Raw genomic sequence first — 72,089 nt, 5'->3', positions numbered from 1 at the left:
TGAAATAGAAAATCTTTGCAGTAAAAATTTCTTCTGAAAGGAACCGACTACTGATACAATAACATGGATAAATCTCAAAAAACAGTATGCTAAATGAAAGACAACTATACTAAAGAATGTAAACTGTGTGAATCCTTTTACATAAAGTTCTAGAACAGAAAAGACTAGTCTATGGTGGAAACTAATAAAAACAGTAGTTAGTTCTAAGGGGTGAGAAAAGGGATTGGCTAGAATGGACAAGGAGGAACTTTCTAGGGCAATTATTAGTCATCAGGGAAATACAAACTAAATGCAAGTTAGAACTACAATGAATTACTCCAGTGAAAACTATGTACAAGCAAGGAGCTGTGGATGGCCTTTCATTGCTGAGGGTAGCCTCTGTAGTGTCAGCAAAATATTGAAGCCCTTAGTCCTACAACCACAAGAACCCAAATTCTGCATGAGCCCAGAAACAGAACTGTCCCCAGCAGAACCTGGGAGGAGACCATATATCCCTAAGCAATGCCTTGAGTGCAGCCTCATTTGAACCACTAAGTATGTGGTAATATTGTTTTCAGCAATAGCTACCAATATAGAGGCTTTCATATTTTGTAACAAATAGATTAAAAGTGAGAAATACAGATATATTTTTTAAAAGTTATGTATTGGGTTGGCCAAAAAGTCTGTATGTTTTTTTCTATAAAATAAGGGACAGGTTTTCACAAACATTATTGATTAGATATTTTGAGTATGTTGACTGTCTCCCTCATAGTATAACATTGATTGTTCTCAATCAATGTCTCTGTTTGATTGCTATCAACTTCAACTGGTCTACCCAACCACAGAACACCATCCAGTGAGGAATCTCTAGCACAAAACTTTACAAAGTCTTTAAAAGTGCTTTATAAATAAGCACTTTTGACACGTTCAATCAGTCACAGCACCTTCTCCATATACCGTGCAAATCTTTTTTTGCATTTCAGTTATGTTTTTACCTTTCCCGACATAATAAAGCATAATATGCTGAAAATAGTGTATTTTCTGCCATCTTCTATATTAAAATGGCTACACAAAAATTCACCAATTTTGATACATTTTTTAAAATGCATGTTGATATGACAGCTATCACAATACAATCTAACAAAATTGTTTTGAATAAAGTTGGAGATGACTAAGCGTTACTAGAGCCATCTTATGGATAAAACCAAACAAACTTTTTGGCCAACTCAATACAATGATAGGCTATGCATAGATCAATGGAAGAGATTTAAGAGTTCAGAAATAAACCCACACATTGTGGTCAAATGCTTTTTAATTCACATCTAAAAAAAGACAAAGACAATTCAATAGGAAAAGAACAGCCTTTTCAATGAATGATGCTTTCAACAAATATCCATCCTCATGCAAAAGAATTCATTTGAACCCTTACCTCACACCCTACACAAAAATTAACTCAAAGTGTATTATAGGTTTGCATGTAATAGCTATAGCTATAAACCTCTTAGTAGGAAACATACGTTAAAATATTCATGACTTTGGATTAGGCACTGATTTCTTAGGACCAAAAACACAAGTAAAGAAAATAGGTAAGTTGGAATCCAGCAAAATTATTAAAAACCTGATACTACCAAATTTTGGTGAGGATGAGGAGTGATCTTTCATACTTTTCTAATGGAGACATAAAATAATATAAGCACTTTGGAAAGTGAGAGTTTCTATCGTAGATCTATCTCTTAGCCCAGCAAATCCATTACTAAATATTTACCTAAGAAAATGATGAATACCTATAAATATTCTTATAAAATTACTTTTATGGAGAATGTTGTTGACTCGGTAGCCTTAACGCAAGGAAGTTTCTCAGCAAGATAACAGGAAGGAAGTTATGGTGCTGCCTATTTGGGAAAAGAGTTAAAGCTAAGGATCCCACTTTGGAAACCTTTATCATTACCCAGCTATCAAGAATGGTAGAAAGTTAGAATAACGTTTTAAAAAAAGAAAAATTGATATTTATTGAGCACTTAGTACATGATAGGCAGTATGTTATATGGTTAATCTCACTGAAACCATAGAAGTGAATATAACAGTAATACTGTTTTCATTTTACAAATGGAGGAAACTCAGAGAGGTTAGAGGCTTGCCCATGGTCATCCAGGTAAATATGTGATTGTACATGCCTCTGTTAAAAGAATTGTGTCTGTCTCCTTTATCTTTGGGTTTCCAATGTCTAGCACCTATTGACTATATAAAGAATGAACGAACAAATTAATGAATGGTGGAAGCACTTCATTGTGTGACCTTAGACAACATACTAGTATCCCTATTCTACACTAACTCTAAGTAATTTTTAAAACATGAATTTATAATTCAAGGTTTTATTTTGTTTTACACATAGACATTATACAGCTTTACCTTTGACAGGCAAGTGAAATTGTTCTTTCGAAATTCTAAAATGCAAGAAGGACCCCTAAAATTAACTAACTGAAAATGTAATGATTACTTGGAGTCAGTAGTAATTACTATCCTACTCTATTAGCTGGGTAATACACCTGATGTTACAAGAGGCATTTAAAATACTAGTTGCTATACCAGAGACACCCTACAATCTCCAAGTCTTAACTAATTAAATGTTTATTTCTCCTTCAACACACAGTTCTGTGGGGGTGAGCAGGTTATAAGGTCTCTGCTTTACACTGTCAATCAGGGCCCCATGCTCCTTCTATTGTATGTCTGTGCACTACTCTAGGTCTTCAGAGTTCTTTCTGTTAACCTAGTAGATTGGAAAAGATATGAAGATTACTTCTACTTTTTATGGGGTAGACTCGGAAATGGCACATACCACTTTTTAATGTTTTATTGGCCAGAACTCATTCAGAAGGCCTCACCTAAATGCAAAGTATATGCCTGAAGAAAAGAGAGGGGGACTCTCGAAACCCAGCAAAAGAAGGATGTTATGCCTAGTATAACATCTAGAATATGACATAGCTCTTTAAAATAGACCAAATATTTATTGATATAATGAAAATACCAAATAAAATTAAAGTATAAAGGAAAAGAAAACAACAGGCATAAATGGATCACAACTAGGTAAAAATATATGTATATTTATTGGTAATCAAAAGGATAATATTTTAACATCTAAATTGTAATGCAGAGAGAGAAAAAAGAGTATAAACTTAGTCCATAATTGGGCTTACTCTGAAATAGGAATAACAGGAGTCAATGGTTACTGATTGATGGCTGTATAACAAACTACCTCCAAACCATTTCATGGGTCATGAATTTAAGCAGGGCTCACCTGGAGAAATCTGTTCCATTGACAGAGGACATATGGCATTCATCTGGCAGACAGAGTGTTCTGTACAATCCAAGATGGTTTCATTCAGATGTCTAGTATCTTTACCAGAAGACCAACCTAAGAGGGAACTGCTGGATAGAACATCTATACATGGCTTCTCTGGGTGAAGCTATGGTGGCCTCTGGGTAGATGGACTTCTTACATAACATCAGGATTTCTGGAAATCAAGGGTGGCTATACTTACAAGTACATCAAACAAAATAGACTTTAAGTGAAAACTACCACAAGAAAACAAGAAGAACATTACATAATGAGGAAATGTCAATCACCAGGAAGATATAACAATGATAAATATATATGCACCCAACATCAGAGCACTTAAATATGTCAAGGAAACTGACAGAACTGAAGGGAGAGATGGACAGCAATACAGTAACAGTAAAAGACTTCAGTTCCCCGCCTTCAATAACAGAACCTCCAGATAAAATATCAACATCATTGAGGCTATTCAGGGCCATTTATGGTTCCATATAAATTTTTGAAATGTTTGGTCTATATCTGTGAAATATGTCTTTGGTATTTTTATAAGGATTGCAGTGAATCTATAAATTGCTTTGGGTAGTACGGACATTTTGATTATATTAATTCTTCCAACCCATGAACATGGTATGTGTTTTCATTTATTTGTGTCTTCCTTAATTTCTTCCTTCACTGTTCTGTAGTTTCCTGAGTACAGGTCTTTTACCTCCTTGGTTAGGTTTATTCCTAGGTACTTTATTTTTCTTGTTGCTATAATAAATGAGATTTTTTTTCCTAATTTCTGTTTCTGGTATTTCACTGTTGGTATACAAAAATGCCTCCTATTTCTGAATATTGACTTTGTATCCTGCTGTTTTCCCAAATTCACCTATTAGGTCTAGAATAGCCTCAGCAATTTTGAGAAAGAAGAAAAATGTAGGAGGGGGTCACAATATCTAATATCAAACTATACTACAAGCCCACAGTAATCAAAATAGCCTGGTACTGGCATAAGAACACACATAAATCAATGGAACAGAATAGATAGCCCAGAAATAAACCCATCTCTATCAATTAATATTCAACAAATAGGACAGGAGCATAAAATGAAGGAAAAATAGCCTCTTCAACAAATTGTGTTGGGAGATATGGATAGCTACATGCAAAAAAAAAAAAAAAAAAAAGAAAGAAACTCGGCCACCAACTTACACCATACACAAAAATAAACTCCAGATGGATAAAAGACTTTTTTTTAAGATTTTATTTATTTATTTTTTAGAGAGGGAAGGGAGGGAGAAAGAGAGAGAGAGAGAAACATCAATGTGCGGTTGCTGGGGGTCATGGCCTGCAACCCAGATATGTACCCTGACTGGGAATCAAACCTGCGACACTCTGGTTCACAGCCCGCGCTCAATCCACTGAGCTATGCCAGCCAGGGCAAAAGACTTAAATATTAGTTGCAACACCATAAAAGTCCTAGAAGAGAACATAGGCAGGAAAATTTCAGATATTCCATGCAGCAATATTTTCACCAATATGTACCCTAGAGCAAGGGACATAAAGGAAAGAATAAACAAATGGGGCTTCATCAAAATAAAGAGCTTCTATACAGCCAAAGAAAACAAGCAAAATGAAAAGGGAACCAACTGTATGGGAAAATATGTTTGCCAATGATACCTTGGACAAGGGCTTGATCCCCAAAATATATAAACAACTTCATGACTCCACACCAGGAAGACAAACAATCCAGTTAAAAAATGGGCAAAGACCTGAAGAGACACTTCTCCAAGATGGACATACAAAAGGCCCACAGACATAAGAAAGGCCCAACTAGCCATCAGAGAGATGCAAATTAAAACCACAATAAGATACCACTTTACACCAATCAGAATGGTCATCATAAACAAATTAACAAACAACAAATGTTGGAGAGGATGTGGAGGACAGTGCACAAGGGTGCATTGTTGATGGGAATGCAGACTGGTGCAGCCACTGTGGAAAACAGTAGGGAATTTCCTCAGAAAATTAAAAATGGAACTGTGTTTTGACCTGGCAATTCCACTGCTAGAATTATACCCTAAGAATCCTGAAACACCAGTTCAAAAGAATCTATGCACCCCAATGTTCATAGCAGTGCAATTTACAATAGTTAAGTTCTGGAAACAGCCTAAGTGTCCATCAGTAAATGAGTGGATCAAAAAACTGTGGTACATTTACACAATGGAATACTACGCAGTAGAAAGACAGAAGGAGCTCCTGCACTTTGTGGTAGCATGGATGGAACTGGAGAGCATTATGTTAAGTGAAATAAGCCAAGCAGTGAAAGACAAATACCATATGATCTCACCTATAAGTATAATTTAATCAACAAAACAAATAAGTGAGCAAATAGAACCAGAGACTTGGAAATAAAGAACAAACAGACAGTTACCAGAGGGGAGAGGAGATGGGGATAACAGGGGAAAGAAAGGGAAGGATCAAGTCAAGGAACACATATAAAGGACCCATGGACAAAGACAATGGGGGGAGAGAATTAAATGTGGAAGATGGGGGGTGGGTAGGGCAGGGAAGAGTAATGGGGGAAAAATAGGGACAAATGTAATTGAACAACAATAAAAAAAGATCAACAAAAAAAGAGAACTTGAATAACAGCATAGATTGAATTGATCTATGAGACACATACCAAACATTCTACCCACGGCAGCAGAATATGCATTCTTCTCCAGGACACACTGTCCTTTCTCCAGCAAAAGGCCACAGTTGGGTCACAAAACAAGTCTTAACAAATTTAAAAAGATTGAAATCATACCAAGTACTTTTCAACCACAATGAGATAAAACTAGAAATCAACAATAAAGGAAAACTAGAAAAATCATACTTTTGAACAACCATCAGGTCAAAGAATAAATTAAAAAGGAAAGTAGAAAGAACCTCAAGACAAACAAAAATGAAAACACAACATTCCAATACTTATTCAGCAGTCCATACTTAGTACCAAAGCAGTACTAAAAGGGCAATAAATGCCTACATTTAAAAGAAAAAGAAAGATCTCAAATAAACAACCCAATTTTACACTTCAAAGCTAGAAGAAAAACTCATCCAAAGTTAGTAAAAGTATGAAAATAACAAACATTAATGAAATTAATAGATAAATGAAATAGAAAAAAGAAAGCAATAGAAAAAAAAACAATAAAACAGAGTAAATATTTTAAAAAGATAAGACCAACAAACCCTTACAGAAAGTAAGGTAAAAAGAATACACAAATAAAATCAGAAATGGAAGAAGAGATTTTACAGTTGATGTCACAGAAATTTTTTTAAAAATCATAAAAGGCTTTCAAGAACACTTACACATCAACAAACTACATAAACTAGAAGAAATAGTTTACACTTACTAAGAGTAAACCATGAATATATAGAAAGTCTGAAAAGATCTGTAACTAGTATGGATATTGAGTCAGTTGTCAAAACTCTCCAACAAAGACAACTCCGGAATCAGATGGCTACACTGGTGAATTCTACCAAACAGGAAATATATTCCACTTTCTCAGTCACAATAATATCACTCTTGTCATCTTTGTCAAGGGCATAACTATCACTCATATAACTGAATTTGTTTAGAAAAATTACCATTTAAACAAATCAACTGAGTAGATTGAAGATGTCAAATGTAAAGGGACTGGGAGCTTGAATATTAGCAAAATCTCTGTTTTGTGGAATTCATTCTTTTTACTAAAAATTTCACAGCTTAAGTTGTGCATAAATTTAACTTCTTTCACTTAAAAAAAAAAAGGTAGTTCACAGGCTGGTGCAGATGGAACTGGAGAGCATTATGCTAAGAGAAATAAGCCAGGTAGTGAAAGACAAATACAATATGATCTCATCTATTAGTGGAACCTAATCAACAAAACAAACAAGCATGCAAAATAGACCCAGAGACATGGAAAATGAAGAACAAATTGACAGTGACCAGAGGGGAGGAAGGAGGGGGTTAATGGGGCAAAGAAGGGGAAGGGTTGTCAGGAAAATGTTTAAAGGACCCATGGACAAAGACAATGTGAGAGGGGAGGACTGAATGTGAGAGGTAGGGGTGGATAGGGTGGGGAAGAGTAATGGGGGGAAAATGGGGACAAATGTAATTGAACAACAATAAAAAACAAATATGGCTCGTTACTTCCAAATGCTATTATACAGCCAAGTACCTACATGTGCACAAGTGCAGCTGAGAACAGAAAACTACGCAGTTGAATCTCAAGCCCAAATGGCTGACTTGCAAACTCTGAAGCTAAATACATGCTTACTGCTTCAAATAAACAAGTAAACAAACAAATAAGATTAGAAAATAAAAATTAAAAAACAAAATTTTTAAGATAACAGTTAAGTTCTAGAGATCTGCTGTACAATATTGTAACCATAGTCAACAATACTGTATTGTATACTTAAAATTTTGTTAAGTAGGTAAATCTCATGTTGTGTTCTTTCTACAATAAAGTAAAATAGGAAAATAACCAAATTGCTAAAAGGATTCTAACAAGTATCAGGGTTAGTAAAGACTCCAAAGAATGGGATGGATACCGTGTTACAATCATCAGATACTGGATCTGGAAATTTGAATCCTGCATACTCCTGGTGAGTTCTGCTCAAAACCGAGCAGAGGAAGGAAATCTAGCAACATAAAAAGAAACATGAATCAGACTTTTGGTCAGCTCTGTGGTGACACTGAGTCATAAGAGTGGAGCAATTCAATTCACAAACTTCCCTTTCGTGACAATACTAAGGGGCCGAGAACCAAGGAATATCCTCACTATACGTCAGTGTAAGATCCTGACCCTCGTACATAACACAGTACTACCACACTTGGCTCTTCCATGACAAAGAAAGAAAAGGGAAACACTCAAAATTACTTCAGCTTTGAACCTGCAGAATATTCCACACACATTCATATTCAAAGCATGCTTCTGGAAAAAATCAAACAGTAGAGAGAGGTATAAAAATATATAATAAACAATACAAGTCTCTCTCCTCTCCACTTTGATATCACTTTGATAATATCCTCCCAGTGTGGTGTACACATATACAGATCTACCTACACACACATACACTTGAAATAAATGGTATTATCCTAACTATATAATATCATTCTGCAATTTTTTTCTTACTTAAGATCTGTATAGACATACTTCATTTTCTTCCATTGCCTACATAGTATTGCATATCTATTGAAGCAATCACTTAATGATGAATGCTTTTTATTTTACTTATTTCTTATATTTTAAAATGTTTTTAATTTATAGAAGTGATACTTGTACATGTTTTTGAAGTTCAGACTGTACAGAAATGTCTAAAATGAGAAACAGCCTTGGCTGATGTGACTCAGTGGATTGAGTGCCAACCTGTGAAACTAGTGGCCACTGGTTCAGTTCCCAGTCAAGACACATGCCTGGGTTGTGGGCCAGGTCCCCACATGCAAGAGGCAACCACACATTGATATTTCTCCCCTTCTCTTTCTCCTTCCCTTCCCCTCTCTCTAAAAATAAATAAAATCTTTTAAAAAATAAAATAAGCAGCAAAAATCTTCCACCACCCATCCTCACCAAACCCATCACTCCCACACCCATTACTCAGAGGTTTTATGAACAGCTTCTGTTTTGAGTTCTACTGTTGATTGCCACTGAAATTGTACATAATATAGTTATACTTACTTCTTTTTCTTGATCTATCAACTATAGAGATAACAACAAGAGATGTTATCACTTGACTGCTCATGGTAAAACTTTTGTAATGTCTGGTTTAAATTAACAAATTCAACATATGGATGAAATGAAATATGGCATTTGGTTATTGAACAGTCTCAGTCTGCTGCTACTAATTAGTCATTTTTTGTGGCTGTTACAAATCAGATTTTAGTTATAGAAATCTAGTTTAGTAATAACTTGGATTTAGATACAGGTAAACTCCTCCAGGAGATAGAATACCTGAGTTCATATCATGGTCCTGCTGCCAATTAATTTTGTAACTATAAACACATTGCCTGATCAAATGACACCCTCGTTTCTTATCTCTTCAAATAGGAATAATAACTATCTCAGAGATCCAAAAGAGAATCTAATCAAATCATGCCTTTGAAAACAACTAGTAAACCGCATCATTAGTGCCTTTTCCTTGAGTCACCTCTGTTGTTCCTGGAGCAAGTGCTGGCCAGACGGAGTTAGATGGACAGGTCAGGAATCCTCACAGTACCCTGCTGCTTCTCAGGTTTGGACCTGTCAGAGATCTGAAAGAATGAGGGTGCCAGCAGGAGTGCGAGCTGAAGCATCAGTTCAGAGGTTCTAAAGCAAAACCAGAAACTAGAAGCAGAAGAAAGAGATGTTTGTTGCCACTGGTGGCAGTGACAGAGACACCGTCAGTCCCCTCCCCTCCCCAGCCTGGAGAAAAATTTAGGTGCCTGATTTGGGGACAGGGAGTGTGATGGGGGAAGCCCATGGGTATAGGCATCAGATGTCTAAGTCTTTGAGATGGCCCCTGGCACTAGATCCTGGGACAGAGAGCAGAAGGAAAGAGAGGAGTTACTGGCTACAGATGGAATTATATCATTGCCCTGGGTGACTACACAGTCCAGGAGCACATGAGTCATATGTGAGAGCTCAGACCCAGAAGTCTCCAGAGGCCTCACTCTGCTCTCTTGAGGCGAGCTTTCATTTTCTAAAAATGAGCTCTCTTGCACTAACTCAACAGTAGACACATGAGGAACGTTTGTTCTGTGATTAATCTAAACATGTCCAGAGAATACAGCTGCTAGCAGTCTCCCCTAAAGGATGGCACTTCACAGTTCTGGAGTACACGCCCTCGCTGTGAGTCAGTAAGTAGTCTGATTTTGTCAGACTACAGGCTTGTTCTGGAGGTCTTGAGCCAATTAGCCTTTAACTATGCCATGTGCTGGATAACAGACAGTCCATCTGAGACATGGCTGGACGGAAGGAGCAAGTGTAAGTCCCCTCAAGATTTAAAATGAGAGAATAAGCCATCCTCTGTGAGTGATTCCAGCAAAAGTTAAATGCAAAGTAAGGAATTGGTTCTCTGTCGAAGTAAAGGAAGAAGCTCGTGAGCAAACAGATTGAGGGTGCTCAAAGATACTCGGGGAGTATTCTTAGGGAGGTGGGACTTTAGTGGAGTTATAATTTAGTAAGTGGAAATCAAATCAATTGTTTTCAGAGAAAAATGTAGAAACAGAAATGAATGGTTCAGTCATTTTATACTGTTAATAGAATAGTATTCTTCTGCGTAGTACATTGGTATATTGCAAAAATAATAGTAATCACAGCAATATAGTAGAGAGGTGATGTTTTGGATTTAGACACAGATAAAGTCCTACAAAAACACTTGACTAGGAGCCAGAATATGGAGCTTCTATCCAGCCTTTGTCTTTCCAAATAATTCTGACTTTAGCTAAAGACAGCTAAAGTCTTTCCAAACAATTCTGAGGAATGGGAGCCCCACCAAGTCCCACTAGAAGTGGATCTTGGTGGAAATAACCCCAGCGCATGGAGCCATTAAACCTGGAACCTACTGCTAACTCCCCTTGCTAGGAGCCAGGTGGACCCAGCAGTTTTCAATCAAATTAACTTTCCATGTTGTATTCCTGGCTAAGGTAACTTGAATATCTGGGCTACCTATTTTCATTTCTCTCTACAAATCACTGCATTGTCTTTACATTTTTAAATTTTATATTACAAAAAATTTCAAACACATAGAAGTAAAGGAAATAGCATAATGAATGGATATAACATATATAATGTATAGTATAAAATACCCATTAACCAGATTTTCCCACACTAAAGATTTTGCATCACTAAAAACTAAAATATTTTCTTTTGTTTAAGATTTTATTATTTATTTTTACAGCGAGGGAAAGGGAGGGAGAGAAACATCCATGTGTGGTTGCCTCTCATGTGACCCCCACTGGGGACCTGGCCCACAGCCAGGGAATCAAACCAGCCACCCTTTGGTTCACAGCCCATGTTCAATCCACTGAGCCACACCAGCCAGGGCAAACTGTTTTTACTAGTTTCTGTGAGCCAGGTTGATGGGAGATGAGTGCATTCTCAGGGTGCTACAAATCAAGTTTCTGACTCTTAACGCACAGTGAGCTTACTGAGGTAAATGCCACTGTGAAGACTCTTCTGGTCTCCAAAATGCCTTTGTCTGAACACGACTTTAATAACTGAACTACAACCATGCAGGTCTCCTCACTCCTCACATGCTTAAGTCTACACATACTTGTGTCCATGTGCACTCCCTGTGCACACATGAACACACACTAAAGAGACTAATGAAGTAACCCCTTGTGCACAGTAAAACAGTCAGTCACTGGTAGCAATTCTGGTCAGCTGTAAGTGGGGGTGCTAGCTACACAAAGAAACAAGATGCAAAGGTAGCATCTGTGCTGACTTGAAAAAGAGCAAAATGAGAACATTGGAGAGCTAGAAAAAGACCAGCTTGTGGGGAAGGAAACTGAAAACCATATGGCAAAATTCAGCTGGTCCCAGATCATCACTTCTATTTCAGTATATAAGGTACTCATTAATGTACCCCTGGCTTCCACTTCATGCCCAATGTCCTCCTCCAGACCATGGGCCCAAGGCAGTGACTTCACAGGAAGTCCTTCTCTTTTCCTTCCTTTCTTTCCATGTTCCCCACCTACACACTCCTCCACTAACTCCCCAATGTCTTAATTTTAACAACTAGGGACATGTTACATTTCTTTGGACTAACATATGTACAGTAGGTAGTGGTGTCTGATACACAGCCTCTGCTATGGTCTAAATGTTTGTCCCCCTCAAATTCACATGTTAGAATCCTAATGCCCAATGTGATGCTGTTTAGAGGCAGAGCCATTGGGAGGTGATTAGGTCCTGAGGGTGGAGCCATCACAAATGGTGGTAGTATCTTATTTTAAAAAGACCCCAAAGAGCCCCTAGTCCCTTCCACCATGGGAGATCACAGTAAGAAGGTGCTGTCAATGAATAAGGAAGAGGGTTCTCACCAGAACACGACCATGCTGGTGACTTGCTTGATCTTGGAACTTCTAAGCCTCCAGAGCTATAAGAAATAAATTTCTGTTGTTTATGTGCCACCCAGTCTGTGGTACAGCAACCTGAACACAGCCTGTTCAGAAATACTGGTTGGATGGATGGGTGGGTGGATGAATAGATGGATAGATGAGTGGTTTAGGTGAAAAAGTAATACTTCAAGACTTACCTGAGTTCTGATGGAACTCTACTGTGGCACTGAGGGATCATTTGCCAAAATGGGTAGCCAGTAGTAACAACTGGATGTTCGCCCAGATTAGAAAACTGAGAGGTGACACACACATCTTCCCCAACACCATCGCCCACCACCAAGCATAAGAATAAGGAAAGAGTCATAGTGAAAAGATAATAGGCACTTGGCTGGGATAAAACTGAATGTAAATCTTTACTCCACCAGTTTCTAGCTGTGTAAATTTGAACAGGTTGTTTTTAAAATTTCATTTATCCCATGTATAAAATGGGGATAACAGCATCTACTATGCAAGGTTATTATAAGGATTAAATTAACTAACATGTATGAAGAATCCATTTGTTATATGCTCAAAATATTGTTACTTTTATTATATAATATTTATTGTCATTAAGAAATTTCCTGTCCTGGCTGGTGTGGCTCAGTGGGCTAAGTGTCAGCCTGCAAACCAAAAGGTCACCAGTTCAATTCCCAGTCAGGGCACATGCCTGGGTTGTGGGCCAGGTCCCCAGTTGGGGGCGTGCGAGAGGCAACCACACAATGATGTTTGCTTCCCTCTCTTTCTCCCTCCCTTCCCCTCTCTCTAAAAATAAATAAATAAAATACTTTTAAAATGTTTTAAAAAGAGAAATCTCTTGAGGGAACATGGGAAGTTATGTTTACGTGTGAAATGGGCAGGCTAAACACAAAACTAACTTAAGAAAAGGATAGCAAAATGGTATCTTTAAAAAGAAAAACTTGACAAATTAATTTAAATTTTGAGGCATAAATACCATGCACATAAAAAGATACTGCTTAATATTATCCACCTTGAGACCTTAAGAAAACCTTTGCCAGGTTTCCAAATAAAGGTTGAAATAAAAGTTGCTTGAGATTGGAATGTTTTGTAAGGCAATCAGGAACTAGCGGAGAAGGAAACACTGTTGATTCCAGCAGGTGCAGGGGAGAATAGAGGACCCAACTGACAGCTCCAGAAAAGCGGCAAATGTATGAAGGGCATGGTAGTTGCACTGCTAAGTCTGGATTTCTCTGAGGAAACAGTGCAGTTCTCAGAAAGGTGGAGTCCTGTGAGCTTGAGGAATCTGGGCAAGTGGTAGTTAGGCACCAGGCCATGGAGTTGACACCAATGAGAGGAAGGGGAAAGGGGAATTAATGTTAATCTAACAGCAACTGGGGCAAGCCATATGCCGGGCATATTATCTCACTTAAATCAACACAACCCAATTATAGTAGTTATTACCCCCATTCTACAGAGGAAACTGAGGCTCAAAGAGATCATGTAATTGATCTGAGCTCCCTCTGCTAGTAAAGGGCGGGAGCTGTCACAGTAATGCCCCAGCCAATAGGCTGAAGTCTTGTGGCTCCACTTCCTTCACTCAACAAGTGCCTGTTGAGCATCTACTATGTGCTGGGCACAGGACCTGGTGCAGGAGATACAGAGTCAACAAGACACAGTCTCCTACTCTCACGGAATGCAGAGTCTAAGAGTAGGGGCAGCCATTAGTCAAACAATGCCACTAATAGAGATAAAATTACAAAGTGAGATGTGAGTGCATGTAACCAATGGGCTCCTCTAGACTTGGGACATGATGGGTGCCATGAAGGAGTGGGTCTAGAATTTACCTAGAATTAACCAGGTAAAGGAGTGGTAAAGAAAAGCATTTTGAATGAGGCAACTGTATGCACAATGGTTGCAGTCAGAGCCCCAAACAATGCAAGTTCATAGTGCCTACAGCTCAGGTGAGGGACAGGGTGAAGATTTCCATTCTGAAAAGCCCAAGGTATTTTAACAGGAGCCACTCGGAGGTGTAGGCAGCCACAAAGCAGAGCCCTCTGATGGGTTGTATGTCCCCAGCTACATCCCACCTTTGTGAGGACAGTTGGGCTGTCTAACTGGAGCTGTTTGAAGAGTATGTTGAAAAGCGGGGATTCATGGAACCAAGTAAAGAGCCGCAAGCACCTGTGCTAGAATGGGGCTCACTGAGATGTGTGTGCATGATCTGAAAGAGGAAGTGTGTAGTAGTGTCTGAACCGCACATCCACATAAAGATGGCTCTAGATCAGCATCAGCAAACCATAGCCCTCGAGCCAAATCCAGTCTGGGCCTGTTTTTGTGTGGCCACAAGATAAGAGTGATTTTTACATTTTTGTAATGGTTAGGGGACCATCTAAAGGAGACTAATATTTATGACACATGAAGATTATATGCAATTCACACTTCAGGATCCATAAGTAAAGTTTTATGGGAACATAGCCATGTTCATTACTTACTATCATCTATGGTGGCTTTCACAACACAACAGCAGAGTTGAGTGACTGTGACCAGCACCAGGGTATTGCTGTAAAACTGGTATTGTTGCCTGGCCCTTTACAGAAGAAGTCTGCTGGGCTAGTCAAAAGAGCCTATAAATCTGACCATGTGGTCAGACAACTGACAAATGAGCTTTAGTGGGAACAAGAGCAAAGTAATGCACTCTGTGATAAAAATATCCAAACTATTTATAAAATGAAGACAAGGCTCTGAGCTGCAAGGTCACAACTCAGAACAAAGCACAAGTAGGAGGACTAAAGGCAGCTAGAGTAATATGAAGCAAATTTCCTGCCCTAAACTATAAAAATCAGTACACAATGGAAAAAGTTAGTTATCTGCAGATTGCAACTGACAGGGCCTAGGAAATGATTTCAGGAAGACTAGACTAAAACATGACAGAAAAAAAGGCTATACTGTTTTGCACTTTCACTTAAAAACTATATGTAGATATAGATATCAGTTGTCTTCATGTAATCCAGGGGAAAAATAGTAATAAAGATTAAGACTTTGGGATGTGTATACAGGACTACCAAAGGATGGGATATTATCTAGACTTTGTCTTATTCAACATTATAGATCCCGTGACTTGTTTCATGACTGAATATGATAAGCATTCAAATAATATTTGTTAAAGAAAAAAGAATAGGGGGAGGGAAGGAGAAAGGAAGGAAGAGGAGAGGGGAGGGAAGAAAAAGGGAATGAGGGAGAAAGAAGAGGAAGCAGGAGAGAAGGTTCGGCAGAATCTACAGGGTTTGAACGCTGAATGGGAGTTAGCCAGATCCTGAGCCTGAGGAAGAACACCTCAGCAGAGAAACAGAAGCACAAAAGGCCAGAAAAGGCCATGCGGCCAGAACAATGTCATTTAACTCCCAGTCACCTTTGCTCTAGTTCTAAGGTAACTTGGTTTCTCATATCACTGGTCCTGTGACAGGGGCATGCAGGGCAACAGGAAAGGTATATTCCCCCAGGATAACTAACATATCAACCACACGTTAATTGACTCAGTGTCTCGGAGCAGTTTGGCATGCACAGATTCCCCTAGCCCAATCCTCAGGTGTAGTTTCTGTACCTGCAAAGCTACAGAACTCACCTGGGACTTCGGTGACTCTAACAGGGTTGTGGCCTTTGGGGCCCTACCTGGGTGTGGCTGGCCTCCCTCTTGAACACCTCTGACCTCCCCCATTTCAATGTAATGGGAGTCATGTCCATAGAATTCTTTGAGAACACTCAGCCCAGTTTGCTGCAGGACCCAACAACAACAAGCTGTCTTTCCTAGGAAAGATTCTCTCCCTTGTCCAGCAAAGATGCAGCCAATATCAGGATTTACAATTTATTCTTGCTGAGAGGTAAACTCATCCTAGTGAACTGCAAGTCCCATGTCCTGGAAACCCCTCTGTCCCAAGCAAACCAGGACAGTTGGTCACCTGCCAGTCAGGTTCCTCACTTACAATGGGTCTCTTATCCTACTGCTCCTCAGACCTCACCTGGGTCTGCTCCACAGTGTCTGCTGCCTCATGCCCACCACTCAGAATATTCGGAATGGCTCTTTCTGGGTTGGGGAAGGGGCCAACATGAGCGGGGTGAGTCTCTGAGAACAAAGTTAGGATCAGAAGAGATCAGGAGACTGAGGAGGAGGAGTTCCTAAGGAAACAGCTATTGGAGAGTTAAAATCTCCTGTCTTTTATCTAGTGTCTGCGTGTATTGCTGTGCATATAGAATGAGGATTAAACAGTAGCTGGTATCAGGTAAAACTTTCAACATTTACAATGTTTGGAGATAATGGAGAACTATTAAAGGGAAAGCTGCCTTAAACCCTATTTGCATATGAACAGCATGTAAGTTATTAAAATATAAAAAACAAAGGGAGTAAAATTTTGTTGGTCAATTAAACACAGCTGTAATGATTATAGTAATTTATGTTTAACTACCATGGGGCATAGTGATTACAAGGCATTGTTGTGTCATGTAAATCATACACAGAGATCCTTGTGATCAGTGTACTAAATATCAGTCATGTGCTCTGGTAGTAGGTTCAAAGCCATTAAAGATAATTTAGGTTGGCCTAGTCTTGGGATTTTTGCTCCAGGGAAATTAGGGAGGTAAAGAGTGGGTGAGCTTGTTACAGAGAGGACTAATATAAAGATACTTCTAAAAAATTACCGCCATCCTTAGTTATTAAAGAATTCTGAGAAAAATTCAAAATACTGCAGATTTTAATTAATCTTCACAATAACCCTAGGAGGGAATTCTTACATAATGGCCTTCCTTGTTTAAAGCCACCAGTTGTTAGAGACCACAAAAGAGTCACTTTGTCTGCAGTTGCTTCCCTGTTCTGGCTTAATTCATAAATGTTACGATGTTATTTAAAGTAAGTCTGGTATAAATATAAACTGACTATTAGCATATTAATAATTTCCAATTATCATGAGACAAAATGATCTCACCACTAAGAATTTCTGAGAAATGACCTTACACACCAGCTTAAAGAAACAAATATTTGTTAGGGGAAATTTAAAATTATAGATTAACTCTCTGTGATTAAAATGTTTTTGTGTATTAATCCACGCGTATCTGCAGGGCTCCTGCTATGAGTACAATGTTAGGTGCTACAGACACGAAAACAGCTTCTGATAGAAATGAAGTAATAGTTACAGTAATGTGTGTGGTGATGATCTAGAATTCTAAATAAGCCAGAACATGCTGTTAATAAAGCAAGGACTGGAATTTCACAGTCTTAAGAAGGGAAACATACAATTGGAGGATTCTTGAAGAATCACATTTGCCCATACCTTGGCTTTGCAGTTTGGGTCAGATGGCATGGTCTTTAATAACTCTAGGAAAGTAGGTAAGGGAATGCTTTCACATACAAAATTTGCATACAAATTTCTCATTTGTATAGCATCCCTATGAAATAGGTAGGGCAAATATTATTTTCCACTTTTTACAAGAAAATGAGCTCAGAAATAGTACGCTGCTACGAATCACAATGACTAGATGGCAAAGTTAGCAGCTAACCAAATTCTCCAAGTTCTCTTGTGGTGCTGCTGTCTATGATGAAGCATTCCCAAAGCGTTTCCAAAGTCAGCCTTTCACATTCATCTTCAAGTTCCCCCAGCCCAGTTGCCATCTCCAGACTCCAGTGCTACTGTGCTCAGTCCTTAAATCTATTCCACCGGGACCACCTATTCATTTCTCTTTTTAGCCAGACATAGTTAGACAAATCCACAGAAATGTTTACTTTTTTGTTTTTTTTCTTTTTTTTCAATTATAATCTTGAATATTATTTTATATTAGTCTCAGGTGGACAACAAAGTGGTCCCCCTTGATATTTCAAGTATCCACCTGGCACCATACGTAGTTACTAAAATACTATTGACTAGATTCCCCATTCTGTGCTTTATACCCCATGACTACTTGGTAACAACCAATCTGTACTTCTTAATCCCTTCACCTTTTCCATCCAGTTTCCCAACTCCCTTTCTCCCCCGGGGCAACCATCAGTCTGTTCTCTATATCTGAGTCTGTTTCAATTTTGTTTGTTTGTTTTGTTCTTTAGATTCCACATATAAGTGAAATCATATAGTATTTTTCTTTCTCTCAATGATTTATTTCACTTAGCATAACACCCTTTGGGTCTATCCAGGCTATCACAAATGGTAAGATTTCACTATTTTTTATGACCAAGTAATATTCCAGTATATATATATATATGTATGTATGTATCACAGCTTTTTTACCCACTCATCTTTGATGGGAAAAACTTGGGTTGCTTCCACATCTTGGCTGTTGTAAATAATACTGCTATGAACATAAAGATGCATATATTCTTTCAAATTAGTGTTTTGGGTTTCTCTGATATATACACAGAAGTAAAATCACTGAAGGAGGTGAGAACATAAATTGGGGTAAAGGTAGTCTATCAGTAAATTGTGTTGAGAAAATTAGACAGATATCTACAAAAAAATGAATCTAGACCACTTTACTATACATATACAAGAATAAACTCAAAATAGATTAAAGACTTCATTGTAAGACTTGAAACCATAAAACTCCTTGAAGAAAACATAAACAGTAAAATCTATGACATCTCTCTTAGCAATATTTATTTCTGATACATCTCCTCAGGCAAGGGAAACAAAAGAAAAAAATAAACAAATGAGACCACATCAAACTAAAAAGGTTTTGCACAGCAAAGGAAACCATCAACAAAATGAAAAGACAACCTACTGAATGGAAGAAGGTATTAGCCAATGATATATCACATAAGAGGTTAACATCCAAAATTCAAAAAGAACTCATACAACTCAACACCAAACAACAACAACAACAACAACAACAATCCAATTTTAAAATGGGCAGAGGACCTGAATAGACACTTCTCCAAAGAGGACATACAGAAGGCCAATAGACATAAGAAAAGATTCTCAACGTTACCAGTTATCAGAGAAATGCAAAGTAAAACAACGAGATATCACCTCACATCTGACAGAGTGGCTATCATCAATAAATCAGCAAACAACGAGTGCTGGTGAGGATGTGGAGAAAAGGGAACCCTTGTGCACTGTTAGTGGGAATGCAGACTGGTGCAGCCACTATGGAAAACACTATGGAGTTACCTAAAAAAATTCAAGAAGGAATGTTAGCTTTTAACACTAAGGGAAGACAAAAGTATGAAAACAATAAACTTAATTTAGTAGGTTTCAGCCCACAGTTTGGTTTGCCTGACAGGGTATATGGATTTCCAAGACAGAGATCTCCTTTAACTCCTTCCTGTCCGAGAAGGTGATATGTCAGTTCTTGGGCAACTCTTATCTACTTCAGGTCCTTCTTCCCCTCTCCTGGAGAAAGGATTAAACTGAATCTCTAGCTACTTGATTACCTCAGTAATACATAGAAGGAAGAAATTATTACAATCACCATAGTTGTGTATCACATTACTAACCCTTGTTCATATGCACTCAACAGCTTTCATCCCTGCCTGAAAAAAAGAAGAGTACACATTCCAACAACATCTTATGGGAACCTACATATTCCAGTGGAGAAAGGAGTTCTCAAGATGGGAAATATGCAGCATTTGAACCTGCCAACTAAATGGCACCTTTTCCCACCTTCAATTAAAAAAAAAATTCCACTTTTTTTCCCTTCATTTCCAAGAGGCATTTTACAAGATGATGCTAAGATCTCAAGGTGTTGGCAAATCTTTGATATATGAAATAGGGATCTCTCCTAGCATACCTCCAAAGAGTTGAGATGCTTTCTGCAGATCATTCATTCCTTTTGTGTACAGAAAGAAGCCAAGGGGGACAGTATAGAATAATGGTTAAGAGCTTGCACTCTGAAACCAAACTGCTCTGGAATTGTGTTCCTACTGTTTGCTAGCTGCACAACACTGGCCAAGTTACTTAATGGCCCTGAGATTTTATATCTTCATCTACTTAAAAAATAGTTGGCCCCAATCAGATAGCTCACTTGGTTAGAGTGTCAGCCTGATACACCGAGGTTGCAGGTTCAATCACTAGTCAAGGCACATACAAGAATCAACCAATGAATGCATAAATAAATTGGAACAACAAATCAATGTCTGTCTTTCTGTTTCTCTCTGTCTCTCAAATCAATACATAAAAAAAACTTTAAAAATAGCTAGCATTGATTGAACCCATACTATGTGTTAAGAACCACGTATGCTAAGTTTCACATGCTTTACATACATTATCTCATTTAATCCTAACCATGGCTCTGTGAAGCAGATGCTATTGTCACTATTTAGTAGGCAAGAAAATTGAAGCACAAAGAAGTTAAATGGTTTGCCAGAGATTAGCAGTATATGACTGTAAATGATGAAGCCACAATTCAAACACAAGCAATGTGATTCCAAGACCCATGCTTTGAATCATTTCCTTCTTCATAGTGAGACTGTAAGGATTACATGAGCTAATATAAGTTAAGGGCCCTTACATAGTATCTAACACATAAACAAGCCTTAAGTAAATGTTAACTGTAGTATAATTTGTAGCATTGCCATTTGTTCCAAGAAATTCCTGGACCAGGATCTATTTGCATCCATGGCAGTTAATTGCCCTGAGGTATGTGTCTTGCAATTGAACTGGCAGGCCTCTGGTATTACCTAAACAATCTGTGTATTATGGGTTACCTGATTAAGAGATAGGCTAAATGGTTAATAATTTTTTCATTTGCCCATGAGAAAAAACTCCTCATACTAGAAAGAGATATGAAGTCTCTTATAAAATCTTTTAAAAGAATGGTATATGATCAATAGCTAGCAGAATTACAGGCAGTACCTAGATTATAAGTGGTTATATTTCAAAAGTTCATTTGTCTATTGCTATAAACTCTGAATACATGAAAATATGTTTACAAATAGTGGTTACATTCCAAGACTATTCACAGAAGTTTATTTATTTAGCCCATTTTAAAGCTCAATGACAAAAATCATGCCATTAACCCAACCAAGGGCAGGTCTAGGAACAACAGTCCATGTGATTAAAGAATAAGAAAAGTATCTTTCCTGGTACAAAGGAAAGTTGGTATAGAGTATGTTACTGTATTTTTCAGACTATAAGACGCACTCCCCCGCACCCCCCAAAATTTGGGAGGAATAATGGTTGTTAATGATGTTGTTGAGTTGTTTACATTTACATTGGTGGAATATTATGTTATTTATGTTATTAAATATTTCACCACATTTTTTGCTTCCAATTTTTTTTCCTATTTTCCTCCTCTAAAACCTAGGTGTGCATCTTATGGTCTGAAAAATACAGTAGTTATCTACTGCTCTATAACAAATTACCCCTAAACTTACCATATTAAAATAATACATTATCTCACAGTCTGTGTGGGTCATCTGGGTTGGCTTACCTGGGTAGTTCTGCTCAGGATCTCTCATGAGGTTTCAGTCAACATCACCCAGACTGCAGTCATCTGAAGGCGTGTCTGGGGAGATCCACTCTCAATATGACTCACTCACATGGCTGTTGGCATGTTCTTCATCTCAGTTCTTCATCACATGGGCCTTTCCATGGGGCTGCCTGAGTTCCTCATGGCAGGGTAGCTCTGGCTTGCTCTAGTACAAGTGATCGTAGAGAGCAAGAAGGCAGCTGCAATGCCTTTTATGACCTAGTCTTATCAGTCATACATTGTCACTTCTGCCAGGTTCTATTCATTATGGGCCGTAAGCTATTCATAAGTGCAGACCACATTCAATGGGAGGGGGAACTAAGCTCCACCTTTTCATGTGAAATATATCCCAGAATTTTTTAATGTATCTTAAAATCCCCATGGAGTTTTTGTTGTCATCCCATCACTTTCTTTAGGGACCCAGTTATACAAAAGTTAAATTGGAATGCAGAACTTCCCAACAAAGTTTATTGTAAATTTTTTAAAAAATTTATGCTTTTGCCTCAATTTTTCTTGAAAACATCTATCCTTTTCTTTAAATGGAATCTCATTTGAAGAATGTATACTAAAGAGATAGCTATCATACTCCTGGAATATCTGTTTTCTTCATTTATATCTGTCAGTGGAATATCAGGTGCTATAATAAACATTAAAAATAACAAATAACCTATTCCCAATCAATGGATTAAGATATTTGGAGTTAGGAAAGCCAACTTCTGTAAGCTCTTTACCTTCTGCTGATAATGACCTAAGTGCCCTGATTATTGAATATTCTAGGCCTTGGGAACCATGACCTAGAATCTCTGATCATTTTCTAACCTGACTCCCATGGCTACAGCTCTATGAGAATATTGTGGGCTTTCAGAAGTGAGGGACTATCCTGGAATCCAAAAGCAGTTGGTGTTTTTGCATCTGAGACATGAAAAATTCTAAAGCATCATCTGAGTCTTTGAGGGAAAATGATGTTTCATGTGACGTTTTATTATATTTTTTGTAACTTGAAATGTGGTGATCCATGTAGACTGTTGTCAAAATACAACATTTATAAATACTGGATAAATAGGAATTTGCACTATAATTCAACTCCAAGTAGGAGCTGAGTGCTTGAACTATACAATGATTTGTCCTGACACAGTTTTGTTGTTTTTTATCTTATTTGAGATTTAACCCCATTTGAGAATACAATGAAGTGTAAGGGACTTACTCAAAATAATACTCATACCCACAAAATTTAGCACAAAAGTTTAAGACTTCCCAAATTCCAAAAACCCATCCAGGGAATCACGGTGGAGGTGGGGGACCGCGGGGGACGGCGGGGTGGAGGGGGGGAGGTGCCCAGAGCAATTGCCATTCCATTAACATTTAGCAGCCCTTTCTCTTTCCATTAACATTAAAAGCCTTTTTCTGTTTAACTGTTTAACTTGCTAAACAGAAGAACTAGAGGCCAGAATTAGATACTTTCTGTGCTTGGGTTTAGTCCATATTGTGAATACTTGGAGGCAAAAGGAATGTGGAGTGAGCACACAGAGAACAGCACATATTTGCTGAAAAAACAATAGTAAATATATATTAGGAGACAGAACTGCTGACGACCGTAAGCCTCGCCCTCTCCAAGTTGACCCGCCTGTGCAGCAAATTCTGCCAAATTGCCAGAGAGGCAGCAACTCAGGAGAGGAAAGCTGCTTGATTGAAAGGGCTAAGAGCATCCTAAACCGAGATCCGTCGCGAGATTTTTCCCTCCTTCGGTGGAGCGAACTCCCAGCGCGGGCGGGAGGATTCGAGTCTACCCGCTGCGGACCCGGCTTCCCGCTGCAGCTGTCTTACAACGAGGGCAAGTGGAAGGGCCTTGCGGAGCTGGGGCTACTCCTGTGAGCGTCCCTCAGTCAGAGGCCGGCGGGGACGCGGGACAGGCTCGGCGAGCGCCCCTGCCCCGCTCCTCCCGGAACCTCAGCCCAGCGCGCCGCCGCCCGCGCGTCCCCGCGCCTACCCCTCCGTCACACGCCTCGCCGGCGGCCGCTCTGGCGCACGCGCGCGCGGTCTCGCGCAGGGCGGGGAGGGGCGACGGCCTCGGGCTCCCGGCCCCGAACCTGTCAGACCCGCGGAGCCGGCCGGGAGCTGCGGGCGCTGCAGGCGAGAGATCAGCTGCGTGCCCCGCGGCTCCGGGCCGAGCGGAGCTAGCCGGACCCACCGAGCCGGCTGGGGGCGGGGAGATGAGTGGCCGCCCTTCGGTGACTCCCCAGAGAGACGCGCCGCCCCCTCGCGGAGCCACGGCGCCTCCGAGCTGGCCCTGCGCCCGGTGCCGCCCGGAGCTTCGGAACTTGTGGGCTCTGATGGAGTTCCTTTAATCTAGGACGCTTCGTTTTCCACAGGATGGGTAGAGACGCACGGCCGTGCCACCGGGAGCTGGCGCCCCAGTGAAGCAGGAGCCCGCCGGCCGGCCGGCCGCCTGCCGGGAGCCGTTCGTTCGGCGCCGCGGCAGCGCAGCCGCTGCCATGGCCGGATCCGGTGCGTGGAAGCGCCTCAAATCTCTGCTGCGGAAAGATGATGCGCCGCTCTTTTTAAATGACACCAGCGCCTTTGACTTCTCAGACGAGGCGGGGGACGAGGGGCTTTCTCGGTTTAACAAACTTCGAGTTGTGGTGGCAGATGACGGTTCTGAAACCCCGGAAAGGCCTATTAACGGGGCGCACCTGGCCCTCCAGGCCGACGATGATTCCTTGCTGGACCAGGACTTACCCTTGACCAACAGTCAGCTGAGTTTGAAGGTGGACCCCTGTGACAACTGCAGCAAACGGAGGGAGTTGCTGAAGCAGAGAAAAGTGAAAACCAGACTGACCATTGCTGCCGTTCTGTACTTGCTTTTCATGATTGGAGAACTTGTAGGTGAGTTGTGTGGCCAACTCACTTGCCATTTCCATTTGTCAAGCTTTAGATACATGTGATTTGAGGTTTAAACTGTCTTTTCATGAAGCTTGTTATTTGTCAAGATACTGATCTCTTGTCATGTGAAAAGGCCACACAGTTTCAAAGTGCAGCTCAATCTAAGTACAACATAAATTTATTGTATACCTTCATTGTATATTACATAACTTCCTCTTTTGAAAAAAGAATTGAGATAAAACACCAGGTTAAAATAATGCATGATTCTAAAGTTACTTAGAATCATAAAACTTTACAGTATGAAGGGATCTTAGTGAACACCTGCTTCGCCTTCTTTTTCACATAAGGAATCTAAGGGCCCAGAGAGGTTAAATTAGTTGTAAGGAAATTATATAATTAATGGAAGAGTCACATCTCCAGTCCCAGTCTCTTGATTTTTTTCTGTACATTCGACTTATGTGGCCTCTTTATACTGTTTTCCACTCGATTTATATCCAAGAGATTTGCAAAATTAAATACTAACAAGTAACCCAAAAGTTATTCATTATAAGGGGGATCTGAAAGGTACCAGAAAATGGCTCCCCAGAGTTTATGAACTTGGTTTTATTTTTTCATTGTTTAGAGACTAATATCACAGTCACTTCAGTGTAACTGCTCATTTATCTTAGTGACCATTTACAAAGTGACATTAAAGCAGGGAGTTCGTTTTCCTGTGTTGTCTCTTAATGATGAAACATGACAAGGACAGAGGTGGCAATCCAGATTTAAGGTGGTGGTGGGAGGTTAAATGTCCAAAAGTTGTATGTACGTCCTACCTCATTTCATATCACTCCTCCCCACTGCTCATTTCAGACAAGCTGGCCACAACTCAAAAGCTCTTCTGTCCTTAAGGCCTTCACACTGGCTGGTCCCTCTATCTCAGTGGCTTTCAAATTATTTTGACATCACTACAGTAGGAAATACAATGAACATTGTGACTTGTGTAGGTGTGCATCATACATATGTATATGTACACACATATATGTAAATATATGTATAACTGAAACAAATTTTATTTCATGTGATGTGTTTTAATATTTTTCCAATTGTGGTCCCATCCCACTTAGTTGATTTCATGGTCCACAAATAGAGCAAGGTCTGCAGTTCGAAAAACACTATTTATGTGGATTGCCTTTGCCCAAATCTTCTCTTGGCAAGTTTCTTGTTACTGGTGTCTCCTCTCAAAACACTCCTCTAAGAGACCTTATCTGATTAACTAAAGTATACCTTCTCCCTTGTTCCCTCCCCAACTTTAAAAGCCCACAACATCTGAGATTATCTTTTTTGTATATTTACTTGTCTTGTATTTACTTGTTTAATATCTGTCTTTCTCTACTGAAATACAAGCTGAATTCCCAGCACCCAGAACAATGATTGGCACAGAGTAGATACTCATTAATTTTTTGTTGAATTTATTTTTATTGTGTTAGAGAATTATAAATGCTTAAGCCGTGAAGAAATTAAAAGATGGGAGTGAAGCTGTAGCCAGATAAGGCATGGTGTTAGCAGACTAAGATTCAATGACTTATGCAAATTCACATAACTACAATATTGAGTTATTTGGACGTAGTGATTTTTTGTTAATATTTAGTATTTGAAGTTAAAATTACATTAATCACAATTTTCCCCTGTAAAATTAATTTAGAATTTATTTTGCCAAAGTAAAGATTATTAAGATATAATTGTCCTGACTTAACTATTTTTAAAATCTCTCATTTGGCAAATGTTTTGCGAAAACCACAATAAGTATTTCCTTTCAAATACTGACTTTATTTTGAAATACGAAGATCTTTTATTAAACAACACAGATGCTAGTACTTAGGATAGGCATTAACAATAGTGTTTAGAATGTAATATAGAGTTAAATTGTATGTAGTACAGCGTTTATTAAAGTATGTCAGAAGGACCTAGAAATAAAGCATTTTTATAAGCATGGAGTAATTTTTTAAATGAAGTAATTTGAATACTGAAGGAGGAGATGATTTTGAATCTGGCTTTGCCACTACCTTGCTCTGAGACCTTAGACAAAGTCCATTCTTCCATTCAGCAAGTATTTTTTTGAGTACTATATGTCAGGCACTGCGCTATGTGGATATACAGTGGAGAACAGAAGTATTATCCCTACTATCTGAAGCATTTAGTCTAATGGAAGACACAAATGTTAAACAAATAAACACACAAGTAAATTTAGAAGTCAAATGGTCTTAAGAACTAAGAAGAAAAAGAACAAGGTACTTACTATAAGACATAGTAACCAGTGAGACATACGTTATGTATGAGCCAGATACAGTTAAAATTAAAAAAAAAAAAAAAAAAAAAAGAATAGTAGGAGTTGTTCCTACTATTGGAAGCAAATGGAGTAGAGGAATTTTCCAAGTGAAGAGAACAGCATTTATAAAGGTCCTAAAACAGACCCTTTAAAAGGACCTAAAAAGAAGGCCAGTTTGGCTGGAATGTAGAAAGCAAGAGGGAAAGAGGCTGGGGTACCACATCAGGTACCCCATTTGAAGCTTCAAGAGATCCAGTAAGATGAGAACTAAAATATTCTTGGGGTTTAATAACTGCATTCTTATTGGAAATGAAAAAGATTAAAAAGTGAATGCAAACAGACCTCTAGGTAAAGATGGCTAATGAACTCATGCATCTAATTGTACTGTCTCCTGAAGCCTCTCTTAAATTTACAACAAAGGCATTTATATATATAATCTCCACAAAGATGTAGAAAACTGGAGAGGGGACAATAGCAACACAAATTTGGGAAACTAGAAAGGAAATTGATAAATGACGTAAGTGACTTAATAGACCCAAGAAAGCCACCCCCTAAGCAATTAGTAGGGAAAGCCACAAACTAACCTAAAGCATGAGAAACACCTAGAGAACTTTTTCAAACATAAATTACTGGGCCAGAGTTTCTAATTAAGTAGTTCTGGGATAGGGCCTGTGAATTTGCATTTCTAACAAGTTCACAGGAGATACTGATACCACTGATCTGGTGACCACTGTTGAGAACTACTGTAGTAGAAGATCCTAATTAGGCCCAGAATTGGTTGCAGCAGATACTCCTAGAAGTGTGGGTAAAGAAGAAGGCTAACATAAGGAACTTAGTTAAAACCTGTTTAAGACACAGTCAGACATAATAATGTACTAATATAATTAGTATCCACAGAGATAAGATCATGTACCCCATGAAACAAGAACAGATTGCTTTAAAAAAGAAATTCAGGGTTGTTTTTTTTTTAAAGAGGTTTTCAGCAACGAAAACAATTAAAAATTTTTTTTCACTTAAAAAAAATTTTACAGAAAAGTAAGAAGATAAACTAAGGTAATTGTGTATCTCTTTTATCCCTCTATTAGGAGATATTGCTGTGTGTATTCAAATGAATCAGGTATTTTTATCTTTTATTAGAACTAATGTATATTTTATGAGTTTATTCAGTTTAATTTTATGTTCAACCCTCCCAAACAAGTGAATACCTACTTTTTCTTCAGCTTTATTATATTTAGATATTGTGGTTATGAATTTCACTGTCTCATAGTTTAATTAGTTGATTGAGTAAAAGCTGTAGTGCTAAAACCCAAAACTTACATGTTTTACCCTGCAGTTTAATGGTTCTTAACTTTTTAAGGTCATTGACTCCTCAGAAAATCTGTTCACACAAATGGGCATTCTAGCTAGAAAAATATATGCATATTTAATGTTTTGCATAAAATTTCAGGTACCTTGATTTCATTGTAATAGGATAAAAATTTAGTTAGCTCATGTTTTATAGGATGTTACATATTTTTGGCTTGATTGCTTACATTTGTTATTTTAGTTAACTCATTCCTTCTCCCCTCTCGTCCTTACTCTAAGGTGGATACATTGCAAATAGCTTAGCAATCATGACAGATGCTCTTCATATGTTAACTGACCTAAGTGCTATTATACTGACCCTGCTTGCTTTGTGGCTGTCTTCAAAATCACCAACCAAAAGATTCACCTTTGGATTTCATCGCTTAGGTAGGTAATTCAGAGGGTTTTTTAGTTTAAAAAATTTTATGGTAAGACAACAATGAACTATATATAACCTTTGATTAACTTAAATCTTTCTGGTAATAAGTTCTGTTGAAGTAGATGAACAAAGCAAATAAAAATAGGTGAACATGATTTTTTTAGATGTATATCTTCCCATGTACGTTCAGCCCAGTCAGATAAACACTTTACACATATAATATTATATGATAGAGGGACTTCCAGTGAAGATAGAGTGGCTTAAGTAAATGCGGCTCACCTCCTCTCACAACCACATCAATTTTACAACTAAAATATAGAACAAACATCACTCATAAACAGAAGAAATCAAGTTGAAGGGAAATCTGACAACTACAGAATTAAAGAAACCACATCCATCCAATCTGGCAAGAGAGGCAGGCACATGGAATGGGCTGGTCCCACATCCATGTGGAGTGGATAAAAATTTGGGAGGGATATCTCAGGAGCCAGGAGTCCCAGCCCCATACCAGGACCCCCAGCCCAGGGTTCCGAGCCAGGAAGATAAGTCCCCATAGCTTCTGGCTGCATAAACCAGTGGGGGTTGACTTGGTGGAAAAAACTTCTGGAGTCTCATGCAGTTCCTCTTAAAGAACCTACACACAAACTTACTCAGACTCACTGCATCTGAGCTCCAACACTGGAGTAGCAGCTTGAAAGACACCAGTGGCATACTGGGAGGAACTGAAGTGTATGGCATTAAAGTGAGAGCTGGGGGACAGCTTTTTCTCTGACAAAAATGGGGACAGAGCCACAGAGCCAGAAGGTGGATATCATATCTGAAACTTCATCAACCTGGCTAATACTCTGCCCTGCCCTGGCAATCCCCTGAGGCTCTGTCCCACCCAATTCACAGCTGTTAACAGTAGCTTTTTCCATATGAATGGCTGGTCTTGGCTCATGCTTCACAACTTCCTAAATCCTCTCAAACAAGCAAAAGCTGGCCTCAGTGATACCCAGCCCCCTTACCTCTTACTAAGGGGCCTCAGGCACAACACTAGCAGCAGCCAACCTTGGTTCACAACTTGGCTTCACCTGGAAATCTCCAAGCCCAGTACAAGTAGCAGCCATCTCAGACTGCTTATAGCACTGGCAGAATGGTCTCAGGAAAAACAAAGGTGGGGGCCGACCTTGGCCTATACCACCCCGAGAAACCCCAGGACTTGCACAGCCAGTGGAAAGCTACAGACCACATTAGAGCACCACCACCACCCTGCCTCTGCACAACTGACCCTCCATGGAGGGTGGAGGTTGGTGGTTAGTGGTCACAGCCATTCCTTGCAACTGAGTGACCTGGGAAAACCCCTCATGTTGACCTGCCTACAGCAACCAAGATTCAACTACAAGAGGACGGTATACTCAGCCTATACCAAGGGCATACCTTGAGCAATAGGGGTACCCAGCTTGGGTAATAGGGGAGGTTGTGCCACTGGACACTACAGGACAACTACTACATTAGGCCATGCTATCAAGACAGCTCGACCTAATATAGAAACAAATACAGGGAGGCTGCCAAAATGAAGAGACAAAAAAAAAAAACCAAAAAAAAAACCATGGTCCAAATGAAAGAACAAATTGAAAGTCCAGAAGAAAAAGAACTAAACAAAATGGAGATAAGCAATTTATCAGATGCAGAGTTCAAAACACTGGTTATAAGGAGGCTCAAGGAATTTAGTGAGGACCCCAACAGCATAAAAAGGATCCAGTCAGAAATGAAGTATACACTAATTGAAATAAAGAATAATTTACAGGGAAACAACAGTAGAGTGAATGAAGCCGAGAATCAAATCAATAGTTTGGAATATAAGAAAGCAAAAAACAACCAATCAGAACAACAAGAAGAAAAGAGAATCCAAAGAAATGAGTATAGTGTAAGCAACCTCTGGGACAACTTTAAGCATTCCAACATTCGCATCATAGGGGTGCCAGAAGAAGAGAAAGAGCAAGATATTGGAAATCTATTTCAAAAATAATGAAAGAAAACTTCATAATTTGGTGAAGGAAATAGACATAAAAGTCCAGGAAGCACAGAGAGTCCCAAACAAGATGGATGCAAAGAGGCTCCCCCCAAGACACATCATAATTAAAATGCCAAAGGTTAAAGATAAGGAGAGAATCTTAAAACTAGCAAGGAAAAAGTAGTTACCTACAAGGGAGTTCTCATAAGACTTTCAGCTGATTTCTCAAAAGAAACTTTGCAGGCAAGAAGGGAGAGGGAAGAAATACTCCAAATCATGAAAAGCAAGGACCTACGATCACGATTGTTCTATGCAGCAAAGCTATCACTTAGAATCAAAGGGCAGATAAAAAGCTTCCCAGAAAAAACTAAAGGAGTTCATCATCACCAATCCATTATTATATGAAATGTTAAAGGAATTTATGTAAGAAAAAAAAATCAAAACTATGAACAATAAAATGGAAAAAAATGCAACACTATTAACAATTGAATCTAAAAAAGAAACTAAGAAAACAAGAAGAACAGAGACAGAATCATGAACACGCAGTGTGTTTTGATGGTTGCCAGATGGGATGGGGATGTAGGGGAGTAGGTGAGGAAGTGAGGGGATTGAGGAATACAAATAGGTAGTTACAGAATAGTCATGGGGATGTAAAGTACAGTATAGGAAATGGAGTAGCCAAAGAACTTGTACACGTGACCTATGGACATGAACAATGGTGTGAGGATTGCCTGAGGGTGTGGGAAGAGCTTAGTGGAGGGGGAGAAGGGGGGGCAAAATTGGGATAACTGTAATAGCATAATCAAAAAAACACAATTTAAAAAATTATTTGGTAATCATTAATTTTTAAATGTGTTCCCTACTTCCTGAAGATGTTATCAGGAAGAAATTCATCTTCTATTTATTGAACCAAGCAAAACCATGTGGGTTTAATTAATGAATGAATCTACTTAATTAATTTCTTTCACTTAGGTTATTCCAACCAAGGCTACTATAGCCCAGATTTTAAGCATTACTATAATACATATAACATATGAGTATACTCTGTGGCTGACCTTCATTGAGGCCATTTTATCAATATAATTCTGTGAATGCTGACAGAGATCTTTGCTTTACCAGATTTCATTCAAGTCTCCTGAACCTTCTCTGAAGCCCATCTGTGCACTTCCTTGTAAAATCTAATTTTAGCAAGAACCTTGCGTAAGCCAATTTAACAGAACCTCCCACTCTCAATATCTTATGGGTTGCCCCCAAGTGATGACTTGTCTTCAGCAAGAATTCTGTTAGGTCAGTTTAACCAGAATCCCGCTTACTCCTATTTCCTCCTAGTAATTTTCTGTACACAGACTCCCACCCTGCTTCTTGTCTATAATTCCTACTTGCCCACACAATATTCAGAGTTGAGCCCAAACTCTCTCCCCAACTGCAGAATTCCATTGCAGTGGTCCCTATGCATATCTCAATAACTTCTTCCCCAATGAATAAATTATTCTTTTACCATGTTTTAATGCACATATTTTATTTTTCTATTTTTAACAAATATTAATATTTAACTGAGGTTAAATCATGTAATCATACACAACTGTGTTTCTTGCTGTCTTACTGTTTTTAAATTTTTGCTTATTTAAAAAATATAAGATAATTGCCTGGACTCATATGAAGTGCCATATGTCTACATGTCATTTGCTTAGAACCCAAACATTGACATTTAGGTAGCTTCAGCAAAACCTGTCTTAAAGAACGAGAATTAACATACTGTCATTTTATTTTGTGGAGACACTGACACTCTTGGCTAATGTATCTATCAGTTCCTCCCCTTTGTTGTTACTTTTTAGCCTAATATTAACTCAACATCTAGGTCTTCTAAAATGTAATCACTGGATATTCTATTATATAATTTGACACTGTAGTTGAATAGCTATATTCCAAGTAGCTATCCAAGCCATCTGGTTGGGAAATTATCTAGTATCTCACGCCTTGGCACTCTCAACTGCTGCACAAAAGAGCTAAAGCCCTGAGTGAGGTTTTCTGTCATTTTTAAAGCCACTGCATAATGCATTTGGATGTGTTCCTAAAGGAAACCCCACTACTTTCCAACATATTATACATTCATTTTTTAATTGATTGACCTGGAGTTTTTTTTAACAAGTTTAAAATTATTTTCAAACTTTATATTTTTTATGATTTAAGCACCTGCATTTTAAGATCTAAAACAGCATTATGGAATGGGGACTTTTACCCTCTAGCACTATTTGAGAGAGTATGTTTCATTTAATAGTTCTGTGGTTCTTAACCTCTTTTAGGATATAGACCCCTTGGAACTCTAATGAAGGCAGTGGCACTCCACCGCAGAAACATGCAGTAACAGAACATAAAAGTCCTGCATATTAGTTAAAAACCAGTAATGGTGAAAATTCTATTAAATATCAAAGAAGTGTAGTGGAACCTTGGTTCTCAAATTTATCTCTTTCCAGAAAACTGTTCAAGAAGCAATTTGTTTGAAAACCAAATTTCCTTTTTTACCTGAGAGACAAGTGACTGATCATACAGGTATCAGCATGAAAGGGCTGTCAGATAGAGAATGAAGACCCAAAGTTCAGTTAGACCACTGAGACATTTTTTCCATGAACAACTTGGTTGGGAACTGAATTGTTCAAGAACCAAGATGTTAGAGAACCGAGGTTTGGCTGTACTTAGTATTTATCCAGATAGTCACTTTGTGTACTCATAGATGATAAGCACTATGAAAAAAAAATGAGAGAAAATAGAACTGACTGGTCCTATTGTGTCTCTGAAAATTTCTACAGAAAGCCAGATCTTTCCCTTTCCTTAAAAGTGCTAAGTTCAAGACATTGGACTAGAGATCATCATTTGAGTCCAGTCGGTCCTGACCGTCCATTGAAATAAAAAGTACCAGAACAACAGAGAGAAGCAAATGGTTGGGTCACTGGTAAACAAGAAATTTCCAGAAATCTCTGGAAGTTAGAAAATAGATGGGAGGGGATTGAAGGAAAAAAACAAGCCAAGAAATAACAAGCCTAGAGTACACTGAGCCAGGAACTGGACCAGCCCAACAGATCTCCAAAGAAGGCTCGGACAGAGATGATCAGAAGTGAGAACGGGGACTAAAAACAAGGAAAATTAATTAAATGACTATAAATAGGAAACTGCTCCCACTATGCTCCTACCTTCCTCCCCACCCCCACCTTCACTCAAGCAGCCTGCATTTCCCCCACTGTAAAATAGTTCTTCTAGAAAGAAATTGAACAAGATATTTGGGGAAAGCTAAGCCTTCTAGTGTAGATGTTGATTCTCCAAAAGAAGTCTTTTTCGTACTAGAATCAGGGTTCTGCAGCCTTACAGCTTCGTTCCTACTCACCCTAAAGTTCGGTACAATAATAATCTTGTCCTAGGCTGCCCTGCCCTACACCCCTTATTAGTAATGATTTTTATTAGTTGATGGCTTATCCTTCTGGCATTTCCTTTTTACAAAGATAGTTCCCCTGTTCTTCTGCACTAAATGTGAATGGACAACCAAGATTTTTGACAAGTGAGAAAAACCAGCAGCATGAAAGAAAAAGAACAAAACTGATAGAAAACTTGGTCCTAGAGAAAAGAGAGGTAATTTGAGGGACAAATTTTAAGTTATGTTTTAAGTTATCTTATTAATATACTCAGAACAATAAAACAAATATTTTGAAAAACATAAGAAAAAGCTTTTTGAAACTAAAATATTGCTGAAATTAAAAAAAATTTTGCCAATAGGACTAGAAAATATAATCAAGAAAGTCTCTCACAATATAGAACAAAAAGATAAAAACAGGAGGAAAAAGTTAAAAACTACAAAAGAGCAATCTAGGGTGTTCAAAGTAATACTATTAAGAACCTCGGAAAAAGAGAACTTAAAAAATAAAAAGGAGTGACTGCGTAATGGGTATAGAATTTCTTTTTGAGGTCATGAGCACATTCTGGAGTTAGTAGTGATTGTTGCATAACCTTGTGCTTATATTAAAAGCCAATGAATTGTACACTTTAAAATTGTTAAAATGGTAAATTTTAGATTATGTGACTTTTATCTAAATTTTAAGTAATTTTAAAAAGTAAAAGGAAGAGAATTGTTAAGATATAGATAGATGAATATTTTTCCAGAGCTGAGGAGGAACTCAGCCTTCACAGTAGAAGGGCCCTTTTGGATCTTCTTTGTATTCCAAAATCTTATGAGGTTCTATCTAGATATAGAACTTATTTCACTTATTCTGTTCTTTGTAGTAGTGATGGAAGTAATGGGAGAAAAACCTAATGGTGACTTGTGGAGCATGAAAAAGACAAAAAAGATATGTAGAATTGAATAAAGCTATAAACCAAAGCAGTGGCTGTCCCTATGTTCCACAAAAGACTACTGCTTAACAAGTAATCCCGAAGTTCTGTCGGGGAAGGTGTATCTACATTGGACACATTTAAAGAATGTGACCTCAAATACCCAGAGTTGGGGAAGGAATCCCCCTAGAAAACTTCTGGTTTGTTACTACTGTTAATTTTTTTGTTTGGTTTATGGGGGTAGGACAGGTTGGTTTTTTCTTTGTTGACTTATTTTGTAAATATGTAAAACATGTTGCAAAAGTTAAATTATTTTTAAAAGATTTGTAGAGAAGTCTTCCTTGAATTATGTCCCTCCAACCCAGCCTCCCACCCCACTGCATATTAGTAACCATTTAAATTAGTGTCTTGTCCTAGCTGGTGTGGCTAAGTGGATTGGGTGCCAGCCTGCAAACCAAAGGGTCTCTGATATGATTCCCAGTCAGGGCACATGCCTGGGTTAAGGGCAAGGTCCCCAGTAGGGGTACATGAGACACATTCTCTCCCTGTTCTCTCTCCCTTCCCCTCTCTCTAAAAATAAATAAATAAAACCCTTAAAAACATAAATTAGTTTCTGGTCTACCCTCACAGTATTTCTTTTTGAAAGTATAAGCAAATATATACTATACATGTTCATATCCCGCTCTCTGCCATCCTTTCTTATGCAAAAGGCAGCATACCATATAAGACCTGGAGGTGTATCTGTGAATGATAGTCAGACTAGTAGTATCATTTTCTTAGTTTATGTCCTTTTTGTTTTCTCATATAACACTTTCTATGTCCATAATAGCATTTATCACATTTGTATAGTTGTTTTTATACAACTGTATCTCCTTCTGGACCATGAATTAAATAAGAACAGGAACAGATAATATTAAACTTTGTGTATCTGACACTAGTAAATGCTGTATATGAGACTATTAATTGAATTGTTGCAAATTCAGGCTGAATAAATAAGAATATGAAAACTGTGAAACAGATAATTTAGTATAGCTCATGATCCTCAAATCCTTTGTTTGGGGTAAATCAAATCAATGTACAAACTCGGGGTACAGGTATTTTTGAAATTTTGGGATTAAAATATTTGGGACTTGAAAACACTTATCTATAATTCTGAAACTGTGGTCATTTTCAGAAACTAGACTACAAATTTGTTTGATCCATAACATAGGTAGGTGGTACAGCCTGACCTATAGGACCTTTTGACTAATTCAGAAATTAGATAGAAGATTCTTCTCCCTTATCTCATCTCAGTCAGGGGCTGGTCTTGTTTGTTTGGGTACTTACCACTGTTAGAGTTTTGTGGTTGTCTTTGGTTCAAATCTGAAATCTGCAGTTTTACTAGCTATAGGGCCTTTTGGAAAATGATTTAATTTCTCAAAGTATGAGTTTCTTCTGTAAAATAAGGATTGATAATACTTGTATTGAATTGTAAAACATATATAAGGTAAGGTCTAAGTACCTAACATGGTACCTGGCACCGAGTAAATATCCAGTAAATGTTAGTTTCAGTCATCTTTTCCTTCCCTCTTCTACCTGCCAGTATATCATCTTACCCAGACTTTTGCTATCTCTCAGATGACCCATGCTTCAAAATGACCTGTGCTTGCCTTCCTTTCTCCCCATAATGAGAATTCTTATTCTCTCAGCATAACTATCTCAGCTAGGTAGTAGAAGAAAAGTGAGGTGAGTCAACCTGATGGTTAAATAACAATTTTAAAAGATGTGCTTTTTGACTCGGGTCTTTAGTAACATTTTTGGCAATACGACAAAATTTATTTTAGCAAAAGTCATTCGGTCAAGTTGAGAGAAAGTTAGTTGTAGATTTGAAGAGAGGCCCAAGTGGCTGCCGGGAATCAGTTCCACTCTGTTGGTACTTCCCTGTTTTTCATGTGGACTCAGATTGTGTAAAATAATTTGGTTTTTCTTTTTCTTTTCTTTTCATTTCCTTATTCCTTTCAGGGAGCTACAGTGGCAGCTCTTTTGTGGGACAAGGGAGAGGGGGGTAGAAACCATATGTGAGTTATTTTTAAACACCTACATTTATTTTTTCTGCAGGTATGCCATCTTATTCTGGAAGTCAATAAAACTTAGCACTTAATGAAACCGCATGGTGGGAGAAATCCCACTACTCCTTAGGAGGAATGGCACCATCTCCCCATCCAAGGGGACATGCTGTTCTACAGAGAACAGTCCCATCCCGTGCTTGCTTGCTTTCGTTTACCCTTCTCTGTGGATTATGAGTGTAATCAACTTATTTATATGGTCTTTCTTTCAGTTCTTGGGTGGAAGAGGCCGCATGGATCAAAGATAGTGATCACATGAAAAGACTGTAGCAAGCAGAGTTGTCTGTATTTGAAATAAAAAGCACGATACACACTTCAGTAACACAAATCATCAGCCTAGGTTAATGGCAAGGTGACAGTGTAGGAGTCTTTTGTAACAGTGTATAATTCTACTGAGCAAAGGCCTTGGTGGATCTGGCAGATGATTGTTGTTCTGGGGGAGGCATATGATTATAATGATAATTCTATATAGTTTTTTATTTTATTTCCTAATGTTAAAGGAGCAGAAAGTATTCAGCTAAAAAATCTGTTCCCCCATACATGCAGCCAAAAAAAAAGATTCTTCTCTCTAGTTACTGATTCATTTTAACAACTTCCTCCCGTCCCTGACGAGTTATGCCTACTCATTATTCACATCTTAATGAGAATTAATTTGTATCACATGAACATCTATAGGAAAGAACAGGTACTTCCTAGAATTTAGAGTTTTTATTGAGGCAGAAGGCATGAGTGAGGTAGTCAATTGTAGCATAGCCTAAAGTCACCTCGGAGGACTCAGGGCACCTTGGCTGTGGATCGAAGGAGTGGTAAGAAGGCAGAAAAGAGGAGATTATTTAGAATAGGAGATGAGAGGGTCCAAAGACAAACTTTTCAGTTTAGCTTGACATTCTGGTGGCAAGAGTGGGCCCCTGAAAATCCTATGATGTCTTTAGCCTGAGTGCCATCAAGTTGTCTGTGGCTGAGTTGAAATACAAATATTAGTTTGGAATCCTAGGCAAATCCAATACATCTCACCGATTCTTCTATTTCCTTCCTATCTTCTATTGGAAAGAGGTAAGAAAGAGAAATGGCATAAAAGGAAGTGGAGGAGAGAATGTATCTCCACTTTCCTTCTCAATTGATTTTTATAGACCTCTGAAATCTGTCTTTAGATGTGTGCTGTGTATAGTTCTTTGAGGCAATAGAAAGACAAGTGTTACATAATTCAAGGGAAATGTATTCATTACTGGCATCATAGCATTAGCAAAGTTAACACGGCAAGCCAGTGCATCTGAGCAACACTCATAAAAAAGCAAATATGCTTGGATTGAGTGTGGTTTTACACAGTTGTAGCAAATTGTTACTCATTCACTGCGTAGGCACTCAGTAGTTACCCATTAAGTGAATGAACAATAGCATAGTGTGGGGAGACAGGCAGTAAATATGTTACACAAACACAACATAATTACAAATTGTATTAAATGCTATAAAGAGAAAGAATAAGGTACTGTGATGGAGAATAACAAAGGAAGACAGCAAAGAACTCTCTTTTTCTTATGAACCTTGAAAACCTCTAGTTTGGCAATTTATAGATGTGTTAAAATGTACAGTAAACATTTTTTTATATTTTATAGTACTAGCAAAATTTAATAATCATCTGTTCTCTCCCATTTAACTTTTTGTTACCATTTATTGGCCATTCAAACCAAAACTGTTTATTCACATTGTGTGTGAAATTCACAGTGTGTTTTGGTCTCTATTAGATCATTAACCATAAACATTTGTTTATATTTCAGCTGAATAAAAAGACCCAAGTGATATTATAACAAAAAACACTCATTTATCTTACCCCCTCCTCCAAAGCTACAATTGAGCCAGGTGCAGTTATTTCTTTGTTTATAAAGTAACAAAATATGTTAGAACTACTATAATAATAGTTTTCTAGAATTTCCATAAAAATCTCTTTCAAGAGTTTTTCATTTTTGCTAAATTTCCATTCAGTCAAGTTTACCTAAAGCTAATGGGGTAATAACTTCTGCGGAAATTTAGGGTTTCCATTGTGAAAGTTCCTGTGTCTGCTTTAGAAAAGGAAAGATGTGAACATGTTATGTACTCCTTTGTCTTGAAAAACTTTATTGTACGTTACGTGAACAGAGAGCAACCCAAAGCAAGAATGAGAAGATTGGAGCAAGTCATAATTTCATTGTTGATAGAAAACTTCCCTCTCTGTTAAACATTGTGGGGGGAAAATATATCTTGCCTATGTTTATCTGCATTCCATCATGTTAAAAATGCTAGGGCAAAAATTTAAACACTAATTAGTCCTATTCATATTTCACCAAAGTTTAATTTATTCACAATGAAAGAACTTTTTGTTTTTTATTAGAATAAATAGCCATATTACTATTTACTGTTAGCATTTTTAGCTATGTGGTGTTATATGTGCCTTATACTTCTCAATTCTAAATCTCAGCCCTAAAAATCAACTTAAAATTTTGGGTGTTTTCCACTGTTGCATTTATCAGTTTTCTGGCTCAAAGATGTTTTTGTGGGTAATTAGAATAAAAACTAACAGATGAATGTCTTTGCTTTTCAAAAAGGGAACTAGCTGTGAGGCACATTCCTTATTAATTGCTGAAAAAGGGATAGCATTGAGAGCAGGATCCTAATACGTCCTTTGAGAATCTCTAGCAATCAGCTGAATTCTATTACTCTTAACTGTGGGCAGGCATTGGGATCCTTTTTATGCTACTGTGTTGTGGAAAACTGCATTTTCAGTTCCTAGTGGGCCTTCTAAGGGAAATCCTCCTTGCCAAAGAATTGTGTTTATGTTTTAGTTTGACTTTCATTTTACTTTATCTGAAGATGGTTTTGCCATACCTGAAGGTTCACAAAAAGGTGATTTTAAGTGTTTAGGTGAATTATCACTGGGATGTGGGCTCACCCAATTTAGTGTGTGCATAACACACATGCCTGTTTTGTCTGAAACATTGCATAGGACATACTTAACACTAAAATATTATTTGTTTTTTATCTGAAATGCAAATTTAACTGGGCACCCAGTATTTTATTTGGCAGACCTACTAGGGTAACTGTATAACATCATCCAAATCATGACACTTTTCAGAGTGAAATGGGCACTTTTTTTTTATTAATTCTTACCAGATGTTTATTGATTTGAGAGAGAGAGGAGGGAAGAAAGGGAGGGAGGGAAACATTGATGTGAGAGGGAGGAAGGGTGTGGGGGAAAGAGAGGAAAAAGAAAGAAAGGAAGAAACAATGTGAGAAAAAAACATCAATCAGTTGCCTCTTATACTTGCCCAGACCAGGAATCAAACCTGCAACCTAGGTATGTCCCCTGACCAAGAATCGAACCCACAGCCTTTTGGTATGTGAGATGATGCTCCCATCAACTGAGCCACCTGGTCAGGGCTGAAATGGGGCACTTTTAATAATTATGCAAGGACAAAGGCAGAAATTGGGACTGTTGTGGGAAAACTGGAAAGTATGTTCAACTTAATAATAGGGTGTTTGAAAGTATTTTTAATTATTGATTATAGATTTGCATAAGCAATCATATCTCTCTGTCATTAATTTGTATAGCTATGAATATAAATATAAAGTGTATTGCTTTATAATTCCATCTGTAAAATTTGATTAAGCTACCGTAAAAGCTGTGGTGGCCTAACTGCTAGTTCAACCTTGACATTTTCTTTTTTTGGAATAGTTTGAGAAGGATTGGTATTTTTTAAATAACAATTTTAAAGAGAATTAAAGTTCACTTTTGTAAGCACTAGTACATGAGACTTTACAGTTTACATTTTTAAATTTTTTCTTCTTTCTTTACATTACCTATATGTATATTTTACCATCAGCAGCTATAACTTAAGAAATTCATGTGTTTTATGCCTTGTATTTGGCTTAATTCTTCTCTTTTAACCTACTTACTTTTTGTTTTGGGGTATTTAATAAATACAGTAGTCCCCCCTTATCTGCAGAGGCTATATTCCAAGACCCCCAGTGGATGCCTAAAACTGTGGCTAGTATCAAACCCTATATATACTTACCTATGATAAAGTTTAATTTATAAATTAGTCACAGCAACAGATTAACAACAATAAATAATAAAGTAGAACAATTATAACAATATACTATGATAAAGTTACATGAATGTGGTGTGTGTGTGTGTGTGTGTGTGTGTGTGTGTGTGTGAGATAACTGGTCTGAGAACTAAGAGGACTGCCCAGTGACCAGTCAGGAAGCTCAGACCGACAGCACGGGTATGCTGGGTAAAAGGATGATTCACGTCTTAGGTGGGACAGAGTGGGACAGTGTGAGATTTCATCATACTAAAAATGGTGCACAATTTAAAACTTATGAATTGTTTATATCTGAATTCCCCATTTAATATTTTTGGACCAAGGTTGTTTGTGGATAACTGAAACCACAGAAAGGGAAACTGCAGATAATCCGTGACTGCGATAACCTATTATTCATATTCAGCTTAACCTTAATTTGTATTCCCTTTTATCTTACCATGCTCAACCTAACTTCATTCTAAAAATTTATCATAAGTATTTGAGTACCTGCTACGTGGCAGCCACCCTGCTGAGTGCTATGGTAAATAGGACATGGAATGTCACTTGGCCATGTCCTCTAGGAGTTTAAAGTCTGGGCTTAATATGGTTGTCTCTCCACCGCTTTGCATGTCTCCACTGGTCTTTTCTCTGTCTCCTTCAGCCCTGCACCTCTTTTGAAATATGATCATTATTAGCATGTCAGGAATAGGTGTACCATGATTTCAACTGGTAATTGTGTTTTTTGTTTTATCCCAACATTTCTTTAAGGCACAAGATTTTATTGGAGTTTTATCTAAATTAATGAGATGTCTTCAGGAAACAGCTTATAACTTCTAGATAATTTTCCTGTCTGGTAATTTATAGGTTGGAATAAAAGTGTATCAAAGTCCAGTACTTGAACTGCCTAGAACCTTTGAACGATGAGTTGACCCACATTACAGTTTTCCAGATTCTTCCACCTGTTAACACTTAACAGGATTAATGTCTGTTGCCTCTAAAGGAAAAATTTTCTTTAAAAGTATTTTCTTGTTTTGAGTGTCAACACTTGTTTTATATAATAATATTGGTTAATTATTTTAATATATATTTCACATTGCCTATTTTTGTTATTTTGAAAAGATATAAAATTATTTCTACACTATACTCACATGGTAAAAATTCATATGGTATAAAAGTATATATAGTTCAAAGTCATCCTGTCTCCTCAGCCTATTCTCCTTATAACCAGTTTTTTACCAGCATTTTGTATATCCTTCCAGAGATTGCATGTACAGATCATTATTTTTATATATTCTTTTATCTTTTCACACAAATGGTAACACCATACACAGTTATGCACTTTACTTTTTTCATTTAACTGTATTTTGGAGATTATTCCTTATCAGAACATAAAGAGTCTTATTTGTTTTTTACAGCTGCATAGTATTCCATGTTACAAGGCCTCTACTAATCACTCTTTTATTGGTTTCAAATGGTGGTGTAAACAGAGCTTGGCGAATAGCTTCATAACATGCCTCGTGCTGCACGTGTGCAGCTCAGTTGGCACAAGTGTGTATGTCATTCCTAGAAGAGGAATTCCTGGGTCAGAGCATACTCATGTACACTTGTATGCATAAAAATGTGTTTGCTTTTATTTAATCTCAAGGTAATGCATGTTTGTGCTTAAAAACTTAAAACATTTCAAACATTACCAAAAAGAATAAAGTGAAAAATAAATTCTCCAAGTTCCTAGTCCCACTTCCAGATGTAAGACTTTCTTATCTATCTTTCTTGTAGTTATCAATTTGCCTATTTTTTCTTTTTTATATATAAATTGTTGTATGGTATCCCATTATATGTGTATATCATAATTTATCCATTAAGTTCCTTATTGGTGAACATTTAAGATGTCTCTAGATCTTTTTGGTACTACAGACAAAGCTGCAGTGAAAAACCTTCTAGATGTCTTTGCATATTATGGGTGCGTTTTTACTAGATCGATTCCTAGAATCAAGGAACACATGCATTTTAAATCGTGACCAGTTTTGCTTACTGCTCTCCAAGAAGATAGTTCCATTTGATTCTTCCACCAGTGTGTACTTGCTGATCCTGGCTATTATCCAACTTATTAATCCTTGCCAATTTAGTAAGGGCCCAAAAGAAATTTTATTCTTATTGAATTTCTTGTATTTTGATAAATTGGCCATTTCTGTTTATTTTCTGTATATTAGTATTTATGACCTTCATTTTTCTAATGGGTTGTTCACTTTGTTATGATTTGTTAAGTGTACTCATCTATTAGGAAATTAGTCTGTCGTCATGTATGTTACAAGTATTTTCTCAGTTTTTCCCATGTGTACAGTCTATAAGTATACATAATTTGACCCTAAAGAGATGAGGGGAGGGTGGGGAGTGGTAGGAGTGAATTAGTGGGGGATTCAGATCAAACTACTAAATGCTTTTTGAATAAATAAATATATATTGTACATATATATAGTATATCTGAAACTAATGTAAATTTATTTATGTCATTATACTTCAATTTAAAAAATGTTCTATATTAAACTATTTTTAAAAATTTAAAGAAAAACAACAAAAATGATATACTGCTTTTACCTTCTAAGAGAAAAGGAGATCTAAATACATAAAAGATTGTACAGTATTTAGTTGGTGCGAGGTATAATAACCATGCTGCAAATGCATTTGTTTTTCATATATTTCCCTTCAGAGGTTTTATCAGCTATGATTAGTGTGCTGTTGGTATATATACTTATGGGATTCCTCCTGTATGAAGCTGTCCAAAGAACTATCCACATGAAATATGAAATAAATGGAGATATCATGCTTATTACTGCAGCTGTTGGAGTTGCCGTTAACATAATGTAAGCTCTGGTTGTTGGGTTTTTTTTTTAACAAATGTAATAGGCTTTACTCTTTAGAGCAGTTTTAGGTTCCCAGCAAAATTAAGAGGAAGGTACAGAGATTCCCAAACACCTCCTGCCCCCACACATGCACAGCTCCCCCATTATCAACATCCTGCGCTAGAGTGCTGCATTTGTTACAGCTGATGAACCTATGCTGCACATCGTAACCACCCAAAGCCCATGGTTTATATTAATGGTTTTGGACAAATGTACAATGACATGTATCCACCATTGTAATAGCATACACTCTACATCATTCTAACATCAATATTCTCAAATAGTGGGAACTTAGAGACTGTTATACATGCATTTAGTAATAGTGATATTTTCATATCTTTATAGATTATACAGTACATCAGTTTTTCTTATAAATGTTAATAAAACACTGTTGAAATTATAAATTCCTCATTAGTTTGCTCAGATATGCTAAAGTTTGACTAATAATCAGGAATTTAAATAAGACAAAGTTTTTTTTTTATTTAATTTTTAAAATATTTTTATGTTGAGATTTTTTAAACTACCAACTTTTTTCCTAAAAACTATGGTCCCTGTAAAGGGCCAGATACTAAATATTTAGGACTTTAGAGCCATACAGTTTCTTTGGCAACTACTCTCCTATTATAGAACAAAAGCAGCCCACATTCATTATGTAAACAAAGGAGCATGCCTGTATTCCAATAAAGCTTTATTTACAGTCCTGGCTGGGTGACGTGGTTGGTTGGAATGTTGTCCCACACACCGAAAGTTTGCAGGTTCCATCCTCAGTCAGGGCACATACCTAGAGCGCAGTTTCAATCCCTTGTCCATGCACATAGGAGAGGCAGCCCACTGATCTTTCTCTCCCCCTCTCCCGGCCCTCCTTGTCTGTCTCTAAAATCAATAAGCATATGCTTGGGTGAGGATTTTTTTAAGTTTATTTATAAAAACAGGCTGTAAAAAAAGGTTTGTTTACAAAAACAAAAATTATTTATAGTCCACAGACTGTGGTTTGGTAGTCCCTGTCTAGTGGCTTCCATTCACACTTAGAATAAAATCAAAAGTCCTTACTGGCCTTTTTAATAAGATCCTATATACTGCTCCAGCTCACCTGCTGGCATTACCGCTCACTTTATTCTAGCCAAAATGGCTGCCCTGCTTTTTTTTTTAAGCACATGGAACACATTTGCATCTCAGGGCCTTTGCCCTGGCCTGCTTCTCCCTAGAACACTCTTCCACCACCGCTTGCTTCTGAACTTCATTCAAGTCTCTGCTCAGGTGGAGTCTCAGACTGTGCTCTCCTGACTGCTCTCCCAGTCACTCTCCATCCTCTTGCAGGGTTTTCCTTTTTTTCTTCAAAGCATTCTCCTGGCCCAACAGTGCATTAGGAATTTATTTGTGTACTCCTCTGCCTTCCCTGCTGGAACAAGCTTTATGGGGATAGGGATCGGTCTGTCTCATTCACTCTTTTGACCCCAGCACCTAACGTAGTACCAGATGCATGAAAAGTGCTCAAATATTTAGTAAATGAATGAGTTCCATGTTGCCTCATTCATGTCTGGTTAGTCACAAATATTTTTATCAATAGTGTAGGAAGAATAATAATGTTTTCTTTTATTTTTAACAGAATGGGGTTTCTGTTGAACCAGTCTGGTCACCATCATGCCCATTCCCACTCCCTGCCTTCAAATTCTCCTACCACAGGTTCTAGATGTGGACACCACCACGGGCAGGATAGCTTGGCAGTGAGAGCGGCATTTGTTCATGCTTTGGGGGATTTGGTTCAAAGTGTTGGTGTGCTAATCGCTGCATACATCATACGATTCAAGGTAATGTGATTGCTAATTTTTCTATTTTAAAATACATTTAATTTCAACATTAAAATGAAAGGTGATTTTCTTTTATCAGTATAGTGGATACCAGGGACAGTCCTACTCAGTTTGCGTCTGTGCAGGCCTAACTGAGCCGCCAGTCCATGTGGCTCTTTTGTCAGCACTAAACACAATAGTTCTCACATCACGAGGTCACTTATCTGTAACTGGCTTTGGTAGTGCCTTCTCTGGAGAACTCAAGTTTAAGCTCTGTCCCTGCCCCACAACTCTAAACTTGATCTCCCTCCTCTTTAAAATGGGAGGGGGGGCCTTAAATCTGAGGGATGACTTCTAAAATCTTTCTAGCTCTGATATTCTATGGTTCTGGGTGGAAAATTTAGAGAAGGCACAGAGGAAAATAATAGAACAAACCATTCGACTTCTGAAAATAGATCCCATGAGGAAAGATACTTAAATAATCTCGGAGTTTCTCAATTGCAATATCCAAGTTTTAATGAAAGAACAGACCATAGAGTAGGCCTTACTGTGTTTACAGTCTGTCCCATGTCTGTCAGTAGTTAACCACACAATGTTTATCTATCCCCTTACAGCCAGAATACAAGATCGCTGATCCCATCTGTACATATGTGTTTTCCTTACTTGTGGCTTTTACAACATTTCGCATCATATGGGACACCATAGTTATAATACTAGAAGGTAAGATCTCACTAATATCCCCACTGCAGATTTATTACTCCCCTAAGTCAGATTGGGGGCGGGAGGGGACACTCTGAGGCAAGAGCCATGTCTTGTCTTGTCTTTTTTTTGACTGATACTTATTAGGCTATAGGAACACCACCTTATGTATACATAATATATATGAATCCACGCTCTCTCCTATATGTTACCCACTTGACCCTTATAATAGCTAACAAAAGAAGGAAAGACAGACATCACTGTCCCCTTTTACCAACAAGAAAGCCGAGGTTCAGAGGCGGTTCAGAGGGGTAGCATAACTTGCCTAAGGCCATGCTGCTAATAAACTGTGGCATGAGGACAAGAATGAAACTCTTGATTCTAATGCAAGTATGTTTAGTAATTTATTTATTAATTTCTTAATTTCAATTTAACTTGCTACTTTGTTATACTTTCTGTATCTCTCCCTGCCTTACTAATATTATGGATAAGCGTGTAAATTTAAGTTCTCAACAGCAGGTTAATCATCATTGGATGTTCCTTTTTCTTTTTTTTTTTATCCTAGCTTATTTGTTAAATGAAGTATTCTGGATTGGTTAGCATTCCTTTTTAGCGAGAATGAACAGTTCTAAAATATTTATTAGCCTTTTGCATATATACTGCTATATGTGTGCATGGTTTATCTTAAAAGTATTCATGTATTTTAATGTGAAGTGAATTTGGCAAAGCTAGTTGGGTTTTTTTTTGGGGGGGGGGGGAATCCTACCAGTAACGTATAACTTTTTCTCCAAAATAAACTTTACTTATAATTGATATATTCTGAATTAATAGGTGTACCAAGGCATTTGAATGTAGAGTATATCAAAGAAGCCTTGATGAAAATAGAAGATGTTCATTCAGTGGAGGAATTAAATGTCTGGTCTCTCACTTCGGGAAAACCCATGGCCATCGTACACATACAACTAAGTATGTGGCTGGTGGTAACTACTGGGGTGGGTGGGCTTCTGTCTTTGGAATTAAACATCTGTGCTTATAGTTAAATAGGAAGACCTTTCTGCTGGAAAGAGTTGTTGTAAGAGAGGTGTGGGTTCTTCAGAAAAGTGAGTTGCAGGTCAGTATTTATAATGGATCAATAATTTTTTCTCTCTTTGAGATGAAACCTTACAAATAAACTTTTGCCTTCAGATTAAAGGCATTAAGTATATGCCCTAGCCAGATGGCTCAGATGGTTGGAGCATCATCCCACCAAAAGGTTGAGTGTTTGATCTCCAGGCAGGGCACATACCTAGGTTGCAGGTTCAATACCCAGTCAGGGCATGTGAGGGAGGCAACCAATTGATGTCTCTCTTTCATGTTGATGTTTTCCCCTCACATCTCTCCCTCTCTCTCCCCCCACTCCCCCGCTCTATAAAATCAATAAAACATATCCTCAAGTGAGGATTTAAAAAAATAAAGGCATTAAGTATATTTACCATGCTTTTTCTATACATGAAAAGCTAGAGCCTATGTTTTTATTTCTGTAAATCATTTCACAGATGACTGCTTTTTACTTTTTATCAAAATAATACATGCATGAGATTTCTTTTTTTAAGTACAAAAGATGAAAGACTTGTAATTAATGTCTAGATTTCTTTCTCTACCTGAGAGTGAGCTGGAGAGATTGGGATAATGAGAAGCCTATCTGGCTTTGTAAATTGACACACTTCTCTAACAGAATAACTTCAAGAGGGTAGGAATCAAACTAATAAAAATATGTTCACAGTATCCTAAGCTTGTTTTTCCTGTGTCTTATTCAGTAATGTGTGATGTACAATGAATAGTAACAATATTTTCTTGACATTGCAGTTCCTGGAAGTTCATCTAAATGGGAGGAAGTACAGTCAAAAGCCAAGCATTTATTACTGAGCACGTTCGGTATGTATAAATGTACTGTTCAGCTTCAGAGTTACAGGCAAGACGTGGACAGAACTTGCGCAAACTGTCAGAGTTCTGGTTCCTAATTTTAGATGTTTGGGGGACGATTGCCTTACTCACCCTGCAGTCACAGACGTGAGAGCAATAAGTGCACACCTAAGTGAGAACATGGGATTCCTGACAGCTGTGTCCATGCCACTCACCGATCTGCCAGCCTGCAAGTGCTCGTCTCTGTTGATGGGAAAAGGAGACTCCACCATGATTTGTAGATGAAGATGTTTCCAAAACATTGTTTACAGGATGAGATGTGACTCCACAGATACCTCAGAGAAGACAATCCAAGACCATACTTCATTAATTACAGCAGAGTGTATGTCATAAAGGAAGCATCAAGAATTCTGTATTCACATTCAAAAACCCTTTTTAAAGCCCATTTTATATCAAGCCATGCTGGAAAACTGAATTTTTTAAAACATAATCTTGACACTCAGCTTCTGGAATTTGACACCCAACTCTCTTTTTACAGAAATTATTTCTCAACAGATTTCAGAAAGTACTAGTAATTATCCAGAGTGGAATAAGCATGTATTCCATAGTGTTTCAGAAAAGTTTTATTTCACAAATAAGTCTTAATGTTATTGTGATACCTTATAAACAAATTTTTCCAAATGTTACAGGGTTCTGAATCTCAAAGTTAACACTTTTGGTTATTTGTAATCTTATCAGAACCAAATTTTTGTCACTGTCATTAAATTGCTAAGGAAACATTTTCAGTATTATTCTGAATGGCAGAAGTTAGTCTTAAACTGAAATTACTATATGATCATTTAAACAAAATATAGGTGCGAGGATGGGGTATGAAGTTTCAGATTTAGGTCTTCTTGAAATTACTTTTATTGTTCATGGAATTTATCTTAAGAACAGCGTGAGACTGTAAAACGTAAACGATGCTCTGTCCTCTTAAGAACTACCTTACGTTTTATACAGAAGGTTTGCTTGGTACCTTTCTTCCTGCCTCCATGCCAGTTAGTCTGTGTGTGCACTTTCAGGGTGGAGCTCTGTGGGGGCTAAGGTTCAGTTTGGGGTACCCGCCTCTCAAATGTAGATTAACTGCGTTCCGCCAGGGAGAGTTTCTGTTTGATGATACGGGTTAGGGGTTCTCCATGGACTGTGGAAACCATAAGATATAATTTTGAGGTTTTCCAATAGTACCATAGTAGAAATACCAAAAGAGATTGGGTAAAGATATTACTCTGAGAAGACAAAACCTTTAAGGGTTTTTGACTCGTGTGTGTGTGTGTGTGTGTGTATTTGTGTTTTAAAGCCCCAGAGTAGGATGGACATTAAATCTGTGTGGTAGGGAGGTTGAGCATAAAAGTCTCTAAGCAGAAGGCAACCTAATTAATAACAGTTGTATTAACCAGTTGTGAATATTCATGTTTCATTTTGCAACTGTTGGTTTTGCTGTTGTCTTTGTGCACCTTAATAATCTATTTTCAGCAGAGAATCAGAGTAAAGTAACAATGTCCCAGACAGGTTGTGAAATGAAATCTTAGATAGACAAGCAGATGACTTAAAACATAGGTGAAGATTATGAAACAGATTTCATCTTTCTACCAAGTATCTCACTGTAAGTAACCCTAAGACAAAACCTGGATTTACCTAAAAGATTGTTAAGAGTTGATGGTATCCAACAAAAGAGTTGATGAGGGTTAATGGTACCTAATAAAGCCCAGCATTGGTGAATTGAATGGAAAATTTTATAGAATTCTTATTATGAACCCATTTAAAATAATGGTTTGAATTTTTCAAAAATTTCAGGAGATATAAACTGTTTAAATAAAAAATACTCTTAAATATAGAAGGCAAGTAAGAATAAATGAGAGGCATGTCAGTGCACATCCGGGCATCTATTGACTTTGTGTCCCTGCAAGAGAAAGGAGGAGCATGTGCAGTGTGTGGTCGTGGCTGCTCCCACACCTGCAGTCGTTTCCCACATCTGCTGAGCTTGTTTCTCGTTACCAGTCCTTTATCTAAAGTGGGTATGTCTCACTTTTCACATCAACCTGTCCCTTGAAAAGTTATTGGGTAAAAGTCTAAAATCCATTTGAGGATTGAAAAGGATCCCTTTGTAAAATATATAAACACTGAAAACTTCTGTGAGTCTTAATTATTATGTTCTATTTAAATTAAGTACACAAAGTTTTCTGTGCTTTTTTCTTGTAGCAAGAACTACAGATTTTGTACTTTACTGGGTCTGTGAGATTTGATAATTGACAGATTTAATTTTTTATAATTTGACAAAAGCTGCAGAGAAAGGTGTAAACTTAACCGATGCAAGCAGGGACTGCCCAGCTTATGAAACAGAGCCTTCGATCTGTCCTCCAGCCACCGAGGGCCAGCCCCCAGCTCCACTCCTCAGCCAGCTCTCAGAGGAAGGGCGGTCCATGCACCACGGTTCATTTTGCAACTGTGAAAACAGATCATAACATAAAAACCGGGCCGCTCTGCAGTGCAACATGTTTTAATTAACATTTGCAAATGATCAAAGTTAGTTGTATACCTAAACCTGTGTTTCACAACTCTGGCCAGATGTAGCCTTCTGATTTATTTTAGGGAAAGGCCTATTGTTTGTTGATGACCGTGCTGCCTTAGAAGTACAATGTGGGGAATACAGTTGAAGGAGGCATATTTCAGAGAACTTTGAAATGCAGAACCAGAAGTGACTGTAATTCCCACATACACTTTCCATTAGCTATGCCTGTGTAACATGAGCCCAGATTTTCACAGCTTGTGGCTCCCAACAGTATTATTTACCAACTCACTGGATTTCTTATTTTTCTGTTTCTTTTTCAATGTTGGATGCTTTATTGCCATTTTCTAAAACAAAGTTTCCTGATCTTAGGAGTCTTGGTATTCTGGTTCAGTCTCTCGAACTAGATGTCCCCACAGACAGTGTTTATCTTTGGTAGAATTTTCCCAGAATAGACATAAGCTTCCCTTTTATTTTAATGTGAGGAAAAACCATCTTTCAGAGACAATGCACCACTTATAAAAGGGTACATTGTCTTATAAAAGTGTTTCTAGGTAAGGAAAACCTTTTTTTTTTACCAGCTGGCTGTTCCTGATCCGGGTTCCCTGCGCACTAAATAAGGGCGACAGAAACTGACTGTGAGGACTGCGCAACCGCACGCGAGGGTCGCTGCTAGTGCGGCCCTGGGTTGCGTTTCTCCAGCAACCACTCCCGCTGTTCTAGGAGAGATCATCATTCACTTCTGAAGCAAGCACAATTAGCTAGATATATTTTCTTTGTATGATTAGTTCATCATAATGAATAAGGTATTCTTACAGAATTTGAGCCCCTTTAAAATAAGCTTTTAGGCAATTTTTTTTGTTGACTATACCTTGCATATAGTAAATTTAGCATTACAGAATATGTTCATATGTATAGGATCAGTTCACAAATCCTTGGTTCAGTTTGTCTTTGAACTGCACTGAACTCATGAGCCACGTTTGGGTATTAGTCACATGGATAGTGACACCCTGCTGTATGCTGTGTTGAGAGGAGGCAGGTCTGATCTCCAAGTCACTGATTAAGCTTAATATCTTTCTAACCAAAATACCATTTGTAAACTTGAACTGCAGATCTGTTAGGTGACTCCCCCCAGGCAGGGGTTCAGGTTTGTTTCACAGATCAGCAACCAGGGATATTGGTGGTGGTGGTGCTGGCGGGAGCACGGAAGTTGGAGAGAAGAAACTGGGAGTTCCACAGCGTTGACTTGTGTCTGTGCATTAGGGCCGGCCTGTCGCTGAATTCTGGCTGACAGTGGGTTTAACCCATTCTTCTAATCATACTGTGAGGACCAACCAAAGGTTTCTGATTTTCTGCAAGACTGGAAAACATTTATGGAGACTTTCTCTGACAGTGTCAATTTAAATACTGCAGTGAAATCCATGCTGAAATAACTGCAACAGAACATTGGACTGTGCCGGTGCGTCCTCTTTGTACTGGAAGATACTGTGTATCTGGAAAGCCGTGCTGCCCCATGTAAACACGAGTTATTAAGTAAGCCATATCATAGTTTTAAGAAATTGTATATACTTTTACATCTACCCTTTCAGAAACCAGTATTTTGCATATGATTGATTTTAGAAAGTTTTTGAAGCTGGTGTTTGTCCATGTAATTTAAAATCAAAGTATAGTATATGTATATGTACTGTATTTGCAACTTTTAAATTGTAATTTCCTGTACATTTATTAAATAAAGTATTGTTTTGCCATGTGGTTTATTAGAATAGAAATGTACAGTCCCTTAAATTAAATTTCCAAGTTTTTTAATTGACGGAGTAATAGTAGTAGGTCTTAAAACATAATCTTCTTAAAAAGAAAAGCACTAGGAAATAGATAACCTATCTAGTTTTATAATCTCAGGTTACAACACCACCTTAGGTGTCTAAGAAATGAGCCTGAAAAAAATCAGATAGGATAAAAGATATTAAAAGAATCTTCATCTTTTTAGGTTCTATCAGTCACTTTTAATGTCCCTCTAGCCCCTGCAACACCGGCAGAAAGAACAAGAAGCCCCAGAAAAAGTAAGATGGGTGAGGACCGCTGCGAAGCCAGAAAGCAATGAGCCGATGTCCCGAGAGTGTGGCTAGGGGTCGGCAAACCGTGCCTCGCAGGCCAAGTCTGGCCTACAGCCTGTCCTGTGTGGCCCAAAGAACTGAGAATGGTTTTTACATTTTAAAATGGTTTTTTAAAAATAATAATATTGTATGATGTGAAAATCCTATGAACTTTAAATGTCAAAGTCTGTAAATAAAGTGTCACTTAAACACAGCCACACTCATGCGATCATACCACATATCGTCTGGCCGCTGTCATGCTGCGGTGGCAGAGTAGTTACAGAAGTATGAAACCTGTATCATCGGTCCCTCCACAGGAGAAGGTTGGCCGCACATGGTGTCACTGTTGAAGGCTGTCGCCGCGTACTTAGATGCAGCAAGCCCTTCAAGAGCCCACTTAGAGGTTGTTGGACTGGTACTTCTGAAGCTACCTGAGTCAGCAGAGGTTCTTTTCTTCCCTTGACCTTTTTTCTTTTCTTTATCCCCCTTGGAGTTTGGGGAAGAAATATAGGAGAAGAGTAGCAACATTTCAAATATGACCTATGTACCATATGCTGCACCTAACGTTCACTAGCAAAGCAGCTTCCTACCCAGAACACCACGATCACAAGAATCATGTAACAATGCTTTTCATAATAAAGCTTTATTCCCTTGATTTTTGGAATTTTTCACTAAAGTTATAACCAAAATAAAGGAAATAAAAATGTATGTTGAGTACCTTATGTAGTTTGTGCCAACTGAAAGCTCACAAATGAAAAATAACATTTTATCTGTTAAATAAGATGAAAATTGGTTGTGAGGCTTTTAAAATGGTTTTTTAAGTTTTCTAGTTACCTAGGAAAAGACAACTATTTTTGCAAATAGTAATAAAATTAAGTTTTAGTTAAGTTATAGTAGCAAATAAAGAGATGTCGCATGTTGTTTATCTGCCCAGCTCTATTTCTATTTTGATGTGTCATTTTTTTGGTTCACGTCAGATGCTAAAATAAAGGGTAACAGCCTTGCAAGCTTTGTTTATGCTAAACTTTTGGCTTTATTTAATATATTAGTAGAATTATGTTTTGTTATAATTCAGTTTCAGCTATGATCTATCATCATTGCTATGAGCTATAAAATACACTGAGTGTAAAGAAGAAGTGTGAAGCCTTGTGACGAGATGTCATCTCTACATGGATCCTGTGTTTAAGATTAGGAGGCTTAAAAATTCAGCCTCAGTGAAATATCACTGAAAACCATATCATTTTCTAGCAGCATTGTGGTTTAAGGCTCTCATGTGACTTTTAAAGAACAAACTGTAAAGTTTGCCCTATGGTTATCACCCAATAAAACAAAGATTGTACTCTGTAAGTTACCAAATAGCTTTCATGTCTGCTGTCCTCAACTTTTCAAAAACTTGTTCTGGTTAGACTTTCAAATTCCTCTTGTCTGCATTTCACTTGCCAGCTTCAGCACATTGTCTTGTAGGTTTTTTTAAAAAAAACACTTTTGTTCACTTTAACAAAATGCTGACACTATGGGAAAAAATGTGTGGGGGCTGGTTTTTCTCTGAAATATATTGAGCTATTTCTTGGTAAGAGAGGAGGATTTTTTTTTTAAGTAGGAAATTTTTAGCCCTGGCTGCTGTGGCTCAGTGGATTGAGCATGGGCCTGAGAGCCAAGGGGTTGCCGGTTCAATTCCCGGTCAAGGCCACATCCCCAGTGCAGGGGTGCATGAGAGGCAGCCACACATTGATGTTTCTCTCCCTCTCTTTCGCCTTCCCTTCCCCTCCCTCTAGGAATAAATAAATAAAATCTTTTTTTAAAAAAGTAGGAAATGTTAAATAGACCACATGAGAGCAAGGCCAGCCCTAGAACAACACAGACTCCTATTCCCTCAGCTTTCCTAGGACTGACTCTCTGACCCCACCCTCCTCTGTCACCTCCGCCCCACCTCCTTTCCAGAGGAAACCTGCTATCAGGAAAATGGTCACAGGGATGTTTGCCTCTGAACGGTGATGACAGTGATGACGGTCAATGTCTGACCTCGGTCAAGGCACAACAGAAGCATAGTGAAGACGAGAGCTTCCTGCCCTCTGCTCGCTAATCCGTCAGACTCACCTGGGAAAGCCGCAGGGAAAGCCACAGGGAAAGCCTGGGTCTGACAGGCTCCTCACCAGTGACAGCGTGACTGGAGTTTCGGGATAATCAGAACACAAGCCTATTCCACCCTCTCTTTGCTTTTTTGTGTAAGGATATTTTCCAAAGTCCAGGACTTTTTTAGACCCCTAAGGAAAAGTATTATAGAATGTATAATGTTTGGCCATCAATATATATATTTGATTTTAGAATCATTCTCATCTTTAAGACACCAGAATCCTGAAACTGGGACATCTCAAAAAGTTGGCTCAATGACTAGACATGGTTTTCTCTTAAGTGGATTGAGACCAGTCCCAAATGCCATCCATCGTATTCAACCAAGAATTGACCTTTGAAGGCCACCTCCCTCCCACTGAACATGTTATAGAATAAAACACAAAATTCCTATGTGTTTTTAAAATTAAACAGGAAATGAAACAATATTAGTTTGGGGGGAATATCTCGGGCCATAACCTCACCCCTCACACTCATATCATGGACGGCTTAAGCTGTGGCCTATAGGATAAAGTCCATCTTCTTGGTCATGGCATACAAAATCCTTTTGATCTGGTAACTGCTTGCTTCTCCACCCACAGTTCCATCCTCTCCACCACCACTATCCTGCCTCCCACGCATCAGCCATGCCAAACTACAGTCCACTTTTGGTTTACAGGATAAATAATAATTGTTAACATCTATTGAACCCTTATTATATTTCAGATACTGCGTTGTGCCCTTTATATGTATTATTTAATCTCAAGATGGTACCTTGAAGAACATTATAATCTTCATTTGCAAAATAAGAAATGATCCAGAAGTTCAGTGACTTGCCCAGAGTCAGAGTGGTAGAGTTGCATCACAGAAATAGAAGGTCACAGACAACTCTTAAGTATAGTTAGTAAAACTAGTAAATGTGTTAATACAAAAAGGAACCAATGTAGACTAGTGTAGTTAAAATCACAAGCAATGTTTTAGGTAACAGGTGTGTAAAAGTAATGGAAGTATAATAGTTTAGGAGCACTCAACTTTATGTAATTATGTGTGTGCTTGGTGAAAGAATAGCTCAAAGCTTACTGTTTCTTAATTGAGGCACCAGAACAGTACTCGATTTCACTGCCTCCATTTGACCAAACTATCTTCCCTAAAGTCACTGGTGTTCTCCTAAAAGCCCTGAACTTATTTCAGCCCTTCAAGTTATTATTCCCTATGAGGATCACTGAAGAGGGGAAAAAGTCTAAACGAAATGTGTGCATAGGGCAAGAATTCTGAGGGTGAAGAAAGACAGGCAGGCCCCTCGGGGAAGAATCTGAAATATGTAGCGATATGTTGCAGCCCACGCCTGCTTTTCTCCTGTCCTGAGTTTCTGTCTACTCGCTATATTCTTCTGGTAAGGAATCCCACTTTATCTTTCCACCTTTGACTTTTTAATTTTTTTACTTTACAACTGCTAGGTGTATTTTTAAGTGGTCAAACCAAAGATACCATGAACGTAACCACCAGGTCAAGAAATATTACCAGCCTCAGAAGGCTTTCTCATTTCAGGTCCCATTTCTGTCTCTAGACAATGATGAATGAGTTTTCAATGTTGTATCGATTTGTACTCCCACCAGCAGTATATGAAAGCACCCACTTTCCAACATTTTTGCCAACTTGGCATTGTCAGTCTTTTATTCAGGAAAGACCTGACCTTGTGGTTTCACACCTGCATTTCCTTGATGCAAATTAAAAAGAGGTGAAAGAGCTCCCCCTAGTGGGTAAAAATCTGAATTACCTGAGAGTTTTTGTTTTTGTTTTTTGAAGAGCTGGTAGTCCTCCACTACTTCTCATCCCCTGAGTCTCTAGGAATAAAAGTTGACCACTTTGCATAAATTCATTGTCCATTGTATCAGGTTAACCAAAAAAAGTTTGTTTAGTTTTTTTCCATATGGTGGCTCTAGTAGTGCTTGGTTGTCTTTAACTTCATTCGAAACAATTTTGTTAGACTGTATTGTGACAGTTGTCATATCAGTGTGCATTTTTAAAAAACTTATCAAATTGATGAATTTTTGTGATGCCATTTTAATATTGAAGATGGAAGAAAATAAGCAACACTTTTAATGTATTGTGCTTTATTATTTCAAGAAAGGTAAAAACACAACCAAAATGTAAAAAGATTTGTGCAGTGTATGGAGAAAGTGCTGTGACTGATCAAAGGTGTCAAAATGGTTTGCAATGTTTCTTGGTACTTTGACATTTTGGACAAATAATTCTTTGCTGTGGGGCTGTCTGATGCATTGGAAAATGATTAGTAGCAGCTCTGGCCTCTACCCACTAGAAGCCAATAGCAGGAAATAGCTGACATACTCAGAATATCCAAATCAATAAAGTTATTGGTTAAAATGAAAAACGAGTCTTTTATTTTATGGAAAAAAACTAAACAGACTTTGGCCAACCCAATATATCCTCTGTTACACAGTGCTCATTTTTACAGAGTTTTTATATTAATTTATAAAAGTTGTTTAGATTTTGACACAAATTCTTTGTTATTACCCGTGTTGTTGCACACACCACCTTTTCCACCTTTAACTTTAAATACCAATTAATTTTCAGCTCTACAAACAGGAGGCTCAATCCAAGTTCGATTTTGTTATACTCAAAAATGACCAGCAGATGACGCCCTACCCTTGCTCCTGAGCCATAACATGGGTGGTGCCTGAATTTCCCCTAAATGTCCCCAAATACTTTGCTAACAAGCGATGTTAAAGAGTAAGAAATCAAACCTTAAACCATTATGTAGCTAGATGGAATGCAGATAAAACTGGGCCTCTTGGTGGGAACAACACATTAATCTTTTTTTGCTCAGAATGAAGGAACGAAAAGGTCTTTACCTGAAGGCAGGAAAGCCAGGTGAGGCTGAGGGACAGCAGACAGGGCATGAAGCAGAATCCATGGCAATTCCCTCCGAGAGTCACCTGCAGGTGGATGGAAGAAGAGAGTAACTAGCATGCATTTGGACAAAAGGGAGGTGCCCACTAGCACAGGCTGCAAGGAGAGGTGAACAGGGGTTTGGTCAGCGGGGTATAACTGTTTTTCCTTTGCCTTTCCCTGATTCCTCTTTTTGGTTTTGTTTTCATTAATTACATTTTGTGATTGCTTAAAACTGACTATGGTGAGCCTCAGAAAACTACTGGGAAACCAGTCCCACTTGTTGGGATGGAAAAATGGTGTGTGTAGGGTCAACATGTTTGAGTCCTGAGGCCTGGTAGGGGACCAGCAAGCAGCCTGCCTCTCTCTGCCTCTCCTGCCTCCTCTGGAGACCGAGGGTCCTTGACCTAAGTTGTTTCAGCTCCTGAGCCTTAAGGTGGACCGACCCCTTGGCTACTTTCCCATGAAACTAGACAGAGAGATAACGAAATAGACCTCGGAGCTTCCCATTCTCCTGCCATTCATAATAAAATAGCCAATATTTCTCCACTGCATTTTCAGTGTGTAAAGTTTGGCTCTGCTAGTACCATGGGGATGAACTCCTGCTCTGTAACAGACTCGGGGTGGATGCCCCCCTGAGCTGGCCTCCAACTGAGATGGTCCATCCTCCCTCCTCCACTAACCCCCTCCCCAATGAATGAGCGAGTGTATGAGTGACAAGGTCCTAGCCTTCCTGAGCTTAGAAATCAGAGCACATAAACCCCACACTCAAAGGAAGACTCAGGGAGAATTCAGGTGTGTTGGGCTGGCCAAAAAGTTCAAAATATCCAAATCAATGAAGTTATTGGTGAAAATGAAAAATGTGTCTTTTATTTTGCAGATATATCTAAATGGACTTTTTGGCCACCCGAATACTATATAGGTAGAGGTAGCAACTCCAAGAGGAAACGAGGAGGAGCTGGGTGTGAAGAGTTAGCTTTTGCTCAGCTGTGATTATGAGTAGGGTGAAGGAACCGCTACTTGAAGTAAAGACATAAGCCAGGGCCCGAGGCATATCCGGGATATGGGCAGAAGGTGATTATCACCAAGGTCATCAGCAAGAATGTCAAGCTGGAGTTTTGCTGCTCTGAATCACCACTTGCAACGTCCCCAAGACCTAGCACAAAGACTGGCTCATTTAAAATGTGTCAGATGAACTTCTTGGTGCTTTTCATTCTCGATGTTCAGAAATGACCCCAGAATGAGTTGCACCCCTGAAGCTCTCTTTTGTCCCACATGTGTTCACACCCAGCACTAGCCCCCACCCCTTGCAGCCCATGGAAGTGAAGGCTCAGAAAGAGGCTTTGTTTGCTTTTGTTTTCTTCATTGGGGGTGATTGGGTAAACCCACTTTCTGAGCTATGTGGAAGTTCCTCGCCAGATTTCACATCTTCAAAAGGCGAAAGACATTGCACCACTAAAGCTTCCTGGCTCTGGGGGTTGGCAGGGTAGACACCCACAGGCTGGGCCTGGGCAGGCTCAGGAAAGTGCATGTCTTCCAGGCAGAAGGGGGTGCCTGGGGCCAGGCTCTGCTTCTCCTGGGTGTGACCACAGATGGGAATGCTTAGGCTTGCTGCCCATCCCCTGCACAGACTGACAGTGCCCAAAGCCAGGCAGGAAAGGACACCAGGTGAGAGTGCTCACCAGTGTAAATGCTGTCCCCTAAACTCGGGGTTTGGAGCCTCCCCTTTCCTCCTGGCCCAGGTGCATGCTGAGGTTGCTGGAGCCAGTCCGTAGTGCTTGCAGGAGCTAATTGTTAAAGTTTCAGGAACTTTGCAAAGCAGTTAGTTGTTAAGCAGCCATTGTTTCAAAATGTAAATCATTAAACCTTGTAAGAAAATAAGGTATGTTTTTAAAAAGCAACACATACTCAAAACGCATCACTTCCTACTTTGTTTTTTTTTACTACATTTTATAATTACATATGGTCTTGAGGCTGTCTATACCTACTGTTCCTATACCTAATGAAGGAAACACTGGGCTGGCCAAAAAGTTTGTTTAGTTTTCCCATAAGATGGCTCTAGTAGTGGCTAGTCGTCTGTAACTCCAGTCTAAACAATTTTATTAAACTGCATTGTGACATCTGTCATATCAGCATGCATTTTTTAAAAGCTTATCAAAATTGGTGAATTTTTGTGCAGCCATTTTAATATTGAAGATGGAAGAAGATATGCAACATTTTTGGCATATTGTGTTTTATTATTTCAAGAAAGGTAAAAACACAACCGAAATGAAAAAAAAAAGATTTGTGCAGTGTATGGAGAAGGTGCTGTGACATCAAATGTGTCAAAAGTGGTTTTGCAAAGTTTCCTGGTACTACTGACACTTTGGCCAAATGATTCTTTGCTGTGGGGCTGTCTGATGCATTGGAAAATGTTTAGTAGCAGCTCTGGCCTCTACCCACTAGAAGCCAATAGCAGGAGATAGCTGACATACTCAGAATATCCAAATCAATAAAGTTATTGGTGAAAATGAAAAATGTGTCTTTTATTTTACAGAAAAAAATAAATGGACTTTTTGGCCAACCCAATGTTACCCCAGTTCTGAGCTAGGGACTCACCCTCAGCCACCTGAAAGTGGTCACAGGGGAACATTCACACCACAGAAATCAATACATGCTGCCAATCTGGGCTTCCTGCCCCAAGTTCCTGTTCCACTCAACAGCGCACACAGTACCTTGCCCGGTGATGGAACCCGGCTGTGCAATGGCTGGGAGGACAGCCAGCCCTGGGTGTCCTCCACCCTCTGCCTTGGCCAGCTCTGGACCTTTTTCTCAGCCAGACCAGAGGGTGAGAGGCAAGGTGCAGCAGGGAGGAAACTGGGCAATACCCTTGACTCCCCACGCCCATGGGCACAGCAGGAAGAGAGAGCCTGGCTCATTTGTTGGTGGGCAAGACTATCTGGAGAAATTCAGGGGAGAAGAGCCAGGCTGTGGAGGGTAACAGGGTAATAAGCAGAAATAAAATAGGTGACAGAGCTGAAGAGAGAGCACAGCATTCCGGGGGGCCAGCCTGTGAAGACACAGGGGAACCACAGAATGTCGCATTCTGGTGACCACAAAGGGAAGTGAGTCACGCACCCACACTTGAACCCTGGAAGCTGGGGTTTCGGCGCAGGCTCCCCAGCTGGTGCCTCTCTCTGACAACAGTAATGGGATCATGAGGAGGGAGCAGAGAGGCGGCCACAGGCCTCACTGTCTGGAAGTGTCTGCAGTCCTCCCTGACTCACTCTTCTGCCCCCTCTGCAAAAGTTCTTTTCTCTGCAGCATCCCAGCCCTCCTCCCTGAATTCTGCCACACACTCACCCTGCATCTTCTCCCTCACATCTCAGGTTTCCAGAATCTTCTATTGCTGGTGACACGCCAATTTCTACCTCGAGCAGGTGTCCCACAGGTGACCAAACTTATCACCTAGTCCTCTGAACCTGCCGCTCCCATAGGCTCCCATCTCCGGGAGAGACAGCACTGAGCCTGCCGGCCGGCCTGCTGGTGGGCAGGCCTCACAGCTCAGGGCAGCCCCCTCCCCTCCCACGCCCCTCCTCTTCCCACACCCCACCTCCCAAGTCTCTGACCACAAATGATTTTTTTATGTGACCCATGTTTTGAAAGATGCCTATAACATGGTGTTTAATAAATATCACCCACACTTTAAGTTTTATATACAACTTCCAATCAGAATTTCAGCCATTAAACACCTAATGAGCAGTTGCTACCTGCCAGGCGCTGTGCTGGGCAGGAGGGACGCAAAGGTGGCCAGGGCCCGGCCCTCAGGGCTCACCCCTACTAGGGGTTGGTCACTGGTAGAGAGGATGGACCCTAACAAAGGCTCGAGGTAGGGACCACCATGGAGTGTGTGCACAGCCCTATAGGACCATGCTGGTAAGCCTGCCAGACCAGACCACGCAGCACCCTCCCTGTGCCTCAGTCTCCCTGCCTCAGTCTCTCTCCCTCCCTCCGTGCATACACTCGCCCACTCCCTGGAGCCCTGAGCACATTTCCTTAACCTCTCAAATCTGTGCAGTCCCCTCACTCCACAGCGTGGCTGGAGTTTAAGTCACCACCCTCTGCTACCTGGACTCTGTCTCCAGCCCTTTCTCTGTCTCCACACCGAAGCCAAAAAGGGATTCTCAGAGCCTAAAACTGACCAAGTCACTCACTCCCTTACTGGAAACCTTCTGTGTTCACTGTTGTCCTTAGGATAACACCCACGCTCGTTAGCCTGGCTTCACAGCGCTTTCTGATCGAACTCACATTACCACAGAATTACTTCTCATTTATGTGTACACTTAACACCGATTGAATGGAACACTTACTATGTGCTAGGTACTGTGCAAGTATGGGAATCCTGCGAGAACATAATGCTCAGGGTTAAGCACTCCAGCTCAGAGTCTAGCAAGGATGCATATATTAATGACATTTATGCAAATGACTATTCGATGAGCACAGCAGGAACAGTTCCTTGTGGACTTCCTGCTTTGACCACAATCAACTGGTTTCACCACGTGCCTTCTGGCCCCGCCCACAATGTTCCCGCCCCTGCGGTGCCATCCAGGTTGGGGGGGCATCTCTCTCCTCCTGGGGGTCTTCCCTGACCCTCCTGGTGATCCCTTGGGATTCTGCTCTCACCACTGTGAGAGTACAGACAGGCCCCGTGTCCTGTGTCCTCCAGACCTAGCATGGGGCTTGGCACTGTAAACCCTCCGTAAATGTTTGCTGTGTGAGTGACCCCTAGGCCCTCTTAATCTATGCGTATGCATTTGTATTTTTTAAAAATTAATTATAAAAGTATGTATGTCGATTTCACACACTCAGAAAAGCCTGGACCCGAGAGCTAATAAAGGCAGAAAAGGGTGTCTTAAAACAAGGGCACATGTGAACCTGAGGGTTTTCAGGTGACTGTGACTACAGTGTGTGCAGGGGGCTGGCCTCGAGGTTGCCCGGCTAAGGTGTGGCTGCCCAGGTGAGGTAGACCCAGCTACCACCACGTCTTTGCTGGGGTTGCCATCTTTCCTCCGGGCCCTCAGCCCAAATCCCCAACAGACCTCCCGCTTTCACCAACCAGCCACCCCCTGAAGAGGGTATCTGCTCCTGCCCTTGGCTACATATTTCTGGGGGAGAGAGGTGCAGCACTCCCAATTGGTGGCGGGCGGAGGGTATGGGTAGCAGTGGGATCCTAGCTGTATCCTAGGGCAGCCTCGCCAGGAATCTGGAGCTCTCTCCACCAGGTCTGGGGGAACTCCACTCCCCCACCTCCCACGGTCCACAAATCTCACCTGGGCAGGAGCAAGGGCAAGGACAAGGGGAGGCTGCCTGGGCCTGTGGTGGAGGCCAGGTCTGAGGCTTCATTCTGTCTGGGAGGCCCCACCCTCAGCAGCTTATCCACAAAAACCCATGCTGCTGCCCTGAGCGTCCTCGTTCTTGGAACTATAGAGTTGGAAGATCACCCAGTCCACCCCCTTCAGTTCACAGCTGATGAAACTGGGGTTCTGAGGGGAAATGAAGTGCTTTAGAAGAACACAAACAGAAACACGGGTCGCCTGACTCAGTCAGCCCCGGGCCCTTCCACCAGCCCTGCTGTTCACCTGTTTTTCCTGAGTGGCCCCCAATTTTCCAGCTGGTTTAAACCGGAAAGTTGTGCCTCCAGCAAACACCTTCCTGTACATCCGCTCCCGTTCACCTGCCCTTCTGACCCAGAAGTGGGGCCAGAGCTTGACCCTGCTGCACAGGCCTCCCCCAGGCGGGGACCCGGAGGAGGACAGCACCTGACAGGCGTCAGGACTCACCTGGGTAAGGAGTGTCTGCCAGACCAGCCTTAAAGGAAACTAAGCACAGGTGTGCTCTGTTTACCTTTCTGGCTCACAAACATGACTGAATTCTCTCCCGGCTGACAGGATAAAGCCCAGAGCTTTCTGCCCAGCCCTGAAGCCTCTTCTGTTCTGGCCATGACCTGTCTGCCCAGCCTCACCTCCCACCTTTCCAGCCCCCACGCTGTCCCCTGCCACACCACCCCATCCTCCCATCGCACTGCACCCTCCTGGCCTCTCGGCTTCGTAGGGTCTCTTCCCTCTGCCTCTGCAGCCCTTCTCTGCTTCCCCACACAACAGCCTCCTCCTCCTCAGTGTGCCTGAAGTGCTTCTGTGCCAACTTCACAGCATAATAAAGAAAATAAAAGGTCATGGACCTGTATCCCCACTAGACCCTCAAATCCTCCATGATACTCAACTCTTCGAACTCTCAGGATATCATAGACACTAAAAAAAAAGGCAAAATCAATATATGGACTCTAGACTTATTCCAGAGCTAAATTAACATAAGTCTTAACATTACACAAGGATCCCCTTCCAATTCACTTATTCCACAAATGTTTATCGAGTGCTGCTCTGTGCAAGCACTATGTGTGGTAAGTCCTAGGGGCTCAGAGCTGGAGCAGACACAAGGAGTCTGTGTTCTGGAGGATAGGCAAGGCAGCAAAGAGTACGAGTGATGAGGGAATGGCCAGCACCGCTTGACCGCAGCTGTTATAAGCAGGTCATCGTATTTAATCCTACATTGGTCCTACAGGTGGGCACTTTCATTATCATTCCCACTTTACAGATAAGGAGATTGGTGCTTGTAGAAGTGGAGAGACTTGCGATGGTACAACTAGTAAGTAACAGAGACGGGTCCCACATGCCCAGACAGAAAGATCTGCCACAGCCACACCTCATTTGTGTTTCACAGATTTTTACAGACTGAAGGCAAGACCCTGCACCAGCAGAAAGATTGCAGCTCACTTTATTGTGAGAGCCACTCTATCGTGGTGGTCTAGAACCGAACCACAATACGAGGCATGCCTGTGTAAGGGTGTTATTTTCTTAATTAGTGACCCTCAGCACTGTCTGCAAACACCTGGAGAGCTTCACAATGGCTGATGCCCACCCTGGTCCCACCCTGTAGGTTCCGGTGGAGTTGCTCTGGGGTACAGCCTGGGCCCAGGGGTTCTGGTGTGCAGCCACAGCTGAGAGCGCCTGCTCCAGACAGCGGAGTCCAGTGTCACGTGTATAAGGTAAGACCCACCTGCAGCAGACACACTCGCAGCTTGTGGAGGCACGGAGCTTTCCTGTCCCCTTGGGAGGGGCTCCAGACAGTGTGGGCAGGGCTTTGCTTCCTCCAATTCTCCTGGTGTCTCACCAGCTGTGACCTTCCTGGGCCTTGCAGTTGCCACAGACACCTTCCTGGGGAAATTCCATGGTTTCCACACAAGGGACCATGGGTTTTCCAGGACCCTGCCCAGCTTTCAGTATGGAAGAGCCAATCCGTCTGTGTCACAGTGAAGATGGCTGATAGGAGGGTCCTGGGTGGGCAGCCTGTGGGCTCCAGACCTGGCATGAGCCAGTAGGAAGTGGAAACCACTGTGCACACCACAGACCCCAGTGGGCAGGCACTGCGGAGCAGAGCCAGCAGAGCAGAAAGAACACTCCCAGCTTCACCGTCTGACAGCTGCCCTGGGCCCCACACACATGCAGGCTCCGAGGATCTCCAGAGGCAGTGGAGCCAGGCTCTGTGGCAGCCAGTGACTCAGAGACAGCACTGAAAGCAGACAGTGACCTCAGCTCTCTGACCCAGGGAGCATCGACCTCTCAGGAGCAAAGAGAGCCAGGGAGGTGGGGGGAACCCAGTGGGACGCAGGTTGGCAGTGTGGTGTACGTGGTGGTGGAGGGCATGCAGGACACTTCCCTCATTGGCTGGATGCCCTGCCCTTCCTGTTCCTCACAGAGGTGTTGTACCATTTCACTCAATCCTCCCCAGCTTTTCAGATGCAGAGGGTGTGGGCTCCTCCCTCAGTCAGCAGAGCTGAGTTTGAGGTCAGATGTCCAGGACGAACGGACTTGTATGGACAGCTCTGAGATCTCCTCCAGTGCCAAAGCTTCCTGTCTCCCAAGTCTAAGACTAGACAGTTCACAGCCATCTTACCACATGAGCCATCGCTTAGGGTGGTTGCGCCTGTTGCTCTAATCTTGGGGGCCAGGATGTGTCCTGTGGTTTCATCACTCTGAAACCACATGAGAAATGTCTCCCTTTACAGGGAGAACGATGGGGTGAGACACCAGAGCTGCCACAGCCTATATTGATTTTGAAGGGCAGAGACCCTGTTTTCTTTACCTTCACGTAAGCCCCTTCCACATGTACTAGTGGGAAACTGGAACCCACCATTCTCTTGACATTGTTTCTGTCAGTGCTGACTCTGACTAATATGTGGCTTGTAGATAAACAGCATGGTTGTATGAGAATCCTATGAAGTAACAGCAAAAGATACAGGCTCCGATCTTCAGGCACCCCAGCTCTGGGAGATTTGCTGGACTTCAATGGTAAAATCAGGATGACGTGAAGCCAGGATGACGCACACGGGACCCTCACCTGCCTTATCAGAAAGGACTGTGCTTCTCTGCACGTAGAGAACTTTTCAACCCTCTCCCTTGATCTCTTTGTTCTGTTTCCTCCTCCTTCCTTCTGAAAATCTCTACCTCCACTGAGATGTGGAGATGGGCTCTGAGACATGAGATCCCCATCTTCCCAAGGAGAAGGGCTTTGAGATAGGAGTTAAACCACTAAATAAACCACTTGCTGTTATATCAGCACCTGCCTCACAAGTACTGGCTTTTGTAGCAGCAGCCAGACCTGCATTCTGCAACACCCGTGTTACCTATGGGCTCATGGCAGACGCTCCTTAAATGTTTTCTGAATGATTAAACCCAGATATGAGTTCTTTTGCAAAGACTCATGCCATAATTGACCACCAGCATACTTAATCTCAAGGTTTTTAAGTTTTCATTTATTCAACAAATATGAGTACCTACTATAAAGAGTAGGTACTGGCACATGGACCAGGCACATGCCAGCTGCTAGCGATTCAATGGTGAGAAGAAAGAGCTCCTGCTGGAGCTCCAGCTGTGTGGGAGAAGAAATTAATTTCCCAAATGCCCATAAAATGATGTGCGTTTGGGAACCCTCACTGTGATGAGGTTAGTGGAAGAGAGGGCCGCAGGACTGTGGAAGTACAGGCAAGAGGGGTCAGGGAAAGCTTCTGCGAAGAGGAGACTTGCATGTCGATCCACTGTCCACTGCAGATCAAGTTCCAGAGTTTGCTTAGCAAGAAGCCCAGCGCACCTTTGGCTGCCTGAGTTGTTTACGGTCCCACAGAGCAAGAGGAAAACCCACATCTCTTGCCAGCCCAGTCCTGAATGCCAAGCTCAACAACCTTTTTAGTGCAAGTTTTCCGGTAGATAGGAAGAGAAATTTTGTTGTTTAGACAAAGTGGCTTAAACTGAAACTGACCTCACCCGGGGCAGCTGAGGTGGTTTTCCAGGAGGGAGTGAGGGAGTGAGCCATCTTCCAGGGACCTCAGGGGCCGACACACCCAGATTGCCCAACACTGCAGGGCCCTGCAGCCTAGCACCTCCCAAGCCCTGCCTTCCCTGACCTTGGGGCCCTGAGGGGATGCCCTCCTCAGAGCCACCTCCTCTGCTGTCACAGGTTCACAGGGGGCAACCCTAGGCAGAACACTCCCTCGGGTCAGTGCAGGGCGAGGTCAAGGGCAGACCTGGAGGAGGGACCCTCAGACCAGCCAGAAGAAGCACGAAAACAAAACTGTCAACAATGAGGAAATAGGGGATGAATGACTGGTCCCTCTCACGCTTTGCCTCTCAGGTACCGTCTCCCCTTTCCAGGGCTCTTAGCTCATAATAATCATTTGCCCCTGGACACCTGGTGCTTCTCTCACCTCAGCTGCTTTCTGACTTTTTGCTCTATTCTTTCTCTCTCCTGACTGGCTTCCTTCCTCTACTCCCTCAATAACTTGGGGTGTTGGTGGCCCGATGACTGCCTCTCAGCCCTGGCCTTTCTCCTCAGGTGTGTGCCTCGGACTGTGCCTCTTGTCTACAACCTCAAGCTGTGGGGAGAGTGACTGACCTAGTAAAACCTTATCAAGCGGAAGCCACCTGCGATCTCTGAGAGGAGACTGGAAACACTGCAGGTTCTCAAAGGTCTCATCTCAGCCCCTTCTCCTCCTCTCTCCTTCCTACCAATCAAACTGTTTTTCCTTTTGGATATGAAAATGGTTACCTACTGTATCACCACAAATTCTTCCCAAACCCACAGCTTAGAACATAAACTCTTGTGTTCAGTTTCCCAAACTTTGTCCCCCAAAGAAAAACCCTTTCTCTCCTAACACACTGAATTCATGTGCATAATGCTTTCAGGCTGTGACCTCAGTGAGGGATGTGAAGCCTCAATATTGAAACTTCTTTGTTCTAGATGTTCTCAAACTTTAGTCATGCACCTGAAGAGGTTATGTAAGTGCCCATCAGTAAATGAATGGATCAAAAAACTATGGTACATTTGCACAATGGAATACTATGCAGCAGAAAGAAAGGAGGAGCTCCTACCCTTCATGAGAGCATGGATGGATCTGGACAGCATTATGCTAAGTGAAATAAGCCAGGTGCTGAAAGACAAATACCATATGATCTCACCTATAAGTGGGACCTAATCAACAAAACAAAAAAGCAAGCAAGATATAACCAGAGACATTGAAATTAAGAACAATCTGACAGTAACCAGAGGGGAAGTGGGAGGGAATAATGAGGTGAAATGGGAAGGGTTTTCAGGAACAACTACAAAGGACACATGGACAAAACCAAGGGGGCATGGAATAAGGGGAGAGAGGTGGGGATGACTGGGTTTGGGCAGAGAGATGGGGGAAAAGGCAGAAAACTGTACTTGAACAACAATACATTTTTTAAAAAAGAATTACACACACACACACACACACACACACACAGAATCCAGGACCCCCAGCTACCCCCAAAATCCTGACTCAGTAGGTCTTGGTGTGGTCCCAGAATTCGCATCACTCCCAGTTGGTGCTGATGTTGCCACCCCAAACTGCACCTGGAGTAGGACTGTTCATGTATCTCAGCCCTCACCCTGAGCCAAGGCTTAAAGCTGGCAAGAGGAAGAGCAATGAGGAAGTAGTGCAGAAATGAAGTATCTCTGAAAATATTTCTAAATATTAACCTACATCAGAGGTTTGACCCTGAGATGAACCTTCTTTGCAAAATAAGATTCTGAGAAGTTAGCAAACTTGCCCAGGTCCCCCAGCTCATGACTGACAGCCTGGAGTCGGGTGCTGACCTGTCTACTTGCACCTGGCCCATGTGTCAACTGTGAAGCTAAATGCAAAATTTGTTTGTTACTGGCAGAACCACCACCATCTGTCCCGGAGTAGGTGGAGCTAGGGTCATCTCTGCAGAGAAATGATGTTCACAGATGAGATGATCTACCCACACACCTGATACATCCACTGCTCCTCAGGTCAGACAGCCAGGGTCAGCGTGCCCAAATACACAGCCAGGGCAGCCAGGCCAGGACAGGCGTTTCCCCTTGCTCTAGACAGGATTTATTGCAGGAATAGACTCATTGCTATGGTACTCTGTGCTCTGCCTTCCTTTGTGGGTGGCAGTACACTCATAACTCAGACACGGGGTGAACCCGGGGCTCAGAGGCCACTCCTTGTTCTCTTCACAGCAAATCTTCTTGTTGGCACCACGTGAACAGACGGAACAGCCAGCCCTAGCCCAACTGGTCTTATCGGTGTGTTTCTTACCATCTTCAGCAACTTGCAATTTCCTGATTTTGGAAAAATTTAAATCAACTGTAACACACAGGAACGGGGGTTACTTCAGATGGTAGGGGGAAGTTATGCCGGCCTGTTATTTGTGGAGGTGAGATAGCAAGTAAATGGGGAGCAGGTTCCTTTTTCTTTTCAAAGTACAACTCACATACTTCAAAACTGACCCCCTTTAACTATACAATTCAGTGGTTTTTCATTTAAAAATTAAATGTTGCAGCCCTGGCTGGAGTAGCTCAGTGGACTGAGCACGGGCTGTGAACCAAAGTGTCGCAGGTTCGATTCCCAGTCAGGGTACATGTCTGGGTTGCAGACCATGACCCCCAGCAACTGCACATTGATGTTTCTCTCTCTCTCTCTCTTTCTCCCTCCTTCCCTCTCTAAAAATAAATAAATAAAATCTTTAAAAAAAATTTAAATATTGCCACAAGAGAAACTTCAGGGGTGATTGAAATGCTCAGTAGCTGCTTCTGCATAATGGTTTAATGGGTGCAGATAGTAATGATCAAAACTCTTCTAACTGGAAAATTAAGACCTGCTCATTTTAATACATATAAATGATACCTTGATTTAAAAAGTAACTTAAAAGTAAATGCTGCCACTTCAGTAATGTCTGAAACAATTCAAATCTGAGAAATGTTCAGTGGTTGACCCAGTGAACTTGCCTCCAAAATGACAAGCAAACAATAGGCCACATTTGCCTCATTCTATGAATCCATTGCTCACTTGTGTTGAGAGGGAGAATTCAGATAAGAAAGTCAGTATAAAGTAACCCGTCAGGTTAACTTGCCTTTGCAAACACCAAGGAGCAGTCTGAACTTCATGATGACACACAACTAGGGGAAAACCCACGTGTGTTACTTGATGTGAACACAAAAAGTGGAGTTTAATTTCCTTAAACAGTATGCCCACTCTGCAAATAAGTAGCATTTTATTATATATGTATCATATTAGGCATACAAGGTAAAGGAGCAATAGTTATAAAATTTGGGTGTTCCTTAATTTTATGCTAATTTTCACTTTAAAGCAGTATGCACACAGGCAAGTAATACAGTAAACCACCACCAAGACAAAAAACAAAACCAAAGCCTTAGTTTCTGGAAACTCTATAATTACCTGAGGCAGCTTTCTAAGCATGGAAGAAAGACACACTAAGGGACAATCACCAGAAACACTAATCCCACTCATCACAATCTCAGGTGCAATCTTTACCCTTTTTCCTTATTCAAACCACATGCCTTCACTTTTGAATGGGAAACTATATGTAATATGCTTGTGTTAATACAGTGATTTCTAAGAAACTGACATCTGTTTCTAAGGATATATTTTTATGTGGTATACAAAACATAAAAGTTATTATGCCTTTTCTGGAGTGAGATCATCTATGTGGGCATGCGTGTAGGGCTCTTACCTTTAGCTAGAGGCATCTATGTGGGCGGTCTCTTTTGAGGCTTTGGTTTCACCACCCATTAAACTGCAGCTCACCTCTCTTTATAGTTCTCCAGAAGTAATCTACCCAGATAGCTCTCCAACGCAACTATTCCAAAGTCTAACTCATTTTCTTCCTTATCCACCCCTCTCTTGAACAGTTCCTATTTTTCTCCCTCCCACATTCTTTGTCTTGGCACCACCACCTGCCCAGCTAATTCAGGTGAGAGGCCTCGGAGCCATTTGGATTTCACCAGCCACATCCAATTACCCCTGAGATCTCCTCATCAGTTGCTCTCAAATGCATCCTTTCCTACGCCAGATCCTTGAGGCCAGCACAATGCCCACCACATAGTGAATGCTCAATAATTGTACAGCTTCTGAAATATTTAAATTTCATGAAAATGTCATCATATTTCAAATTTTTAAAGTTCCCAGTCCACATGCAGAAGAGTCTTATCCAGGTGAAACTCTGAAGAGGAAATGGTTCAACACAAGCTTCTCTGGAGTCATTTTCACGACCACGTCTGTGTCAAGTATTCATGACAACCACCTAACAGCAAACGCAACAGGGGAACCTTGGGTTGTGAATTTAACAGTCGTCACAAAGGACATTACAGTTAGAGAAAATGTGAGTGGAATATATATGTGGTAATATTATTGAAAGAATGTTCAGCTTCTTAGGGATGATAATGGCATTACAGTCAGCTAGAATGTCCTTTAACTTGGGCATAAAAAGCTTTATGATGTCTGTCACTTATTTTCAAAGAATTCATTTTAAGAAAGCATAATATACAGAGACACAGCAAATAAGAAAAAATGTTAATT

At 40.0% G+C, this 72,089-nt stretch overlaps 1 protein-coding gene and 1 long non-coding RNA gene across 3 annotated transcripts in view; one reads left to right on the top strand and one right to left on the bottom strand.

The window, feature by feature from the left end:
- LOC123808018 overlaps positions 1-21,956 on the bottom strand; it is a 22,698-nt gene extending 742 nt beyond the window's left edge. The window contains exons 1-2 of the long non-coding RNA XR_006783749.1: positions 21,759-21,956; positions 3,275-3,491 (exon numbers count right to left, since the gene is read on the bottom strand). This is a non-coding gene — a long non-coding RNA (uncharacterized LOC123808018). The remainder of the gene's footprint in view (positions 1-3,274; positions 3,492-21,758) is intronic.
- A 1,898-nt stretch (positions 21,957-23,854) lies between these two features.
- On the top strand, positions 23,855-54,117 carry SLC30A4 (solute carrier family 30 member 4). 2 transcript variants are annotated; one of them, XM_045822224.1, is made up of 7 exons: positions 23,856-24,680; positions 28,570-28,716; positions 43,892-44,045; positions 45,691-45,892; positions 46,486-46,591; positions 47,402-47,536; positions 48,416-54,117. In XM_045822224.1, the coding sequence occupies exons 1-7, from the start codon at positions 24,290-24,292 to the stop codon at positions 48,568-48,570; spliced, it is 1,290 nt and encodes a 429-aa protein (XP_045678180.1). In that variant the 5' UTR covers positions 23,856-24,289; the 3' UTR covers positions 48,571-54,117. The 2 variants fall into 2 exon arrangements, with proteins under 2 accessions (XP_045678181.1, XP_045678180.1); XM_045822225.1 differs by lacking the exon at positions 43,892-44,045 and having other exon boundaries at positions 23,855-24,680; positions 45,768-45,892.
- The last annotated feature ends 17,972 nt before the right edge of the window (positions 54,118-72,089 follow it).

This window comes from Phyllostomus hastatus, unplaced genomic scaffold (assembly GCF_019186645.2).
Source record: "Phyllostomus hastatus isolate PE091 unplaced genomic scaffold, TTU_PhHast_1.1 phas_scaffold_501, whole genome shotgun sequence".
Taxonomy (NCBI): domain Eukaryota; kingdom Metazoa; phylum Chordata; class Mammalia; order Chiroptera; family Phyllostomidae; genus Phyllostomus; species Phyllostomus hastatus.
This window is presented reverse-complemented; position numbering and strand designations above follow the sequence as displayed.

What these genes read in the sequence shown, in the direction of transcription:
- SLC30A4 (XM_045822224.1), top strand. Translation starts at nt 24,290, where the DNA reads ATGGCCGGATCCGGTGCGTGGAAGCGCCTCAAATCTCTGCTGCGGAAA. An exon ending in CATGATTGGAGAACTTGTAG is followed by an intron (nt 24,681 to 28,569) that starts GTGAGTTGTGTG and finishes CCTTACTCTAAG; the next exon opens with GTGGATACATTGCAAATAGC. An exon ending in CATAGTTATAATACTAGAAG is followed by an intron (nt 46,592 to 47,401) that starts GTAAGATCTCAC and finishes CTGAATTAATAG; the next exon opens with GTGTACCAAGGCATTTGAAT.